Source organism: Arachis stenosperma, chromosome 7 (assembly GCF_014773155.1).
Source record: "Arachis stenosperma cultivar V10309 chromosome 7, arast.V10309.gnm1.PFL2, whole genome shotgun sequence".
Lineage (NCBI taxonomy): Eukaryota > Viridiplantae > Streptophyta > Magnoliopsida > Fabales > Fabaceae > Arachis > Arachis stenosperma.
The window spans coordinates 50845210-50917298 of record NC_080383.1 but is presented as its reverse complement, the minus strand read 5'-3'; the positions used below and the strand labels follow the sequence as shown (position 1 = coordinate 50917298).

The window sequence follows — 72089 nt, the reverse complement described above, 5'->3', positions numbered from 1 at the left end:
GCATCATTTGGACCTCTGTAGCTCAAGTTATGGTCGATTAAGTGCAAAGAGGTCGGCTTGACAGCTTTTGCGATTCCTACATTCCTTCATGAGTTCTCCATTTTTACATGCTTTTCCTTCATTCCCTTGATCCAATCTTTGCCTCCTAAATCTGAAATCACTTAACAAACACATTAAGGCATCTAGTGGAATCAAAGAGAGATTAAAATCATCAAGTTAAAGGCCTAAAAAGCATGTTTTCATATCTAAGCACAAATAAGGAGACAATCACAAAATTATGCTAATTCATTGAATAAATGTGGGTAAAAGGTATTAAAATCTCCTAAAATCAATACAAGATAAACCCTACAAATGAAGTTTATCAATCAAGCTGGGTCTTCCTCAATCTGAATCTAAGTACTTGCCACACTCCACGCTCACCGCACCATGTTAAAAGTGTTGATGGTGTGGGCAGTAGTACCTTCGAGAGAGAGAACTTCAGAGAAAAAGATACAATTGTAAAACTTGATAGGATAAAATGGTGAATCTCAATTATTAGAAGAGTCTATATACATATATATACACTTTTTACAATGCACCTCAGCTATAGTAGAATAAAGCCTTTCTAACTAACTAACAATAATGAACTTGGTGAGCTTTTCACCTGATAAACTTAACTAAACTACTAACACACACTATATATATATAATAGCTTCGGACTTACACTATACTAACAATTTATATCACTAAACATAAAGGTTAAGTGACATTAAATTTGTATGTAATATAAAAAATCAGTAACTCAATTACAATTTTTTAAATTATATGAACTTAAATAAATATTTAATAAAACTATAAATATTTAGAGAATAATTAAATCATATTTAAAATAACATACGTCACACATTCTTTTATTGATCTGTTTATATCAAGGAAGTTTTATTCACTTACACAACTTCTTAGAATTATTGATTTAATATGTCATTATATCACCTTACTGTTCCTTTACATATATTATAGTTTTAAAAATGGAAGAAAATACGACTATTGGATTTAAGTAAGTAAAGCTTATACCGACTGTGAATGAAAATATGAAATCATGTGATATATGTGGCTAGCAAATTTATTATCTATTATATATATCTAATTTTATAATCAAAATATGTTATATATCATATTTTTATTATAATTAGAATCAATTTTTTTTTTAAATTAATTTTTTTTAACTAATTTTACAACTAAAATATGTCACATGTCATTATCTTATTGTAATTAAAATCAAATTCTTCCCTCTAAAATTAAAGAATTATCCCTTCCTCTCTCTTCTTTTCTCTATTTCTCTATTTCTCTCATTCCTTCAACTACTCTATCTATTTTATATATTATTATCAATATTAATAATTAATTACTAATTTGTGAATCAAAATATGCAACATGACATTCTTTAATTGCATTAAAATTAAAATTGAAATATTAAAATTGAAATTGAAATATACTTATATTATGTATCATATATTACTATCTAATTTAATAATCAAATATGTCACATAACACTCTCTTATTAAAATTGAGAGAAAATATTTTTTTTTCAAAATTAATAAACTCCCTTTCTAAATTCTCTTATCTACCTCTCTCCATTTTTCTATTTCTCTCTACCATTTTTATTCTATATATAATTTATATTTTATATTATTTGACAAATCAACATATGTCATCCGATATTTTCTTACAATTAAAATAATTTTTTTAAAAAATTAACAAACTCTCACTTTCACTCTCATTCTTCATCTTTATCTTTCCCTCTTTTTTCTCTCATTCTCTATTTTTTTCTATTTTTCTATTTTTCTGTTCTACAGAAAACAAAATTAACAAAATAATATAATTCAAATAAAAAATATTATTATTATATACATATTTGTTTAGTTTTTTATTTAGTTTTAAATTTTTTTCTCTTATCTTTCTAATCTATATTTTCATTTCTCTTCTTTCAAATATTTATTACATATAATTTGGAGAGAATACTAATGTTATAATTAAAAGTTAGAATCAAGATTCAATTGTTTTAAAAAAATTAAGTTTGAGTTAATTTTATAACTATCAGTATATTTTTTTTATACTAATATCTAATTATATTTTTATATACATAGAGATAAAAAATATTACTTTAAATAGCAAGTATAAAAATTAATTATTTCTATTTGTGTAACAGACTTAACACCTAATTAAATATAAAAGTATACACGTTAAATTATTTTAAATTTTAGATAACAAATGTTAAAATTAATTATTAATAAAAAATAAGACTTTTCATATAAAAATAATAACTACAAATTTTATTATCTGATTTTTTATCTTGGTCTTCTTAGTTAGAGACTTTTGTTAATTTACGACTTTTTTTTTGTAAAAGTAGTTTGATTTTATAAATCTTTTGAGTCATACATAATGTATACCGTCATAATAAAGTGAACTATAATTTTAAAAAACTTATATTCTTGTAATGTCATTACGGATAAAAATACTAGTGTTAGATACTAAATTCTAAACCAATTAAAATTCACAAATATTATTAGAATCATCGAGTTAAAAAAAATCAAATAAGATTTAAAAAAAAAAAGAAAAAAAGAGGAGAAGAGAGAGAGAGAGAAAGAATGAGGGTTAGAATATAAAATTGATATTTTTATGAAGACAAAATGAAAGAAAAAAAAAGGCATAAAAAATTTCTGTGACCTAACAAAGTTTTGTCTCTGTCTTTCTTTCCAAACATTTTTCTATTTCTGTTTTTCTTGTGTTTATCTTTGTAGTTGTGTCTTAATACAGAATCTATAAATATATATTCCATGGTCTCAATTTCAAAAAAGAAAAAGAAAATGTTTTGTTGATATTTGAAGTCACAAGGACCAAGTAGAGGGTAGCTAATAAGGTAGAAAGAGAAAACAAATGAGATTGAGATTCATATGAAATGAGAAGGTGCTCAGTACCTTCTTGCGGTGTGTCTTCTAGTTGTGGATGGAAACTTCTAATATGTCATGATATTTGAGGCCACTTTAGTACTTGACTTGTAACACAAGGTTAATTATTAGTAAAGTCCAAAAATAAAACACCAATTTTTTTTAGAGTTTAATTTTAAGTATTGAGAGTGTAAAATATTTTATATATTTATATAATTATATTTGAATTATTATATAAATATTTACGTAATTAATATAAAAAATAATTATTTTTATTAATATAATATTAAAATTTGCTTGTTAAAATTTTGTTCATAATTATTTTACTAGTGAAAAGCAAAAGTATTCCAAATAAAAGTGTGCATTTGAAAACAGTAAACATATTTCACTGGCCCAAATAATAAAACATGAAAGTATATTTTGAGCAATAAAATATTAATAATATATTATTCATGTTGCTAATTAAATATATATAAAAAACCAGCTACGTATTATTAAAATATAAAATACATATTAAATTTAAAATATGTGAAATAACTCAAATAATTATATATATAATGATTAATTTAATAAATTTTTAATATATATATTAACAATTTTTTATACATACATTATAAAATGTCATTCGGATCCTACACTTAAAAAATACACGTGGTCAAACTTCAAATACCTGTCATCATTAAATAGTTTGAAACTGTTACCCGTGATTTACATGACTGTTCACAGTAACAAAGTACAAGAAACCATATTAATTTAATATGTAATGGAATGAATTGCTCTTTATAAAGTATCTTTAAAGTTAAATAATTATTTGTTATTGTTTTTAGACAATATGATATTATATTATGCATGTAACATCCTTTTGTTACATTGACAGGGCGAGATTCGCGAAAGGGAATTGAATGTGCCAATACAAAGAAGAAGCCACACAATCAAACGCAAATCACTAGAAAGCTCAACAATCATTATAGCAAAGTCGCAAATGGTAGGACCATGCATCACTTCCAACAAATTTTCCAAAACATTACATTCATTAATTATTTTTAAAATAAATGTATAATATTAAATATAATAAATAAATAGTTTTAAATATTATGTATATTATACGTATTAAACAAAGCCTTTTCATAGTAGTTTAGTAATAGTAGTAGTATACTAGTATGGTAGTTTCGATCACTTTATAGTCACCAAAAAAAAAAAAGTTTCGATCACTTTATTGATGGGTAACTACTACACGTAATCTTATATGCATGCCCGTGATCAAATTTAATTTAAAAAATATTATTATTTATCTACTAAAATTAGTTATTATGTATTTATATATATAAATAATAAAGATAAGTTATAAAAAAAATTCAATAAGTGATAATGGATAAAGTTGTAATTATAAATCTGTTAATAGTAATTTGATTTTAAAATCTTGAGTGTATATATTATGTAGCTTGGTTTATGAGATTGTCTATATAAAGTCTTATATATGTATCTACTGTAAAGAGGAATAATGAGTCATAATAGTAAATTTTATTTTTCGTTCATATTTGTGTTTTTTTTTTGTGCGTATTATTTACTGCAGAATTACTTTAAGTCTTTTAAAAATTTCACATGGTATCAAGAAAAATTGTACAAGAATAATTTTTTTATATGGCCTTCTTTACAATTTTTGACCAAAATAACTACAAAAAAAATATTCATTCAGGTACACTTAAAAAGTGTAGACAAAAGTGAAAAAAAAATAATGCCTTAGACTACGACTACGTTTTCTGGGCTACGGCTACGTTTTTTGGAGTGATTCTTATTCGGCCGTTGCCTATTCTCAAAGGCTACGCTTTTCTGCACCAAGGGCTATGCTTTTGGCGTTTGGGAATAGGATGCGCTTTTCAAGTGATGCTATCCAGGACCAAAGGCTACGCTTTTCAGCGCTACTGCATCACCTGTAAAGCGTAGCCATATTGTATATCATTGCTACTTTTTATAAGTGTAGCCTTAGGTCCTTCTTTTTTTTTGTATACTATAGCTACTGTATATAAGTGTAGCCTTAGGTCTCTTAATATTTTTTTTCTGTATATATATTAATAATTTTTTTCTAAAAACTAATATTTAATAATATAATTATATATATAATTCTATATTTTTAATTAAATTAGTGAAACATTATAAAATAAAAATAAATACATAATAATACTATGTAATTATTTTTTAAATAATAAAAATTATCCTTAATACAAATTCGCAGCCATCATTCTAACTAGTAAAGAAACATCCCTTATCACTTCAGAAGTCACTCTCTGATTACCTGCTCATTTATCTCCATGGTCTTCATTTATCGTGGAAGTAGCTTATTCCTGCTCTCATCTCATCTTGTGGTGTTAGAGGAGTTCTCCTGATTTCGTCCGCTCAAAATGCAGCTTGAATCTACACAAACAAAAGTTACATAAGAAGCTTATTGGAGATATAATTCTCTGTAGAACAACTTCAAACACAGATGATTAATAAAAATGCTTCACCATGTGAGAAAATGAATCTTGGAATTACTTTAGTTGTCTTTGTTTCTTTTTTTAATTCTTCAACCATTCTAAGTAATTAAAAATGTTAGTTGTTCCCTTAACGTCCAGATGCAACATTCAAAAGTGTTTACATTGGTTTAATAGAGAACTTGGCTATGACTTTAGAACAACAAGCACCACAAAAATCTGAAACTATTTGTGCTGACCTAACTTAGAATTTTAGGAACATGAAGTTCAAATCAAAACACATGGAATTAGTTAACAGATAGAGTGAAAATGAGGTACCTGTCACAAATTTAAACCCATTCCATCATGGATGCCATTCTTTGCCGATCAGCTTCTAGAAGTGATTCCAAACCAGCTAACATGCTCTTATCCATGATTTAACCAGAGATTTTGGAGAAGAAACTCAAACCCAAGGAACGAAATTGAAACCAGTTAACTAATAATAATATAGGATGAAACTAAAGACCAAAAAGAAATAGAAAACAAACAAAATTTAATTAAAGATGAAGCAAAATTTTGCGTAGAAGATCAAGCTAAAGACCTTGTAGTTCGTGAGCTGTGAGGGGGACCAAGGGTGCATGGCTACATCTTGTGGTGCTGACTGCTAAGAGAAGAGGGCTGTGTGCAGACCCTAGAGTGTATGGTAGTATGTGATTTGGAGAAAAGGAAACAAAAAATTGCTAAATACTTCTTTGGTACACTTAGAAAAACAGCAAGCAGTAACCAATTTAGAAAAATCATATAAAATCCATCTTTTTTTGGATTCTCCTAAATTTTGGTATGGTTGAACTAGAATTACCCATCTTTCACCCAGTTTAAGTCTCAGAGAATTTTTACTTCTCTAGAAAAAGTTATGCCTTTTGAAATATGGTTTTGTTTTAAGGAAAGGATGTTGTCACAACAGTGAACAGCCCTGCTTCCAGAAAGCACAACTTTCTCTACAAAATTCTAATTGTCCTGAAATTTGGACATAAAATACTAGACATCCTAATATTTCATCACTCTTTAGTTTCACCTCCAAAGAGTTTCAGAGTATTGAGATATGTGGTTTTGAAATTGCTGTTCCAGAATTTGGACAGCAATATTTCTGCAGAAAATGACCATTTTCTAAAAATCATATCTCCCAAACCACACATCAAAAAATTCTAAAATTTTAGAGGAACAATCTAGAAATATCAAAATTTTATAGAAAAATAATTTCACCCATTTTGAGTGGCTAGATTGCTCCTAGTTTTGTTCACAAAGTGCTGTCCGAAACTGCATAATTCTACAACATGTAACCTTGGGTTTTGAGAGGTCAAAAATTGATTCCTAGCTTTTCACTCACTCTAACCTTGCATTCTAACTTTATTTTACCTATTGTGACTTGTTGAAAAGACTAAATTAGCCCCAAGTGCTCAGGATTAATAAATCACCATTTTTGGTCAGTTTTCACATTTAAGCATACTCATATGAAATCAAGAATTTCTGCATTACTCAACACAACAATCCAACCACAAATTACTCAAACAATTCACATATATTATCATCAATTTACTGTATTATATATAACAAATAGTCCAACATCATCTCAAGTAATCATTAGCATGTATCATCAATTAATTCAATCATGAAACTTGACTTTTAGCCTTTCAACAAATTCTGCACTCTAACAAATAGAATTTTCAGCATCATCATCATTCAATAAATCAAGCTAAAAGTAGCTTAAATAGCAATCACTAATTAAAAATTTCTTAGCCAAGACTACAACAATTTATTACTGATTCTGAAATAGCTAAGCTAAGGCAAAATTTTTCATATCAATTGTATGTTAATTTAGTTCAGAATTCTGTTTCAATTTCATGCTGGTGTCCGGCAAACATCTCCGACTTTCTTGAAAGGTCAAAATTGGCCATAAGAATTAAGAACGTAAAGCAAACATAACCTTTTTTATTAATGTGCAAGCCATGATTTCAAACTATGCAACCAAGATTACGGGCACTAATGTTACAATTTTATAGCCCTTTACAACAATTACAGCAGCATCAACTGTAAATTTTACTGTAGCTAGAATTGCAACCACAAATCCAAACCATGATGGGACAAATAAACTTTTTCTTCAACAAACCATTTAATTTGGTAACAAATTAATTAAATTTATAAATTTAGAAGCAATCCTCCAGCACCATTGATTACCCTAAACACATGACTCTAAAATCTACCATCTATCACATTAATTATTACTCTGAACTCTAATTTGAGCTCTAGCATTTTATTCCATTAAGGTGAGAATTGACAGAAATTTTTTTGTTCAAATTCTTTATGAAAAATCAAATTCTCCAACAATTTAACTGAACAAAATGATGCTGTAAAGGCAACTTACATTATTTTGGGGCTGACCTGGTCTTTGACGGCACTGAGTTCGAAATCGGAGACTTTGAGATTCCCATTCTCATCAAGCAAGAGATTCTCCGGCTTCAAATCACGGTGAAAAACGCCGCACGAGTGGCAGTACCCTACGGCGGAAATAAGCTACTGGAAATACTTGCGGGCGAGATCCTCGCTGAACTTCCCTTTCGAAACCTTGATAAATAACTCACCGCCTTTAATGAACTCTAACACGAAATAGATCTTGGTCGGACGAGCCAATTGTTGGTGAGACGATAACAAGTGAGACGACGACAGTGACACATGAAGACGGAGGGCACAACAACGGGGAGATTGGAGAAGCAGCTAGGGTTTTGTTATTTGGTGTTTTGGTAGGAGAGAAGGAATGAGAGACTGAAGGGCTTCGATGAAGGGCTTCGATGAAGAAAAATAAACAAAATAAATTTCACTAAATCCTACATACGTGTATTTGGGGTTTTTACATTAGGCAACGTTTTTAAAGCGCACTTAAAACATAACAAATAGGTTACTCTTTAAAAGCGTTCCCTTTGGTTAAAAAAGTGAACCCATAGCTCTTAAGATTAGGCTACACTTTATAAGTGATATCTATAACATCTAATGAGACACTTTTCAAGTGATGCCACAAATGTGTTTCCTATTCTCCTACAAAAAGGAAACACGGAGAAAAGCGTAGCCTATTTCAAATGTAGCCTAAAAAAAGTGTGGCTGAATGGGTGTTTTTCTTGTAGTGAATCTTCATGATCATATTATTTCTGGAAAGAAACCACCCCAATATGTAACTGATGTAGAGAAAACAGCAGGTACAATTTCTAAAACCTATTCTGATTGGGTTCTTCAGGATTACAACCTCAGCTCCTGGCTCCTAGCATCTATGGATGTGGACTTCAAAAATTGTATGGTCCATTGTACCTCTGCATGTGAAATGTGAGAAAAATTTCAAATCTCTTTTGCTTCTTCAATTAAGATCAAGTCCAAGCAATTCAAATCACAACTCAAGAATTGCAAGAAGCTCAATCTTGCAGCCTCTCAATACGTTACAAAAATAAGAAATCTTGTGAATTCTCTCTCTACTATTGGTGATCCAATTTCCACAAATGATCACATTAAAGCTTTGTGCAATGGCCTCACAGAGGAATATTCTTCATTTATCATCACTGTACGTGCAAAATCATATTTGTACACTATCAAAGAGGTGGAGGCTCTTTTAATTTCTCAAGATGACATGTCAAAAAAGTTGAAACAAAATTCTATTGCCATGACTCAAGCTCACCTTGCCCAACCTTCTTCTTTAAATTTTAAAAATTTTAGACGAGGAAGCTTTGATTCCAGAAGAGGCAGAGGTGGACGCTACACACGTTGTGAAAGAAATTCTTGGCAACTTAAAAATCACCCTCAATGCCAACTTTGCGGACGATTTGGACATGTTGTTCTTCATTGCTATCACCGTTATGATAAGAATTTTCAAGGTCCTTCATCCTTCAAATTGCCATCTGTTCCTTCCTTATCACAACAGGCTTCATCTTCTTTTGCAAACTTGAACCCACCACCTCTTCCTACCAACACAACCCTTCCACATACTTTCTATTTGGCAACTCCCTCTGTTGTGTCTGAAGCATCTTGGTACGCTGATTCAGGAGCCTCCTACCATCTCATTAGTGATGCATTTAATCTCTTCTCAACATCTGATTATGAAGACCAAGACCAACTCTATGTTGCTAATGGCACATGTTTGCCTAATGTTAAAACTGGTTCTATGCTATTATCTAATCCCGAATCTAATAGATTATTTGTTTTGAAAATATTTTACAAGTTCCTGAAATTGCCAAAAATTTGTTTAGTGTCTCAAAATTTTGTCTAGACAATTATGTGTATTTTGAATTTCATCCATTTGATTATTTTATTAAATCTCAGGTCAACCGCGAGACTCTCTTTTGAGGTTCCTTAGAAATGGCCTTTATACCTTCAATAATTTAGTTGCACAAACTCATCTTGATTGTAATTTTCTTAAACAAGCCTGTCTTTTTCAATGTAATAGTCCTAGTTCAATATGGCATAAGAGGTTTGGATATATCCCTCTATGGCTATAGTTAAGATTATCTTACAATCCTGTAATATTTCTTTTGTCCAAAATAAAGATGCTACTTCTCTATTTGATGCTTGTTGTTTCTCCAAAATGCATACTCTTCCCTTTTTTATTCTAAAACTACATATCATTTTTTTTTTCAATTAGTTTTTATTGATTTGTGGGGATCGGCCCAAGTTCACTCTCGATCTAGTTATCGTTATTATATTAGCTTTGTGGATGCTTATACACGTTACACTTGCCTTTATCTTTTGCATGCTAAGTCTCAAGTTTTTCAAATTTTTGTGCAATTTAAAATAATGATAGAGAAACAAACAGGTTTTTCTCTAAAGTCCATTCAAACAGATAATGCCAAGAAATTTTTATCATCTTCCTTTAAGACTTTCTTGTAGATCATGGCATAAATCATAGGCTCGCATGTCCATATACACATCAATAATAGGGTATTGTTGAAAGAAAACACCGCCATATTGTGGAAGTTGGACTTCCCTTACCTGCTACTGCATCAATGCCTCAAACATATTGAGAAGATGCCTTTCTTTCATCTATCTTTTTAATTAATCGTTTACCCACACCAGTTTTAAAAATGAAAACTCCTTATGAAATGTTACATCTTAAGAAATCTAATTATAGTATTTTGTGCATATTTGGTTGTGCATGTTATCCACACACGCGTTCTTATAATGTACATAAACTTGATTTTAGATATGAGAATGTGTCTTTTTAGGGTATGCACCTCAACATAGAGGTTTTAAGTGTTTGAGCTCTTCTGAAATTTTTTTTGCAAGAAATATTTTATTTGATAAATCATGCTCTCCTTTTCAATCTATGTTTACTGATTTAGTTACTAATTCATCCCCAGTGCAGCCTAGTATTACTCCAACTAATTCTAGCTTACCATCCACTCCTGAATTGGTTAATTTTGCCCCTCCACCAAACACTTTTACACCACCAAAATCTCAATCCCTTTCTACTCCCTCTCTCATCAAACCTATACAAACTCTAGCCATTCTTACCCATCCTCCTCATATACCAAAAAAATAATCATCCTATGACTACAAGAGCTAAGGTTGGCATTCATAAGTCCAAAGCCTTGGATGCCACATCTACTAATTTGGACTTAATGCAAAATATTCATTCATCCGTTAAACAAGTCAAATCCTCTCCTCATTGGGTTCAGGCAATGCAAGAAGAGTATGCTGCACTTTTGAAAAATCAAACCTGGACCCTTGTTAAACCTCCACTAAATTAAACTATTATTGGGTATAGATGGATATATGCTATTAAGAGGACTCCTGATAATTCAATTCTGAAATACAAAGCCAGACTTGTGGCTAAAGGGTGTCATCAGCAATATGGCATAGATTTCACTAAAATCTTTAGTCCCGTTGTCAAACCTCCCACTGTTCGTACTGTACTTACCACAGCCCTCTCAAATGGTTAGTGGCTAAGACAATTTGACTTTAATAATGCATTTCTCAATAGTGACCTTGATGAGGTTGTCTATATGATTCAACCACCAGAATTTAAGGATCAAGACACTACTCTTATGTATAAGTTAAATCATGCCTTTTATGGACTCAAACAGGCACCACGTGTCTGGTACAATAAATTATGTTCTACTCTTACAAAGTTTGGGTTTACTCCTACAAGAATTGACACATCTTTGTTTATTAAATTTACATCTTCCTCTACTATTTTTATTCTTGCCTATGTCGATGATATTGTGATCATTGGAAGTGATCCACAAAAAGTTTGTAATTTAATCTCTAGTTTAAATAATATTTTTTTCCTCAAAGATTTAGGAAGCTTACATTTTTTTCCTTGGACGTGAGTTTAATACACTATATGATTCAAGTATTCATGTTTCTCAAAGAAAGTATACCAGCGAATTGTTGAGTAGGGATGGTATGCTTCATTGTAAGCCAATGCCTACACCCATACTATCAACCTTTAAATTAACTTCTAATGGCTCTGAGTTGTTTGAATATATTATTTTTTATAGGTCTATTGTGGGGGACTACAATATGTTATTCTTACTCATATGGAGATTTCTTTTATTGTAAATTGCATGAGCCCGTTTATGCATCAGCCTCTTTAGCAACATTGGCTAGCAGTGAAGAGAATATTGAGATATCTTTCAGGTGCTAGTAATCATGGTTTATATTTTTTAAAAGTGCTTATTTTCGTTTAATAGCTTATGCAGATTCAGATTGGGCCAATGATCTTGATGATCGAAGGTCGATGAGGGATATTGTGTTTATGTGGGCTGCAATCCAGTGATTGGTCGAGTAAAAAACAAGCTACAGGGAGTAGGTCATCGATTGAAGCAGAATTCAGGTGTTTGGCAGATGCAGCAGTTGATATTACTTGGATGGAAAATCTGCTCAAAGAGCTTAGGATCTCTTCTTCAGTCCTACCAACCATCTTTTGCGATAACATGAGTGTTGTGTTGTTGGCGGCTAATTCGATTCTTCATAGCCATTCCAAGCATTTTAAAGTGGACCTTCATTTTGTCCGAGACAGAGTCAAGAAGAAGCAGCTAGTTGTGGTTCACATCCCATCAGTGTTGCATGTTGCTGATCTTTTAATTAAGCCAGTCTCCTCGGCACTCTTTCATAATTTTAGGAACAAACTCAGAGTCCAACCTTTGGAAGTCATGAGTTTGAGAAGGGGTGTAAATGATAAAGATAGGTTATAAAAAAGGTCAGTAAGTGATAATGGATAAAGTGGTAATTATAATTCTATTAGTAGTAATTTGAGTTTAGAATCTTAAGTGTGTAAATTATGTGGCTTGGTTAATGAGATTGCCTATATAAGGCCTTCTGCATCTATTGTAAAGAGGAATGATGAGTCATATAATAGAGGATTTTATTTTTCGTTCATATTTGTGTTTCTTTGTGCGTATTAATTATTATAGAATATTGTAGAATAACTTCAAATCTTTTAAAGATTTCACAATATATAAATGTATATATTATTTAACTCATTTTTAATATATACTAGTGTATGTTTCCATACCCTGTACGGGTAATACATAAAATTATATAAAAAATTTTATTAAAAAATTAAATAAAATATTTATAGTAATTATTATTATAAATATTTTATAAAATTATAGTTCAAATCAAATTCTCAAGATTTTTAGTATTAAAATATTAAAAATAATTAGTATTTGTCTTAATCAATTTGAGTTTGTTGAGTGATCATCTCATTCGTCCGCTTAAACAACTATATGAAGTTAGAATCTCGTCTTGTGTGTGTAGCAATCCATTGGCTAGCAATAAACCCTTAATAAATTGAGCATCAATATATGGTTAGATTTGGCAGGAGTACCCGAATAGGTGCGTACCCAACCTGTCCATATCCGGTTGGAGAGGGTAATAACTTGACTCGAGTCAGGTAAGATTTTGCTTAGGACCAGGCATGGTCGGGTTTAGAGTGTACGCGCCCCGAATATATACATAGAAACACTTTTTAGAAATTAGGATCTACCTTACATCACATATTCAGTAATTAATGACTTTAGTCCATACTCTATAGCCATGCAAGAGAAATCCAATCATCGTCACCTAGAGTCTTCTTCTCCTCAGCTTCTTCACAAAAAACCTCATAACTCCCGTCATCGTTGTTGCTGAGCCCATCGTCGCCTACCCCTTTACAGCTCCCATCTTCCTTCACAGCTCATGTCGCCATCGCTATTTATCCCGTTACCGTCATTGTTGAGTCCGTCACCACCTTTCTCTTGCCGAGTCCCTTTTCTATAGGTAAATTTCACCCCCTCTCTCTCTGTGTGTCTCTCTCTCTTTCATTGTAAGTCTGTTAAGTTCTTCTCTTCTTCTTCCATAGACTCATTACTTAGTCGCCATCGCTATGAGTTCGGGCGTTGCCGTTGCAGTTTCATCTGAGTCTGTCATCGAATAAAATAAATTTTTTATTCAAGTTGGACCAGTTGAAAGTAGGCATGCATGAGATCATTTTTGCATGTATTTTCTAAATTTTTTTCATCCAAATTTGATCTATGTGGTTGAGTATTTAAGTATGGCGATCATCGTAGTTTCATTGTGACACTAATTTAATAAAAGGTACGGTAATTTTATAACTAATATATGAAATAGACCAGATTATTAAAGTAGTCAGGGAAATAACATTCAGATATGCGCATAAAATTTATAAGATGTGATTATCTCAGGAAAATATATATGTATAGCACAAGTGGAAGATTGATAGCTAATTATTATTTCTTAATATATTTATGTGCAATACATATATTAATTATAATCACAAATTAAGTAATTTCACATTAAATAACTTATATAACGGTGATCTCATTTATTGTCATAAATGTTAAATTAAATAAATCATTATTACTTTTGATTTGGATAAATGAGATTAAAACCAAAGATACTATTTTATTTGAGTTTTAGAGTTTAATGAGTGTCACACTCAGATATAAATAATGACTTCAGGATTTTGATCTTCAACGCATCAAACTCATCTCCGTAACTCTTTTCCCACATTGGATTTGTGATTCAGCCCTATCAAGGATACAAAAGATTTTGGTTGACGAAGATCAAAGAACCACAAGAGCCAAACTCTCTGATCTCAATCATACTCTCGAATGAAGGGACGCTTCTGCGCTCTCAGTTATATTTTTAATGATTTAACATGGATGATCTTCAAGTTGAGAAATCTTAAAATTTTCAGATAAAATATAATTTTTATTTAATCAAATGATGATAAATAATTTTATTAAATTAAATTATATTAATATGATCATTAGATGAAAAAGAATGCTAGAAAAATAAATAAATAATATTTTAAAAGTATAAAAATATTAAATTGTCATTTCAATTTACTTTTTTAATCGATGACAATAAATATCTTGAATTAATTAAATTTTTACAAAAATTTATATACCTAAAATAATTTTATTTCTTCAAAAATCTTTTTAACATACAATGGTTCAATGAGAGGTTGACTATTGAGAATTGAATATAATATTTTTAAATTCATATTTTCAATAAAAAGATGTACTTAGTTCTATCTATCTTAAATAATTTTATATTTACTATTACTTATCTATCTAAATAATTCTAACATTGATAGAATATTATTTTTATATGCAAAAAATCTAAAACATATTTATTCTATTTCAAAAATAAATATTCATATTTAACTTAGGATTTCAACAAATATGACAAAAAATTATTATATTTTTTAATTAAAAAAGTAAAATATCTATAAATATATTTTTGTGCTTTACCTTTAGATTTTTCAAAAAAATTTGGCAAGTTAATGGAATCAAATCATATTTCTATAACATATATAAGAATGTATATTACATATAAATAAAAAATGTTAGGTGTAATAAGAACAAATATATAAATTAAAGTAAAATTTAGAAAAATAAGAACTAATAAAATATTGAAGGAAAGAAATATAAATAGAAGAGAAACAAAATTATTAGACGGAAGAGAAATAATTTAATAAATTTTATGTGCATATAAAAGAGGAATAAAAAAAAGATATACATTACCTTGTTTAATTTAGCAAGATTTATGAGAATAAACAAATAGAATAAGAGAAAAAAAATAATAATTAAAAAACTAAATATCTGAATTAATATTAAAATAAAAAATAATAAAATAATAATAATCTATCTTAATCTTAATCTTTTAATATAATTAATTAATAATAATATTATCAGTCCACTATATAATCTTAATCTAATAATTTAATATAATTAATTTTAATTAAATAATTAAATAAATTGAATATAAATATATCTAATCTAATCGTATAAAAAAATAGTAGATTTTATATAATTAGACATATATATATATATATATATATATATATATATATATATATATATATATATATATATATGATACAGCCGTTACAAATTCGATGTCATAATTCGGCATTATATACAATAACTCGACATTATGCACCATAACTCGACACTTTACGTTATAACTCGGCGTTATACGTTACAATCAGACATTATCACTTGTTAAAACCTATTAGTTGCTCTTCAATTCAGATGATAAATAAAAACGTAACCGACTTATTTTATCTCACCTATAAAGGTATGATATTTTATCTTCAAAGGATACATTGAATTCTCAATACTGACTTAATCTTCGGAGTGCCTTTGCAGCTATACTCCCCGCTTGCTTCTTGCTCACACTCTGTGCAATTGGACATCTCCTTAGAGAAAAGCTCGGACTTCCGCAAAAGCTCAAAGGTCGGCACCGAAGATAACAACTCGGCGTCGACTCCCAGGGACCGAGCTCTCCCTTCAGGTATCCATACAAGAACAATTGGCGCCCACCGTGGGGCCTCGAAATAAACACCCTTCTATCTATAGGCCCAATTTCTTTCCAATGGCTTCAAACTTACCTGCACCTTTGTAAACAAAGGTCATATAGTAAATCATTAAGGCCCGAAAAAGGCCGATCTATATCTGTTTTTCCGATCATTATCTGTCATCTCTCTATTTTTCAATTAATCTCTGGTATATCTATTTGCCGATCTATATCTATTATTCCGATCTATATCTATTTTTCTGATCATTATCTGTCATCTCTCTATTTTTCAATTCATCTCTGGTATATCTGTTTGCCAATCTATATCTGTTTTTCCGATCATTATCAGTAATATCTCTATTTTTCAATTCATCTCTGGTTTATCTATTTGCCGATCTATATCTATTTTGTCGATCTATATCTATTTTTCTGATCTATATCTGCTTTTTCGATCATTATCTGTCATTTCTGTATTTTTTAAATCATCTTATATATTTATTTGCCGACTTATATCTGTTTTTTCGATCAATATCTGTAATCTTTATTTTTTAATTCATCTATGGTATATCTATTTGCCGATCTATATCTGTTTTTCTGATCATTATCTGTCATCTCTATTTTTCAATTCATCTCTGGTTTATCTATTTGCCGATCTATATCTGTTTTGTCGATCTATATCTGTTTTGCCAATCTATATCTGTTTTTTCGATCTATATCTGTTTTTTGATCTATATCTGTCATCTCTATTTTCTAATTTATATCAGTCATCTCTATTTGCCGATTTATATCAGTCATCTCTATTTTTCAATTTATATATCAGTCGTCTCTATTTGCCGATCTATATCTATTGTCTGATTTATATCAATCATCTTTATTTGCCAATTTATATCAAAAATCTCTATTTGCCGATCTATAACAGTCATCCCTATTATCCGATTTGTATCAGTCATCTCTATTTGCCAACTTATATCTGTTATATCTATTGTCCGATTTATATCAATCATCTCTAATTACCGATTTATATCAAAAATCTCTATTTGCCGATTTATAACAGTCACTCTATTATCCGATTTATATCAGTCATCTCTATTTTCCAATTTATATCAATCGTCTCTATATTCCGATTTATATCTGTTATCCCTATTTACCAACTTATATATGTTATATCTATTATCCGATTTATATCAATCATCTCTAATTTCCGATTTATATCAAAAATTTCTATTTGCGATCTATAACGGTCACTCTATTTTCCGATTTATATCAATCATCTCTATATGCCGATTTATATCTGTTATCTCTATTTGCCAATCTATATCTGTTATATCTATTTTTCGATCCATATCTATCATCTCTATTTGCAGATCTATATCTGTTATCTCTATTTATCGATCTACATCTGTTATCTCTATTTGCCGATCTATATCTGTCATCTCTATTTGCCGACCTATATCTATTATCCCTATTCGCTAACCTATATCTATTTTTCTATTTTCAAATCTATATCTATTATCTTTGTTTTCATATTTATATCAATAATTATCCGAGCTATATCAATCATTATCGTTTCTATATCAATCATTATCACTCTTTGTCAAATCTATATCAACTATCACCAGATCTATATCAACTATCTTCCGAACTATGACTATCAACGATCTTCAATCAATTATCCATTCGCGATAAATCTTCAATTCAAAGTTGCATCGTTTACACATGCACAATCAAACACAATCTTCAATCAATTATCCATTCGCGATAATTCTTCAATTCAAAGTCGCATCGTTTAATTTACACATGCGCAATCAAACTCAGTCTTCAATTCTGAACTATGACTATAAACAGTCAACAAACTCAATCACATATCATACAAGTACAAACACTTATCCATTCGCGACAACTCTTCAATTCAAAGTCGCATCGTTTACACATGCACAATCAAACTCAATCAAATCACCAAACAACGGTGAACTAACTCAATATTCTCACCCAACTAATTCACTTTTATCAACATCATCTCAGCAACTATTCAAATTAACTACTCGATTCTATGAAAAAACCTAACCGTTGCATCCATTAAATCAACGGTTTAAAATTTTATTGGAAAATCAAAGGCACAATCAATGACAAGACTACTACACTTTTCAATACACGTTAACTTCAAATTACGTCTGAAAATTCAAATTATTCATTATTTTAATAAAGTAAGTTTATCTGGAGGCTCCATACCTATAACTCAAATCGCCGAGTTATAACTAAAAAAAAGCTCAACCTGTTTTATCAAAATATAGCCAAGCTAAGCTTGGGAGCTATGATACGACCGTTACAAATTCGATGTCATAATTCGGCATTATATACAATAACTCGGCATTATGCACCATAACTCGGCACTTTACGTTATAACTCGGCGTTATACGTTACAATCAGACATTATCACTTGTTAAAACCTATTAATTGCTCTTCAATTCAGATGATCAATAGAAACGTAACCGACCTATTTTATCTCACCTATAAAGGTATGATATTTTATCTTCAAAGGATACATTGAATTCTCAATACTGACTTAATCTTCAGAGTGCCTTGCAAGTACACTCCCCCCTTGTTCCTTGCTCACACTCTGCGCAATTGGACATCTCCTTATAGAAAAGCTCGGACTTCCACAAAAGCTCAAAGGTCGGCACCGAAGATAACAACTCCGCGTCGACTCCCAGGGACCGAGCTCTCCCTTCAGGTATCCATACAAGAACAATATATATATATATATATATATATATATATATATATATATTTATATATTAAAATTGTATTAATGTATTAATGAAAATACATTATTAAAATAAAAAGTTGTAAGAATTAAAATAACTAAAATTTATTAATTTTAATTATAATTAGTTAAATTAGCATAAAATAAAAAAGAGATGATTAATCAAATTAAATAAATTAAAAAAATATTACTAATCAAAGCAAATGTCTGAATAATTACATTATTAATTTGAAAAAAATTAATTGAATCCATTCAAATTTTTAAATAGTCCCAATTTGTATTTAACAACATAATTAAAGCATAATTAATATTTTTTATTTTGTGATTAATCAACATTTTTTAAAATTTTTTTGGTTAAATCTTCTGTATTTTATGATTGATAAATTTTTTCTACAAAACACAAATTTGTAATGAATTATTACAATCATAATTAATTAAGAAAATAAAAAATGATAAAAAAAATCAAATAAAAGATAAAAAATAGAGTAAAAATTTATTTTGAAACTAAAAATATGTCAATTGTGCTAGAAATTTTAAAAAATTGTATCTTATTATATAATTAATTTTGTTACTCACTTCAACTTCATTATCTCTTTGTATCCAAAAAAATATATAATGTCATACTTATTTCAAAAAAGATAAAACTCTTCAAATACACGGTATAATGTATAATTTAAAAACAATAAGATAAAAAATATCTAGAATTTTATAATAGTATTTGAAATTTTTAATGAAGATAATACAAAGAGTTTAAATCTACCAAATGAATTCAATAATTATCCTTGCATATCTTATTTAAATTTGAATTTTAAAATTTAATTTGCATCTTATATTTTTCCTAATTTAAATTATTTTTGACAAAAAAAATAGAAAAAATCTATTAGACCAAAAAATATTATATCAAAAAATTATTATAAGGATATTTATAATTAGAAAAGAAAATAATAAAAGTATTAATAATAATAAAGAAAAAAATGAAGCTCATATTAAAGAATGTTAGAAAAGAAATAATAAAGTTCGTAATAATAATAATAATGCCGAGAATTGATGTTGCTGTTTTAAACTTCTAGTCTTCGTCTTTGACCATTGTTTTTTTTTCTTTCTTTGTTTTTTTATCTAAATTATCAAGTCATCAAAAAATAAAAACAGTAAAATCAATAGTAACTATACAAATCAAAATACATAGAAAAAAACAAACTATTATATAATAGAATTAACATGTGTATATTTTATAATTAAATAAACAAAGTTAACGCAAAATAAAATTACACATAAAGAGAAAAAAAAGAGGTAACATATTCAAAGTGATAAAAAAAATTATTTTTATAATTTTATTTTGTTATGTTTATATATATATATATATATATATATATATATAAGATTATAAAACAATAAACTTTTAACTAAATTAAATTGTATTTATTATTATTAGAAAGGATAAGAGAGAGAGAGAACAATAGAGAAAAGATTTGTGTGTATTCAAATTGTGTAGAATGATATAATATAAAAGAAAATTTATAGGTGTCAAGAGAATCAAAATAATAAAGACGTAATATCCTATAATAAGAAAATCGAAATAATAAAAATGTAATGTCCTGTAATAAATATTCAAATATGTTAAATAATATTAATTGATCTAATTGATCCTAATTATACTCTAACATCCCTCCTCAAACTCAAGTGACAACTTGAGTTTGAAACTTATTTGAAACAACTAAATAAAAAAATGTATAAACTGATAGAACGGGTGCAAATGAAATTGCCTGAAGAAAGCATAGATAAAACTGTCGAAAGGAAGCGCAGACGGAACTGCCGGAAGGAAGCATAGACGGAACTGCTACAAGAAAACGCAGACGAAACTGCCACAAGGAATGCAGACGGAATTGCCGGAAAAAAAGTAGACAGAACTGCCGAAAAACTGCTAAAAAAATGGCAAACTGTCGAAAAACTGTTGAAAAGTGACAAACTACGAAGAGATGACAAATTATCGGAAGATGACGAAAAACATATGATTTCTCCATGAGAATAAGTAAGTAGTGAATGAGTTAATCGGTGAAGTTAGAAAAACATCAAAGCATTAAGAAAAGAGAAGAAAAAAAATGGCACAGAAGAAAAATATGAAAAGTATGGTGATTTTACCAAAAAAAAAATCAACTTATCCTACTGAAGGAGGATATCATGGCTTTGACACCATATTAAAAATGAGAGAGGGGGCAATAGAAAAATATTTATGAGTATTTAAGTTGTGTAAAATGATACAATAGAAAGGGTATTTAACTATTTATAAGTGATAAGAGAATCGAAATAATAAATATTTAGATATGTTGAATAATACTAATTGATCTAATTGATCCTAATTATACTCTAATAATTATATTCAATTAATTGATATTTATAATATTAAATTGTGTGATACTTAAATATCTAATCAAATCAATTAGTTGATATAATTAAGCTATCATAATAAATTGTATTTAATGAGTTAAAAGAAATAAATTAACAAATACTCTCAAAAATATGTTACGCTAAATTTATCATTAAATACAAAAATCTAATTTTTATATAATAAAATAGATTTTATATTAATAATTAATTTTAATAGATAATTTTAATATACACGTAGTATACTTAATTTAATTAACCTTTTATATAACCTTTTCTTAATCATGACTCGTCGTCATACTCCTCATTCGGAGCTCGAATGAAATAATACAATACAACGATAAGTCCATAATTCACGTTATCTTTCTTTCTTTTTCTTTTTCCTTTTTGATATGAAAAGATGGTGAATGTTATAATACTCCCCTTAAACAAAAAATTTAACAAAAAATAATTAAAATTTATCTTATTTAATATTTATTAATTATTATAATAATATATTAATTAATAAATATTAAATAAAATAAATTTTTTAATTTTTTATCTCTTTATTAATATTACTATCTCAATATTTTAACTAATAAAAGAGAGAAAAAAATTCAAATTTAAATTTATTGAATAATTAGCTTATTTAATTCACTCGCTTAAATACAGAAATATTTAATAACAAAAAAATAGTTAAAAATAATTAATAATAAATATTAATATTTTTTTATCTTTCTAACATTATTATATTTAAATAATTGTTAAAAATTCAAATCTCGAATTATATATATAATATTTTATTGATTAACAATAAATTTTTAACAGTTAATTTATAATAAATGGGTTTAATACAATAAACAATATTCTAAACAAAGATAGTTAGACCATAAAATATGGAATTAAAAAATGAAGAAGATTTATATGTAATTATTTTTATGTAAAATTGATAATTAATTAGGGTTTATCAAATTCTTTTATAATTTTCAAATATGAACTTAACATTAAAATAAGTGAGGTGAATTTTTATCTTAGAAAACATGGTATCAATTAGACAAAAAAAAAGAGCAATTTACCTAAATAAATAAAATAGGTGAAAGCTTTACTCAAATACACAAAACAGATATTCCTTACCTGATTGTACAGTTTGACACTTTTATGTAAACTGTGGGAAGCTACCACGGTTTACAATTTTAACATAAACCGTGGCAACCTACTACGGATTATGAATTGTGTGGTTTGTGTGTAAACCGTGGCAAGCTCCCACGGTTTATGAAGAGAGAATGCGAAGCATAAACCGTGGCAAGCTCCCATGGTTTATGAAGAAGAAAATTTGATCACAGTGTGCAGTCTAAATGATATGTTATCTGCTATGTATTTGATAGTTTAAGCGGTTTGAGATTCTATGATATACATTATTTTCGTCACAGTTATCATGCGCAGTCTAAATGATACCACATTGATGCAATCAAACATCTAAAATAAACGGATTTTATTCATATGAAATTAATGCAGAAAATCAACATGGTGACATTCATAGACTTAATCAACCATACATAACTCAACTGAACAGTTAATAAAACAACTAAAACAACAAGGTAATGAGATCTACGCATCCCCCCGGTAGTATGTCTTCGCTGGTCACAGTTCCTCTGCGTATGCCCAGCCTGACGGCATAGCCCACTGGTTCTCCAGAGACTGATCCATACTACCACGGATCCTGGTTGCCCTTGGACGACCTTCCTTTGCACGCCTCATGTTAGGATTAGGAATGATGGTTGGCCCAGCATATGGAGGCCATAGGCCTTCCGGGATAGGCGGAACAAAACCCTGCTTGTAAACGTTGAAAACTTCACTCATACGATAGACCTCGTGAACATATGACGCCCAATTAAGGCGGGAGTAGGCGCAACATGCAATGGCGTGGCAACAAGGATAATGCAGCGCCTGAAAGTGGCCACAGTCGCATCTGTGATCTTTAAGGGAAATTCTATAGCTACCCAGCGAGAAGCGCCCCGTTGGTGTTGTCTCGGCCACGGTGTACTCCGATTGATGCCTGTCGTATAATGTGACAGTGAAGCACATTGAGTCTCTTAGATTCCGATCAATTGCCTTGGCCAATGCCTGGCAAAATTCATTACCAGATCCGAGTTGTGCCTCTGCTGTTTGTCCCCGTACCACAAAAAGCTGAGCAAGCCTCCCGTAAGTTGACTGAACCAACGATGTGACCGGAAGGTTTCGAGTTTCCTTTAGCACCGAGTTCACACATTCACTGATGTTGGTTGTCATGTGCCCGAATCGTCTACCACTATCCTCATGTTGGGTCAATTTGTCGTACTCCATCCGATTAGCCCATTCACACATTGCTGGATTCTCAGTCCGCATAATGTCAAACCAGTAATAAAACTCTGCTTCAGTCTTTGCGTAGGCAGCATTCACTAACATCCTCCTTGAATCTTTACCTTTGAAAGTTAGGGCAAAATTCGCTGCCACATGCCGAATACAGTACGCTCGGAAAGCACGTGGAGGCAGCCACCCAGTCTCAGGTGCCTCAAGCGCTGCCTTGATCCCGTTATGCTTGTCAGAGATTACAAGGATACCCTCCTGAGGAGTCACATGCTCTCGTAGGTTGGACAAGAAGAATGACCACGACTCTGCATTTTCTCCTTCCACAAGGGCGAATGCAATGGGGAGGATGTTGGAGTTCCCATCCTGCGCTATCGCCAACAGCAGTGTCCCTCCATACTTGCCATACAAGTGGGTACCGTCAATACTGACGAGGGGCTTGCAATGACGGAATGCCTCGATATAGGGTGGGAATGTCCAGAATAATCGGTGAAAGTACACCGTCGACTCATCAACCTCACCACGAAGCCGAACAGGAGAGGTCTTCAACACGGTTATTGTTCCGGCCATTGTTGACTGTACTCCTAGCATCCAACGTGGCAACTCCGCGTACGACTCTTCCCAATCTCCATATATTTGTGCCACTGCCTTCTGCTTCGCCATCCAAACCTTCCTGTAACTAGGCCTGAAACCATAATCGGCTTCTGTAGCTTGTTGCAGTACCTTTACCGTAACTACAGCATCTGCCCTAACCAACGGAAGAATCCTCGCACAGATAACGTGGTAATCCAGCTGACGGTGATCACTGAAAATAGAGGTTGCCAAGCATGTGTGTGGCCCGTTGTACCTCCTAACCTCCCAAGTGCCCTTTCGTGCATGCAGCGCAACGCGAATCAACCAAGTACAACCCTTGCCGAATTGCTTGCATTTTCCATGATACTTCAGATGATTTGATTCGATGACTCTGTACTCAACACCTCGCCGGATGCTATAGTCCTTCACACTCAGCACAGCCTCATCTTTATTCTGGAAAGATTGTCCAATCTGAAATTATGTAGAAGAGCCCCCGACCGTGTTACCACCGTCCTCCTGTTGACCAAGAACCTCCAAGTTTAGTACACCGGCGGAAGATACGGTCTGACCGCAGGCATCGAACTATACGCACCTCCCGCGGCAGTCGAGCTATGAAATGGAGCTGATGCCCCAGAACTATCGACACCAACCTCCAACTTCGCAAACAACTCGTGAATTCGGATCTCTGAAAAACTCCTAACACAATGGAACAGAACCCTAATATCTTCATCAGCCGCTAGCACAAAGGTATCATACTGAACACCCGTCGAGACAACTGCGATGGAAATCTTGTAGAATAGCTTCTTCACCCACTTCATACCAAAGACGCCAAGCTTCTGCAAGATGCTGTTCTTTAGATCTGACAAAGTGCTTGACGAACTGATGAACACACTCAGTGGTTCTTTGTCTGTGAACTTCACACCATGGCTTTTCCTTTTTTTTTAATTTTCTCAGAGCAATGCACTAAGGCAAGAACACTCTCCTCCTCACTTGCCATTGTGAGAATGATCTCTTGTGCAAGTAGAATGTCACCCACATATATATAGAATTTCGGTATTCCTAAACCGTTGTAACCTACAACGGTTTACGATCAAATTTTCTCCTTCATAAACCGTGGAAGCTTGCCACGGTTTATGCTTCGCATTCTCTCTTCATAAACCGTGGGAGCTTGCCACGGTTTACACACAAACCACACAATTCATAATCCGTGGTAGGTTGCCACGGTTTATGTTAAAATTATAAACCATGGTAGCTTTCCACGATTTACATAAAAGTGTCAAATTGCACAATCAGGTAAGGAATATCTGTTTTGTGTATTTGAGTAAAGATTTTACCTATTTTATTTATTTGGGTAAATTGTCCAAAAAAAAAATGTTGGGTAGGCAAATTTATATTTAAAAAAAAAAGAAAAAAAAGGGAAAAAAAAACATTCACTGACGGGTCGCGTGAGGGATCCTGGTACCTGCGGTCAACATTAGCTAACTAACAGTGTGAACATAGAATGAAGGAATATTTTATGGCAATGGCAGATAAAAACAGTAACGTAATCAGTTTCTGACATCATTATACTTAGATCATATGCAGGGTAAAAAATTCATTTATTCATCTAAAAATTATATATATATTTAATTCACGAAAAAAAAAAGTTAAATACTCATTCTAACTATTTGAGCAGTGTGAACCTATTTATCATTTATTTTTATTAAAAATTGTATAATTTTTGGTGAAGATGAATAGCAACCAATTGGGCATTTACACTCTTGTTAACAACTGTATGTGTACTGTTATATATATATATATATATATATATATATATATATATATATATATATATATATATATATATATATATATATATTCTTGGATTTAGTATCCAAAATACTTAAGTACTCAATCTAACAATCTCATTTCTTTCCTTCATGTTATTATCAGGATTTTGATTATGCTTCTAGTTTCAATAAATGAGATATTCACATACGAAAATTGAATATTTACGAAGGTATTGGTTAATTAAGGTGGGAAAATATTATTTAGTTAAATCTAATATGGGATAGGCAATTTTATGTAGAATTTGTTTTGATACAATATTATTAATTTAAATAAACTATATACAACTATTTGAGCATACGATCATATTATCAATTTAATTTACATGTATTGACGTTCAAAAAATAATTACCTTAGTATCAACTCAAATGATAAAAGTAAACTTCCACCTAAGCATACTATATTAATCAACTTTTAAATTTATTTAGTATAATTTAAAGTAAGACATTCTCCATATTATATTATCTAACTCCCTTATATCATCATCATATTTATAGTGATTATCTGTGAAATATTAAATTTGATTGATTTTACATATTGCAGATCAATTAACTGAAAATATCCATTTTTATTATATAACTGATTTTATGTTTAACTTTGCAGTGTATAATGTTAAAATTTATTTATTTATTTATTTATTTTACTTTTTTAGAATTTGAACTAAAAACTACTTAGTTAGAAGGAAAAATATTTATTAGTTTAACTAATAAATATTTAATTTGTGTCTGGAGATGAATTACTATTAAGCAGAGAATTTGACCCCTCTAAAATAAGTATATCGATTGGTGAACAATAATATTAGAAAAAAAATTCAAAACTTACTTTATTTAAGATTTATTGTTAAATAAAATAAGTTTTGACTATTTTTGATTATTTTTTTTTGTTATTAAATATTTTTTGATGGACGAGGTATATAAGGAGTTGTTTACCATTAAATCACTTAATAAATTATACCCAAAATTCCACAAATAAATGATAAAAATAAAAGATATCATTCTTAAAGTGATTATTAGTTAACTAAATCTATATCAGCAATTTTTTCGTATTTCCTTAATTTAGAAGATTCATCTCCTACTAAACAAAATCCTCAACCCCATCCCATGCTGTACAACATCTGAGTCAACACGATAGAATCCAATAAATAATCTCCAACAGATGTTCCTATATATAATATATATTATATAATATATATTAATATATATATATTTTTTTTCAATCTCTATTTTAAAAGTCAATAATACTTTTAAGATTATATATCATAAATAATAATTTAAAATTAAAATTAAAATGTATGTTTTAATATTTTATTTTAATTTAATTAAAATTTTATATTATTTTTAATTATTTTATCAATACAATTATATAATTGATAAAAAACTTTATTAATTTGTTATTAAAATAATATTAATTTTATCTCATAAATCAATTCGAATATAAATTTTAATTTGACATTAATTTATTTTTTAAATATATAAAAAATAATACTCTAAAAATATTCTACTAGACGTATTTTTAAAATTTTAATTTAGATTTAGATATAAATATAAGAGAATTAAATTAGAAAAACTGTTAGGAATCAATAATTTTTATATTTTATAATTATCAATTGATTATTAAAAATATTTTTAATAATATAAAATTATATTTAATAATAAAAAATTATTTATTTTTTTAATAGTTAAATACTGACTACAAAACACAAAAGTGGCTGCCATACTTTTCCTTAAAGTAAACTATGAACATGAGCATTGGGCAATGATATGCGTGGCGCACGAAGGCTTAACATGCGCACCTATCTGAATGAACCCAAACCCTATTTAAACCTAAACGCACACCGCAATCTTCACGGTCCACTACTTTCTCTCTCTTCCTTTCGCTTTCTCGCTCCTCGTCTTTCTCCAACGAAAATTTCGCACCGTCAGCCACTGAACCTTCTCAGAAACCTCCGCAAGTAAATTTCTCTCAACCTGCTTTTTCTTTACACATACTTTCTCAGTTCTCGCCGCTCAATTTCTAATTCCCCTTCCGATCCGACCAATTGCGTTTCGAAATCGGGGAATCGCGGAGTTGCGCTTCTGCTTCTTGCCAAGTGTGGTTCATTAAGGTTTGGGAAAAAACGCGTTTTAGGGTTTTCTCCCTTTTTGAGAATTTTCGGATTGGATGTGATTTGAGGGTGTGGCGATGGCGGATGATGACGTGAACTTTTCGGAACTGTTCGATGGTGACGATGACGATAATATGTGCTATATCGATTTAACGACGGTGATGCAGGTTCTCAATGAGGATGACGACCCTCTGCAGGTAGGGTTTTTCTCTCTTCGAATTTGGAACCCGTTGAACCCCTCAATTTCGGTAATGCTGTGACTTGTGGTTGAGGTTACTGCATCTCCGTAGTCGAATTGTCCTTGCCAAGTGAAGTTCCCTGTAAATTTTCAGTTTAGTTTGCTTAATTCTTACTTGATTGCTTTTGGTCTTGTAATTGAATGTAGCATGTGGGTGTTTCAACATTAATTTGGCTCTGTCAATATTGATTTTCTTCACTTTTTTGCCAGGCATAATCTATCCCATCATCTGGCTTGTATTAAAAGTAGCTTTAATAACTGCACGTCTATAATGCGTGTAAAATAATTGTTTACATGACTGAATCATTCCTGTTAAAGTTGGTTGTTGATGAAATTTCATGCAGAGTAAAAGCTGTAAATCCTCGTTGATCCTGTTTAGTTATTTATTTTTACTCTTGGTAAATTATTTTCCCTAAACAACGGAGATGATAGAAGTGGAAAACTATTGTTCTATTTACAACTATATCTCTTTAACTATCGTTTGAGAATTCTTCACCAGTTTAAGAACAGTGCAAATTTATTTCTTGATTTAGCTGGTACAATCAAACAAGTCGACCCCAAGAAAGTGATTAGAATTAGATTTTGTTGAATGGTCATCGAAACTGAGAAACGTGTCATGTGATGCCCGACCTTGGAATGAGAGAACCTCTCCTCTGCCTAAATTGTATATAGAAAACGAAAATCAGGAACGTTGATTTTAAGTTGTTTTTGAAATTTATAGTCCATTTTTTTGCTTATCTAAAAATTCTAAGTATGTTCTACTCCCATTGGAGTCTGCAAAAATGTCAGTGATGTTTCAGTACTAGTTCGGCTAGTTCTATCTGTAAATGTGAAGGGCTTGATTTCACGATCTAACTACATAGCAAAATCCTGCTCAAGGGAGGGGGATTGCCCTAGACTATTGCAAGGGTTGTATCACTCATATGGCTAATTGATGCTGAATGCAAAACACAGCCTTAGAATAGTGTTGTATTTCAAAATATTAAAAGCAAACCTAAGGGGTTGTTTGGATTAGGTTTAATTTTGAATCAAAATATCCAATTATTTTGTTTTAGCTCTTTGGCATTTAGTTTGTTTATTTTTTGGATAATATTCCCCTTTTCAGTGTACAGACCTGTATGCTTGATGAGTTGATCTTAACTTCATTCTGATTTTTCTGGATGTGATAGCAGAGTAGTCCTGAAGATTTTTCATTACAAAATGGTTCATCTGGTGAATCTGGCGTCCATGATTCTTTTCAGCTTCAGAATGGTATGTAAACTTCTGCAATTCTCTGCCATAATTGTTTCTTGTGCTTGTTGGTTGTAATTGGTTTTTGAGTAGCGAGAAATTGACATATTGTTTAGTTCATTCTGAATCATGTATCTGATGTTTAATTGACAATATCTTACATTAGATTGTTTCTCTTGCCTATTCTATAGTGTGTCAAATGTTAGAAGAAGAACCGCATGTTTCTAGGTTGGAGGTGGATTCAGCCACAGACTGCTCTCCTTTCTGCTCAGATGTGTCGGATTCTGGGGCCAAAGATTCAGTTCATTTTTCAGTGAATCCTGTGCTTGAGCATGAACATGAAAATCAGGGACTTCCAAGTCAGGCTTGCTCTTCCACGGAAAAGACAGGGGTTTCTAAATTTGAGACATCTAGTTTTGGTATGGAAACTAGTTTCCCTGAGGCATATTCAAACAATGTATCAGTCTGTCAGGACTATTTGAATAAAAGTACGTGGAAGAGTGGAAATGAGAGGCAATTCAAGCATGTGGGAGAGGATGTTGAATCTGAACGTATGTAAAGTCTTCACTCATTTAACATTAGACTAGGTTATTGTTATTTTTATTGAGCTATGTTTTATTTAATTATATATATATTTTTTAGATTGTTGACTAGTTGTGATTTTGAAACTTTGGCAATGATCTGATTCTATGTGCTACTTTCAGATGCTTCTCACAGTTCTATCATTGAGAACGGTGATTTAAATTTTGAAGATTGTGTTGAGGATGCTGTTCGAGGTGCTTATGGGCAACAAGAAAGTGACTTGTGCACATCTTTTCAAATATCTGATATGGATGCTGATGATTCTATGCATGCTTCAACTTCAATTGATTCGGCTCTTTATCAAGGTTCCCATTTTCCTAGCGATTTGTGTGGTGACTATGCATATCCAAATTATCATCAGGGAGGAACATATGATAGATCATTTGCCAATGACCCTTTAAGGTTTATCCCTAATGGTATCGGTTCCAAGTCATGGACAAATAAAGAAATGATGACTAACCTGAAGGCTGAAAATATGGAGTTCTGTACAGATATGGCCCAAATCAGTGGTGGCATGCACTCAGTTAATACTGGGGGATCATCTATTCATGATAGTCAGTTTATGCTAGCAGATAGTGGCTATTCATCATATTTTTCTAGTAACAGTGCCTTTGAAGATGTGTCAGTTGCACTTTCAACTTATGCTTCACATGGAGATCAATCACTTTGTATGAAAGCTGAAGGTGACAAACTGGTTACAAGTTACCAAAATAATTTTCAGAACAATGATTCTCAGTTCAATATTGGCCAGGAGGTGAAACAGTTACCAGATCTTTTTCCTTCTGTGAAATGTAAGAGTTATGGATCTTTCCCATGTGAGGATAGTTATACAGTGATAACTTCTGACAGAGCCAATCATTATAACGATACTGTTAATGGAACTGCTAGTAAACTTCAAAGAAACATGGTCTATTTGACTGTAGACCAATGTTTGCCCCATGCCCATGCTTCCATTGCCGTTGAGCAGCAGTTTGGTTGTGTTAAGAGAGGAGGGACCGAAATGATTCAACATAACCGCATTGATTCCCATCATTCTAAACGAACTGCTGAGAATTTCTGTGTTGAGGACACTGATGTTTGTATCATTGAAGACAACAGTCATCCTGTGCCTACAAGTCAATCTGAAGCTGTTCGTAATTCCCTTGGTATATTTCAATCTTCCAGATATGTTGGTTCCCAACATTACGTGGTTGGAAGCACAAGGGTAAAGGCATGTGATGAGCGAAATATATTACAAGTTGCATTGCAGGTTGGTGTGTTTATTAGGGGATTTTATCCTTCATAGCGCTTGACAGTTCGTGGAATTTTTGACATCCCTTTCTACTTAACTCTTCATTGGTTCATTGTAGGATCTATCTCAACCAAAGTCAGAAATTAGTCTGCCAGTTGGATTGTTGGCGGTTCCTCTTTTGAGACATCAGGTTAGTTTTAATTTCCAATATTTTAATTTCTTTGATCTGGCATCTCATTCAAAAATATTATGTGTATTTTGGTCTCTAATTCAGCATGTTTTAACTTAACACGATCTTTCACATCATTAATTATGATATAGTGTACTGTTTCATACTTTGTTTGTCTTAACCTATGGGAGCCTTCTTTCAAAATGTGCAACTTCAAAGGTGCTGTTGTGGCATTTTCCCCGACATCATGTATTTTGATTCAATGCCTTATTTTGAGAAACCTCTGGCTTCCCCCCTTTGGTGTTAAACACTTAAAGTTATATCTTGCAAAAAGAAAAGCATAAAATAGATGGGTTCTTTTAAATTATAGTTTGATTTGTCTAATTCTGATCCTGATGTGGTCTTTTGAGAAGTCATCCCAGTTTTTCCTGACATGTTCTAATAATGTGCTTCCTTTCTCTTTTTGATTGGTTCATTGGTCATTCTAACTAATTGTAGTTTTCCTGGTCAGAGAATTGCTTTATCGTGGATGGTTCAGAAGGAAACATCAAGCTTATATTGCTCAGGTGGAATACTTGCAGATGATCAGGTCAGTTCCTTGCTATTTTGATGAGTGATGATAACTGGTTGACAAATATATTATTTCCATGTCATAGGTGATTTAAAAGCATTTCACTTGTAGGGACTTGGGAAAACAGTGTCAACTATTGCTTTAATATTGAAGGAAAGGCCTCCAAAATTTTCTGCATGCCCCAATGCCCAAAATGGTGAATTAGAAACCTTGAATCTGGATGGAGAGGATGATGGTCTTCCTCAGAGCAGTTCGTTAAAGAAGGAATCTGATTCATGCGGAGATATGTCAATTAGAGATCCAATCAAGAGCAAGAGTTTATCTTTGCAAGCAAAGGGAAGGCCATCTGCAGGAACCCTTATTGTCTGCCCCACTAGCGTCCTGCGTCAATGGGCTGAGGAGTTGCACAATAAGGTAACTAGCCAAGCAAATCTCTCTGTGCTAGTATACCATGGAAGCAATCGAACGAAAGACCCTCATGAGGTGGCCAAGTATGATGTTGTTCTAACAACTTATTCCATTGTCAGCATGGAGGTCCCTAAGCAGCCGCTAGCTGACAAAGAAGATGAAGAGAAGGGAATATTTGAAGATTCTGGGGTACCAAATAGGAAGAGGAAAAACCCTTCTAATTCTAGTAAAAGTGGCAAGAAGCGATTAGACAACGCATTGCTTGAGGCTGCTGCTCGACCTCTTGCAAAGGTATCATGGTTTAGGGTTGTCCTGGATGAGGCTCAGAGTATAAAGAATCACAGAACTCAAGTTGCAAGGGCCTGTTCGGGTCTTCGTGCTAAGCGCAGATGGTGCTTGTCAGGGACCCCAATCCAGAATGCAATTGATGATCTCTACAGTTACTTTAGATTTCTAAGATATGCCCCTTATGACATTTATACATCATTCTGTTCTATGATTAAGAATCAGGTTAGCAGAAATCCTACAAAAGGGTATAAAAAGATACAAGCCGTCCTAAAGACAATAATGCTACGTCGGACCAAAGGTAAGATTTGCATTCATGAATTCACACCAATAAATTAGTTGTCTGTACTTGTTTCGGAAAGTTGAAAGATTAAAGTTACTTTAGTAATTGTTTTTTTCATTTAAATTGATTAAGTAGGTATTAATTTATATTTGATTGTTTCAGCTGAAAAATGGATCAACATTAATCTGTTTTCTTTATGTTAATATTTTATACCTGAGTTAAGTTTAGTAAAATTATAGAAATGTAGAGTACAATTCATTTGATTTTCCAGCATGCTTAACACATCTATTTTGTATTCTATGGCTATTACTATGATAGAAATTTAGACATGATAAAATTCTTTTGTACACTTTTTTTTTTCTTGTTTTGCCAAGTGTTTGCATTGTCCATGAGCTCATGCAACTGAGCAATTTGGATAATTTTTGTAGGAACATTTCTTGATGGGGAGCCTATTATATCCTTGCCACCTAAATTTGTAGAGCTTAAAAAAGTTGAGTTTTCAATGGAGGAGCGTGATTTCTATTCGAAACTGGAGGCTGATTCTCGTGCGCAGTTTCAGGTATGGTTGTGGTTGTGCTCTTTATTCTCTCCCAAATGAAGTTTGGGGCTTTTGACGGTATATTTCTCGTGATGATACGTTTTTGTTGTAAGTCATAAGTCCAGTGATGACATATACGTCATTTATGTCATGCTAGGAATATGCTGATGCTGGAACTGTAAAACAAAATTATGTCAACATTTTGCTTATGCTTTTGCGCCTTAGACAAGCTTGTGATCACCCTTTGCTTGTTAAGCGTTACAATTCCAACACTCTATGGAAATCTTCTGTTGAGACGGCAAAAAAGCTTCCCCAGGAAAAACAAGTATCCCTTCTTAAGTGTTTGGAGGCTTCTCTGGCTCTATGTGGAATCTGTAATGTATGTACATTCATAATCTTTTAATATAATTGTAATATTGAGTGTCTGTGCATGGTTATTTGTTTGCTTGCAAAATACATCTTAGTGATTGCTGTTTTCTTGGAGAGGAGGGAGTTAGAGTTGACAAAAGTGTAAACTCAAGAGTGTAGTTCAAATGAAAGGAGTTTGAAAGGTTTTCGTTCCCTGCCTGGAAAGGTTGATTGAATGAGAAATATTATCATTCTTGTTTAGTTCTGATTATTAACCACGTTCTCTAATAACATATCATTCTCCTTTCCCATGTTTATTACTAAAGTATATATTTCCTTAGTCCTCTATTATTGGCATATGGTCAGGATCCTCCTGAAGACGCCGTTGTTTCAGTCTGCGGTCATGTCTTCTGTAGCCAGTGCATTTCGGAACATCTTACTGGTGATGACAATCAGTGTCCTGCTGCAAATTGCAAAAGTCGACTCAGCATGGCTACTGTTTTTGCGAAAGCGATGCTCAACGGTTGTATGTCTAACCAGGGTTGTGATAGTTCACCTGGTTCCTCTGGTTCTGAAGCGGATGAATCTGAGCCTTGGTCTCGGAGTCAGCCTTATGATTCTTCTAAAATTAAGGCTGCACTTGAGGTTTTAAAGTCATTAAGTAGGGTACAGTGCATTACACCCAAAGTTATATCTGCACATGGTACTCCTGCAGAAAATAGTGAATGCCCTGGGGTATCCTGTGATGTTAACAATGGGAAATGCTTGGAAGATATTCCTGAAAGTCAACATCTCTCTGGGAATAGTGGTTCTAATGGCACAGGAGAGAAAGCAATAGTATTTTCTCAGTGGACAAGGATGCTAGATTTGCTTGAAGTGTGTCTTAAGCAATCTTCGATTCAGTATAGAAGACTTGATGGAACGATGTCTGTCATTGCAAGAGATAAAGCTGTTAAAGATTTTAATACTCTACCAGAGGTTTGTAAAGTCGCTGATTGTTTGGTATTGTTATTGAACTTCTAGATTTAGCTTTCAACAATATTAGGTCTAAAATACAGTTGAGTTTTTTACTACTGCGTTTGACATGTCGTGCAGGTTTCGGTTATGATTATGTCTTTGAAGGCTGCGAGTCTTGGTCTAAACATGGTGGCAGCCTGCCATGTTCTTATGCTGGATTTATGGTGGAACCCTACTACTGAAGATCAAGCAATTGATAGAGCACATCGAATTGGGCAGACCCGTCCTGTGACTGTTTTGCGTTTAACCGTGAAAGATACCGTTGAAGATCGTATTTTGGCTTTGCAGGTAAATTTTGTGTTCTACATAGTTGATTTTTATATTGTCAAGCTGATATGAATTATAATGAGCCAGTTAGAACTTAACATGGTGAAATGCTGTCAAAAGTTGCAGTAACTGATCTTGAAAGGTTTCTATCCTGGTTTCTATAATGTGTGGGGTTTTATGCATAAGAATTTTAGAGGAAACACATTTTGTGTGATTTACGTGTTATCTTACATCTATTTTGGTGTGTTGTTTGTATCTATTAGCCTGTAAACGCTGTTTACTAGCTCAGGGTCTCTCTGATAGTTTCATTGCATGCAATATTTAAATTTGCGCTTTCAGAAAGTATAAACTGTAGTGGTTGCTTATGCAATAGAATCTTTGATGTATCACCTGCAGCAAAAGAAGCGAAAGATGGTTGCATCTGCATTTGGGGAGGATGGAACTGGTGGTCGTCAGAGTCGCCTTACAGTAGATGATTTAAAATACCTGTTCATGATGTGATTACATATACATACATACGGATAGAATTTTGAATTTTTGGAATGGGGATATTCCCCCCCTTTGGCCCTTGTTTTTGGGGAGGGGGCAGGTGCCGTCATAGCATTCTTTTTGGTGGCAGCAGCAACAGGACTAGGACTTTTTCTGACAATGGATTGGAAGTAGGTACTAGGCCTCTAACGATGCTTGACATGAAGATTATGCATAGTACATTTATAGTTAGACTGAGATATTTCATTCTTCGGCTTGGAGATTTTGGTGCAATCTCTCATATTTGTATAGGGTGTAGATGGCAGTAGCAAAGATAGCAACATAGAAGATTTTATGGATTGTTCTTATCATTGTAAATAATATAGATGCTTTGCGTCTTTTTTTTTTCACATTTATTTCGTTCTATACAACTATATATACATGAAGGGTTAAAGGCTTATCGTTAATTCGTTATTATGCTGTAGTTGCACGTGCTTGTGATTTAGCATTGTTCAATTGTAACGTTGATTTGATTGAATGTCAATTACAATTATTTATGTTGATTAGTATGGATAAAGGTTACAGTTCTGCATATTATCACTACATTAGAGTAAGATGGTAAACGAATGTTCCATTCCCAATATGCATCCGTAGTGGTATTCCAAACTACTATACAAGCTTAATCATCTTTGCACGTAACGACTACGCACAAAAAAATTGTTGTGTATATTACACACGTGTACTATAATTTTCCAAATAATTACCCGAAGGGAACCACTCGCCCAAAACGAAATCAATCCCAATACTACTTATACACACACATTTGCACATGAATAAAGCATGAAAATGACATTCACAATTAGTCTTGGATAAACAATTTACAAACGGGTGATTGTTATTGAGGAATACCATTATCAAATTAACATGTATGTTTACAATTATGATGAAATAGAAAGACAATGCCAATTGTATAGAACCTTCAACAGCATTATTATCATCAGATTCGATCTAAATCTACTGTCCCCCTACCATTCAACACCTAGCATTCAACCACTGCAATATATCATTCCTGACAATCTCCACATTTTCATCAGTCTCGCCAAAGAGCAAAGAATGCATCATGCCATCATAGATCTTGATACTCTTGTCCTCACTCTTAGCCTCCTCATAGAGTTCCCTGCTTACAGCAGGGTCAGTTACAACATCAGCACTCCCATGCAACACAACAAAAGGGAGCTCAACATCACCAAGCCTCTTCCCCACAAAATCAGTAACCCTCAGAAGCTCAACCACTGTCCCCAACCTCGGTTTCCCTCTGTACCTCAAAGGGTTCATATCCGCAATCACCTTCTTGTGATCCACCTTCACAGACTTGTACAATAGATCAGGAGCAGGAACAATGGCCCATGTGGGGAAGAATCTCGCGAGAAAAGTGAGGATCTGAGGAATTGGCCATTTGGGTCTCACCTTATCAGAAATTCTGCACATGGGCGCCACCAAGATCGCACCTTTGAACCCTTTCGGGTCCGCAAAATGGATCAAAAGGCAAATAGCACCACCCATGGACTCCCCATAGAGAAAGCAAGGTAAATTTCTAAACTTTGGATCTTGTTTGATGGAATTGAAGAATGAGAGACAATCCTGAACAACAAGGTCGACGTTGGGAACGAAGGCTTTGAGTCCCTGGGAGCGGCCATGGCCCTGAAGGTCGATTGCGAAGGAAGCGAAACCGTTCTGAGCGAGGAAGATAGGGGTGGCTTGGAAGGTCCAGGAGATATCGTTGCCGTAGCCGTGGACCATGAAGACGAGGGCGCGTGGGTGGGAGGGAGTGTGGGGAAGCCAAGAACGTGTGAAGAGTGTGAGTCCCCTTGGCGTTGTGAAGTGTGAGGCGGCGGCTGAGATTCCTTGTTGGGCGTAGTAGTCTTGCTCTTGAGTGTAGCCCCAATAGTGAGGGTATGTGGGTTTCAGAAGGGATGTTTGCTCGTCTTCCATTGGGGGCATGGAATCGATTGGGTGGCGGAGACAACACGACACCACACTACTCTTGCTCGATCCCAACTGCAACCTTTGAGCTTTGACTATTCACCTCACTTACCTTTCTAACGAAGGAGTTTGTATTTTCTAAGAGTACATGTGTTGGATTTCAAAAATAGGGGAAAATATATTTTTTATATATCAAGTTAGGCAAAAGTTTTAAAAGTATTTTTAAGTTTTATTTTGTTTTAATTTTGTCTCTAAAGTTTTTGATTTGTATTAAATATATTCTCGATGACTAAATTTTTAAAAAATTTAAGATCAATCTAACAATAATTCATGAAAATTATGCTTGATTTGCCTGTGTTGAAGATTATTCTTATAAAATTGTTGCTGAATAGTATTAAATTATTTTAAAATAAAATAAAATTTATGAATATTTTTAAAATTTTTATCAAACTTTAAGGACAAAAAAATATACGTTACCCTAAAAAATATTATTTATAAGACAACATTGAATCTTATATCAGAGAAAGAACTACTAAAAATTTAAATAAAATAAAAATATTAAAGACAAAAATAATATATTATTTTTAAAAAAATTATTAAATTAACTAACATCAAAGTGAATTTTAACCAAATAAATTACATCATGAATACAAGATTTTTATTCATTATAATATGCTTATAAAATGATTAATAGATAAATTTTAAAAAGAAAAAAGAGCATGTATAAATAGATTTTTTTATTTCTAATGTATCAAATTTCTTTAATATTTAATTTAATTAAATTTTATTTTTAACTTTGAAATAAATTTTAATTTTATTTTTCAATAATATCAAATTTTTTACCATATATAATTACTTAATAATTTTTTAATCATATTACTTTTATTATAAGTAAATTTATTTTTTTAATTTACTTTTACAGACTTTATGAAATGCTTGTAAAATAGTTAGTAGATAAAGAGCATAGTATATATACAATAAAATATAAATTATATTTTTTAATATACCAATTTTTTTAATATTTAATTTAAATTAATTTTATCCTTCACATGATGTTGTATATTTAATTTCTAATAACGTATGAAGTTCTTCAGTAAAATTGGTTTTGCTGTTGAAGAGCACCTAATGACGGGAAAATGTATTGAAGTTGATGGAATCATCCCTAGCTAGAAGGGCAATGCAAATTATGATGCTACAAAGTTCATTGAGCTTGCTTCTTCTAATTGATGTTACACCCCCTACAAAAGCAGAAAGAGGTTTTTATTTTTTGCTTTTAGCTTTCAATTTTGACCTTCAATTGTAATATGCTGTTCTTTTTCTCCTCTTGGAAACACTTTGCAATTCAAGGATGGATCTTATTTCTTTGCATATTATATTCTTAAAATATCGTTGGATATATATGTTTCTCTTAACTTTTAAATGCTAAAATTCTGAGTTATTTGGTAAATATATGCTTTATTTTCAGCTCTACCAGTTTTAAGCTGCCATTCTCCTCTAGTGTCTCTCTCAATGTGGACTAAAAATGTTTAATTAGCTATCCTTAAATGTGGATTAATTATATTTTGGAAAAGAATTTGATATGTAGTAATATCTTGCATTACTTTAGGAATACTAATTAATCATTATATAGTTTTATGTTTCTAGGAATTTCGAGAAAAAAAAAATGAAGAAAAAGCTGAAAGAGATCAGAGATGATGTGGCTGCAGCTTTCACAGACCAAGGAGTGCCATTTTTGTTGTGTCTAAGATGAATATTTGATTTTTGAAGATCAATGTTCAGATATGTTCTCTTCTTTTTTTTAAACATGTAAATTCCAAAGCCATGAGTCCATGACTGTGTTTGACTATGCTTTTATATTTCCAATTATCAAATTTATCATGATATGAAACATTAGAATAAATTAGGAAAGTTTTCTGCTCTTCATTTTGTAGGATATGAAATCTGATAGGTTCAGGGATTTGCAGAATAGGTAAGCTTTATTGATGAACTATGGATTGCAAATTGCAAATCACAATCCCTTATTGGAACTAACAAACTACCAAGTGTGGCCCTACGAGACACTTTGCTGAGTTGCCGTGTCTGCGTGTTGGACACATTTCGGACACGACACTCACCGACACTCGTCCGACACGCGTATTTGTTGTGTCCAAACCGTGTCTCAATAAAAAAAATTCTTCTCCGGACACACTTGGACACACCTAAATATCATCACGTATCAGCATGTCCAATTTTATTCTTAATATATATTCTTAAAATAAATTTAGATATAGTATATATTATTATTTATTAAAATAAAAAATATTTTCAATACTTAATATAATTAAAATAAGACATTAAAAATAATTTAAAAAATTAATTTATATTTTAATATCAATAAAATATTAAAATATTATTACGGTTTATCTAAAAAATACTTTATATTTTATATGTATGCGTGTTCCCGTATCATGTAAGATTTTAAAATTCGCGTGTCGGTGTGTCCCGTATCGTGTCGTGTCCCGTGTCCGTGTCCGTGCATCATAGGTAGAGGGAGTTCTTCATCTCTCCAACTATTGTCTCCTCTGCTGTGTGTCAAAAAATGACCCTTCCATACTTTTTATAAGGACCATTATCTATATAGTTTTGACTTAGCAATTTACCCAACTACCCTTCTAAAAATGGTTACCCATGATATGCTTCATTTGCATTAACCGCTGATAGTTCCCAACTACCTTTTGCTAAGCCTTTATCCATTGCCACTTCTTTTATGACTATATACAGATGATGCTAACAAATTGCTAAATCCAAGTTTCTTGTTATGTGGGGTGCTTTATTGTTACCTATTTGGCCATTACCCATTGAAATGTCAAGAACTATGATATACGTGGCATTTACAACTCTGATGATTAAAACCTACTTCTTAATAACTTGATAAATTTGATTAGTATAATAAATCAACTTTGAAATAGTATACCTAGATAGTGGTTTAAGTTACCTTTCTTTGACCATAGTCAATACTTTATATTTTATTTTATTGTCTTAATTACCAAGCTCCTTATCTTCCTTTGTGCAATCCTATAAGTACACTTGACAGGAAAGTTGCGGTGTTGAAGATAGTTAATGCAGGTTAAAAGCTATTAAAGAAGATAGAAAGAAAAAGAAATCATGAGCGAGGGTCAAAGCAAGAAAGAGTTATACAAATTTAAAAATAGAAAAGGGTATAGAATTGCATATTCTGTCATGCAATAGTTTAACTAATTAGGCTTATCCATTAAGTATGATTAAAGATGCATCCATGGCAGTCAAAAAAGAATGCAATGGAGTTTTTTAATTTGTGTGTCTAGACAGGTATAAAGAGGGATTAAATGTTGGGTTTCGAACTGATTATGTTTCTTTGGCAGGAACAACAATGTGAATAACTTAGATATATGGGGTTTAATTAATTGTAGCAGATAAATATAGTACTCTTGTTAGTGGACCTGGGAGTTGATAAGAGGAAGTCACAAATGTTGTGCTCCAATTTGCCATTCTTATTCTTCTGTGCAATCAAGATATAGTTGGGAGAAGTATTAATTAACTAGAAAAAAGATTGATGGGTGTGTTAAAAGTGTTTTAATTCCCACTATGTATTGGCCAATAATCGTGTTCCTCACACACAGTAACTCCCACATATATTGTATGTTTCAGATTGGTGTGACAACCACTCAAAAAGAGACAAGCTAACAATTATTGTTTTTCAAATGTGGGATCTTAATAGTTCTTCAATTCTAGCTTGTGATGACAAAGCTAAGCAGCTCCTCATTTTATATAATTTTTCCATATTGCACCCACTATGTTATATTGTCTTTTTTTCCATAGGATGACTCATACCTAGATTTTCGGAAATCATTCCTAACTAATAAGTAACCTTTTTCAGAAGCTTGCATTAATTTGAAACAAATTGAGTACACTCTATAACAGTTGGACACTCATCTAGCCATATAGAATTAGGGTGGTTATTATAAACAAGTTTTGCTAACTTATGAGCTACATAATATGCGCTTTCTCTGTGAATTGGCAAGAGTGAACTATACAATCATGAATGACACTATAAAATAATTAAGTTTAATTTGTACTACTATTCTCTCTAATTACATCCACCATTTCCACAATTTGTGTGCTTTCAAAAGGTAAGAACATCATCCCCACTTTCGTTAATAGTGTATGCGGAAATAATATATCTCCAAAAGCACAAGCAGAAACAATAATTATACCTCTTTTTAACAGAGAAGAAACTGCCAAACAATTGTTACAAAACAATTATTTCAAGCTGTATTTAACTATTTATACCACACCACTCAACTGATATCTAAATATAAAAAAGTGGACCAAAATAATATTAATATTCTCACACTAATTAGTCGTACTTATATTTATATAACATCTGTGTCTTCAGATTAATCTCTTATTTTTAACAAGTTCGTTGAAATATATAGGTACATGCATATAAAGTCAATGGCTAATAATTTCATTAGACAATTCAATAAATATAGGTTTCACTTATACAAACGAGAAATGTATGTTCACCAAAATATCTAATCAGTTAATATATATATAACTTAGAAAAATTTTAGGCTAAGTTATATCTTATAGAGTGTTGCAAATCAGGACTTTATTTAAGGATATACCGTTGATCAATGAATTGTTATATGTATAAGATAAAATTCGAATCTTATACACATATTTAATTAAGTAAATAAGTAGATTAATTATTAACTAACTTTAATTTAGGAGTAATATTTGCAATTTAAAGAGGAAAAATAGGGGTGTGTTGCCGCATCAAAATTTAATAAGAATGATAAGATAGATGTTAATACAATGATATTTTTCGCAAAAAAATATGTGATAAATAAAAGTTCTTTTGCCATATATATATAAAGTACACAAGCTACACAGATTGAACTGATAGCAGTTTGACTTATAAATCTTGATATATTCTAAAATTACTAGCTGTTGCATTGTTCATCACATGTTAATAACTATATATAGTGATGAGAACTTCTGATTGATTTGATGACCCTGATTTGACTCCAACGTCTGAAAGTGCAGCGATGATATATGATGATCATGATCATTGAATGGATGAAACATTTTGTACGAAATTAACCTTTTTGAAAAAAAATTGAAAATTTACCAAGCGGACACAAAAATGTTAAACCCTGTCACTAAATTTACCACTAATCTTTATTCGTTTATGAGTTGTGACTAATTAATTAGGTACACTGAGACGTGTCACCTTCTGGAACAGATCAGATTAAATGGCCATAAGGCTATTCCCGCACACAATTATGGTGACACTGCATTTTTTTATTTGAAATAATAATTAAATAAGTTTTGAGCTATAATATAATATAATGAAGAATAAGAACATAGATGAGAGGTTCAGAGCCTGCGTGGTGCTGAATGGATCAAAATATAAAATAATGTTAAAATTAAAGAAATAAATGAATTTACTGTTGCTATAGGTGGATATCTATTGGCCAACAAATTCGTGCTTAGTTGAGTGCCCTTTCTTTAATTTTATGCTGCCTTTTCATTCATGTTTATATATGGAAAAAATATATTTTTTTAGCATTTAAATTATTGAATTGTATATAATTCTATTTTATCACTTTTAAATTTTGATGTAACTCTCATTATATAAGAGAATTCATCTTTAAATATTTTTTATTAAATAATGAATACTGTATTTTTTGTTAATTAAATAATCTTGACTCTTTATTTATTATATTTTATATTAATTATTTAGATTAAAGTTTATAATTTAAAATTTATGATTTAAAGTTTAAAATTTAAAATTTTAAATTTTAAATTTTAATGTTTAGTGTTTAAAATTTAAAATATAAAATTTAAGATTTAAAATTTAAAGTTCAAAGAGCACTGTACTAATATTCACTGTATTATATAATATTGGATGGAAAAGCCTATGGTATCAATATATTATTTGCAATTTATTGTCAACAATAATTAAAATTAAAAACACCTTTATTAAAAGACACATATATAAAAAAATATATTCAGAAAATTATTTACAAAGATATTTTCATTAGACATAACCATAAAAAAGATATTTTCATTAGACACCTCCATAAAAATACTTTCATTAAATACATAACTATTTGATAAAATCTTTGTTGGTTACTTAGCAAAATTGTTATTGGACTTATATATTTGGATTTGAAGACCTAAAAGTCATAACTACTTGATTTCTTAAGGAAGTAAGAATCAATACCTTGACGTAAGATTGTTCTAAATACCTCAAATCAGATAACTCACTACCAAAGTAGCTTAGCTTCCACTCTTGCAGTCACTTCGCTTTCTTTTTCAGAAACTATTTTCTGATACTCAATATAATTCTAATTATTTGAAGTTAAAAAAGTGGCTACTTATAATACAGATAAAGAGAATAATAAAATAAAATAAAAGATATTATTGAACACACTACTTAATAATACAATGATGCAATCCAAGTCATTCTTCAATAACCAAGTTGATATTATTTCTCACTCACCACTACTACTTAAGAGTTCGCCAAGTTTCAATTAAGAGTCATAACGCACAAGGTTCGCCACAAAAACCATACCTTTCTATTTTGTCATCATGAGATCGATTCTTGAAAGATTATTTTAGCTTTTAATTTTGTTAGATGTATAAATATACAGCCATTTTGGAACATATACCATAATGCATTTTTTCTTATATGATATGATATTTATCAACCACCAAGAATACTGGTCAATATTTAGAAAAATTAGATAAAGTTTCATTATCATGCATGCTATCTATGTGATCTTCTATAGTGACACATAGTCTTTTCGATATGACTTCCCGAAATGACCGAATAAAATAAAGCCTTCACAACATTACATACATTTTCATTAAAATCAATAAGAGTTCTTTTTGGCTGCTATGGATATTGTTGATCATGCCTTCACTTTAATTTCCTAGGATATATTCATTCAATTCAAATAGAATTGTATGGTACAACTTTTGTCTATGCCGCATGTAACACCTCAAGATAAACATAATAAATAAACCGCCTAGTCTCAAAACATTAATGTTGTATACCCTTGAAATTAATCATTAATATTGCCCTCTGTCTAATAAGTGTAACATAATCTATTCTTAAATTAGGAACTCTTAAGTCAAAATTCCTTCATCAGTCATGTCGGCCAAAATTGTCCATTATAATTTGATGTTCTTACATCATGGAATCGTTTGCCAAATTAAAAAGTATACAGAATAATAATAATAATAATAATAAAAAAGTTAACTAGAAAGAAAGATGGATATGCTATCCAATTGATGAAGTACGATTTTCAAATTTTCTCCAACATTATTCTCTTCCCCTTTTATTCTCTCTTATTATAAGTTCTATTCCATCACTTTTCTTCACACCTTTTATACATTTTCTTGTTAAAATAAGAAATTAATATATATATATATTATAATAAAGTATTATTATATTTATTATTTTACTTTTAAATTTTTCTTTTGCTCAAACACTAAGTAGCACTTTTAGTGTATGAAAATAAACCATAGTTAATAATATATATATATATATATATATATTTGCAGAAAAGAGAAGGCAAAGGCTATATTAAAGTCTAATTAATATGAAATTCCTATCTATCTATCGAATCTATTTGGATAGACAAGGACAAGCATTGTGTTCCTTCTAAAACCTTTATTTTTGCATGAACTGGAATGTAATATAAAGTTTCAACACGAATATTTATCATGAAATTCAAATAGCTACTAACATTGATGTGAATACACATATTTAATGATGTTGCAAGTTCAACCACCCATATATATGTTTCGCCTCCATGCATGAATATGCTCTCTCTAGTAACAAGCTGCCTAAAAATCCATGACAAACGTCACATAGCATCTTCATCCAATAAGAAGCAAGAAAAGGAGAAGTTCAATTAATTAAGATGATCGATACATATCTTAATGATATTTTAAATTCAAGAATAAAACAATAATACTAGAGAGATAAATAATAACTAAACTACAGTCATGTTAAGTCGAATTAGTCAACTTTATTAATTATGTTTAAACGTTAGTGGTTCAATAATTTAAATTTAAGAAAAAAAAAAAAGAAAAGGTGGGGTTGTATGATATCTGTGTCATCCCTAGGTAGCTGTTTTTTTTTTTTTTTGGTTATGTGAAATTTCCACCCATGATGAAGCATAGTGGAAAGCACAAGCAAGGAAGTACATGATAGCTAGGACCCTCCCCCCTCTACTCATTATTATAAATAGGCATGTTGAGTTCTCTTTGCACATCAACCCAATTTCCAATTAAGTAAAAAATACCACAACACAATATGGATAATGTTGTTACATTATTGTTAAAGTTAAAGCTGAGAAGCTTGTATAGTATAATGTTGTTACTTTATTATGTGTTGTGCTTAAGGGGTGTTATTGTGTCCTCTAGACATCATGAGAATGAGAGAAAAGTGACAACGATTATGAATAACAATAATAATAATAATAATGGTGATGTTGTGAGAGGCTTACCTGGCCAGCCTTCTGTGGATTTTGAGCACTATGCTGGCTATGTTACTGTCAATGAAACCAATGGAAGAGCACTCTTTTACTGGTTCTTTGAGGCCATTACCAACCCAGATGATAAGCCTTTGGTCCTATGGCTTAATGGAGGTAATTAATCATAATCATAATATAATTAAAATCATGATGATGATGTGTTTAATTAATTGAATTTGTTGCATGCAGGACCTGGATGTTCTTCTGTGGGATATGGAGCAACACAAGAGATTGGTCCATTTTTAGTGGACTCTGATGGGAAGGGACTCAAATTTAATAACTTGTCTTGGAACCAAGAAGCCAACATGTTATTCCTGGAATCTCCTGTTGGAGTTGGCTTTTCCTACTCAAACACAACTAGTGATTATCAACAATTGGGTGATCAAATGACAGGTTCATTACTTTAAACTTAACATAATTAATGTTACATGCAAACACATGCATGCATATCTTTAATTTGTAACTTGTTTGTAACAGCTAATGATGCTTACACTTTTCTCCACAACTGGTTCCTCAAGTTCCCATCATATAGAACAAGGACTTTTTACATAGCAGGGGAGAGTTATGCAGGTATTTATTCTATATATTCATTCATTCCTGCATCTTAATTAATCATTTCCACTAATTAATTAAACTAATTTCAGGCAAGTATGTGCCGGAGCTGGCTGAACTCATCCAGGATAGGAACAAGGACCCCTCCCTTCATATTAATCTCAAGGGCATTATGGTATAATAATTAATTAATTAATTAATTAATTAATTAATAAATTTCAAATATCCATGGATCATGTTTTGAATGAATTATTATTATTATTGTAGTTAGGAAATCCAGAAACATCTGATGCTGAGGATTGGATAGGGCTAGTAGACTATGCTTGGAGTCATGCAATCATATCGGACGAGACTCACAAAACAATAAAAACAAGTTGTGACTTCAACAGCAGTGATCCATGGCGTAACCAAGATTGCAGTGAAGCAGTAGATGAAGTCCTCAAACAATACAGAGAAATTGATATATACAGCCTCTACACCTCTACTTGCTTTGCCTCTACAGCACGCTCTTCCATGGCGCGCTCATCATCATCTACAACAATGGTATATATCATTGGAATATGTTCAAATGACTAACTAATTACAATTGAGTCTATATCTATTGCTAATGAAAAATGATCTAGCTAGGTAACACTATAATAAGTCTAACACATATGTTATGTTATGTGGATAGATGCCTAGAATGATGGGTGGTTATGACCCATGCTTGGATGACTATGCTAGAGCTTATTATAATAGACCAGATGTTCAGAAGGCCCTACATGCTGGTGATGGCCACAATCTCAAGAATTGGAGTATTTGCAAGTAAGTAAAGGCGGTGTTTGTTTCTAAAAACAGATCGGATAAGACATTTAAAATAAGACACAAAAAATAGAAATATAAAATTTTGTGTTCTTATATTTTATTTCGTGATAAATTAAAGCAAATTATAAAAATTTAATTTTTTTTATTTTTTTATCAAAAACATTTGAAAAAAAATAAAATAATAAAAGAAAAAATAAAAAATAAGTTTTGTTCTTTATTAGTGTCTCTGTGTCGAGCATGTTAGAATGAACACAAAATAAATGTCTCTCAAATTCATATCTCATCTGTCAAACATAATTTTGTATCTCTATATCTCATTCCATTATTATAAACAAACGCGGCCTAAAATATGTATAATTAAGAGACTTATTTAACTTAACATTCATAATTTCATGGGTGGGAAATTCCATTGCAGCAATGATATATTCAATGGATGGGGAGATTCAAAGGCAAGTGTAGTGCCAATATACAGGAAGCTAATAGCAGGAGGAGGACTTAGGATATGGATTTACAGTGGAGACACAGATGGAAGAGTGCCAGTGCTGTCAACAAGGTATAGCTTAAGTTCTCTTGAATTGAGAGTAAGAAAGGCATGGAGACCATGGTACCATGAGAATGAGGTGAGTGGGTGGGTAGAAGAATATGAAGGGCTAACGTTTGCTACTTTCAGAGGAGCTGGCCACGCTGTTCCATGTTTCAAACCAAGTAGCTCTCTCGCCTTCTTCTCTTCCTTCCTTCGTGGACAATCCCCTCCTTCTACTAAATAAATCCATTATTATTGTTTCATTATCCTTTAATTATTGTTTCGTTCGTGCTCTATTAGGTGCTCACAATAACATTCCATAGTTAAAAATAAGAGAAATATTATATGTAAAATTTTGGTACACACTTTTTTTTTTAGTATTAATAGTGATCAATCACAAGTAACTACTTCAATAATAATATCTTTATATCTTTATAGGAAATTGATATTATGAAACCTATCAATCATCCCACGATTTATAATATTATTTTCATGTGAAGATGTTTTTGTCTAAATAACCACTTTTTTTACCATAAAAATGAGTAAAAATATTCAAAATTCCATTCAACTCGAGATATATTTAATTTGGTTTGAATTTGTCATCTTTTACTTACGAATTTTGCAAGAAAGACAATGAGAAATTTTGATAATATGTATAATTGACTATTTATTTAATCTAATAAAAATAAATAATAAAAACTCATCTACACATTATCCTAAATTTAAAAACCCACTTTCAGTATTTCACATCAAATTTTAAATTTTAAATTTTAAATTTTTTAATTTTAAATTTTAAATTTTCAAAAAATTCAATTAATTATTTTAAAAAATAACCATCTAAAATTCTAATTACCAAAACATTTCACTCCAATACCCTCTTCTTTTTCAACCGGCGGCCACCCCATCTTCATCAATAATCATTCCAATTCACCTTTGCTGCTTGGCTTGCCACACACCACTCACCCTTAGTAAAAATAACCATCTACTTAAGAATAAAATAATCATCTGCTTATCTAATGAATTGAACATCTAACCTATTTTTATTATATATAATTAAAGCAAATCTAGTCCAAATAATCATTTACATAAAATTTAAAATAACCATCCACATACCTATTAAAATGACCATCATAAATTGACCAGTAAAATAGAAGAAAAAGAAAATGAATAAATAGAAGAAGCAAATATGATCATCCAACAATTTAATTTTTATTAAAAAAATTATATAATTTAACACATGAGTCTTATAATTTGATGTAACCATAAAATGAAAAAAAAAAACTTGAGCACATGAGGAGTGTGAGAGAGCCGTAACACCAATACGACTGTGACCAGTCCAACGGTCACACACGGTCACACCTTCAACTAGCTAATGAAGGAGACAGGAGTCAGGCGGACGCAAGGCGCGCACACTATACAGGTTACTGGTGCGGAGACAGGCTGGCGCCGAAAGACAAGTGCGCGCAATGGGTGAGCGGTGCAGGACCAGGGCCGACCGAAGTAACTGCTGGGAAAGACGTGCGCGAATGAAGGAGGTTGGGCACTGCAATTCTGATCGGCGCTGATGATGGCTTCAGGTCACGCGACGCCGCGACAGTGGATGTTGAGGGCTACGGCGGCTGGTGTCTGCGGCGGCGCGGCAGATGAAAGAGGAGAGAGAGGGAGAGGAAGACCAGTTAGAGGTGTTCGTGATTATTTGGAATCCTTATTTACTTTGTATTTAAAATTAAAAATAATTTTGTAATTAATTAATTTAATTATCATTTAATGTTAATTTAAAAAATACTCCATTGTACACATTGTACATTAATTATATTAATTCCTTATATTTTCTCTTTACTTAATATTATTATTGGTTCGAGTAATACTACTTCCGTTCGAAGTTGTCTTTATAGTTAAAATATATATTTTATAGTGAAATTAATAATAAAATATTATATTTTTATATTTTAATTAATATTTTTATGTTATATAATATTTTAATTTTAAAATAATTTATTTTAGTATAAATATGATATAATTTTTATTAAATTTAATTAATGAAAATAAAATTTTATTAATTTATTATATAAAATTTATAAATTTATACATACTAATTTTATATGGGATCAACTTGATTTAATCTTATTCATTTTGAATTAATTTAGGATCGAATCAAAATAAATTCGTTAAAATATTTGAGTCAAATTTAAATTTAATTAAATTTGGTATAATTCAGCTCGACTTAAAAATTATATTTTTCTAAAAATAATTCATGTGAAAGAGGTGCCACCTAGCATATTTTCTATTAGTAATAGATTTAAGCTTAATTATAATTAATTGATCATTTTAGCATGTTTTAATTAAAATAGAAATTAAATTAGTTTGTTAGTTATTAATGTGTAGTTGATTAGTTATTAGTTAATTTATTAACCACTATCTAATTTTTAGAGATGAGAAGAGCTCAATTTCTCTCAACTTTTATTCTTTATCTTTCTTCTTTGATTCATCAATACTCTTCCCTTAAAACATGAGATTTTCTTCAAGGGAGAATTGAAAGGTTACGTGAAATAAAAGTACCGTTAATTGAGCTGAAAAGCTAGACGCACTTATTTGTAAAAGGTCATAAAAAAATGAGTATGATGGGCTTTTTGAAAATTGGGCTCAATGAACACTGCTCGCTTACGATTTCTCACAGTCCAATTAGTCCAAAAGAGTTAGTTACCAAACAATGCACTTTTTATGTAAAACAGATGCATGTGTTATTACACTAAATAAAGTAGAATTTACATAAATTTGTGCACCATTTGATTTTAAATATAAATATTATTTTGATGTGAAAATGAGGGAATCAATTAAGTGGGTCAATATCAGGAGAGGAGGATAACAAATTGATGATATTCATGATCACATTGTTGAAAATAAAAAGAATTCCTAAACTGGTTAGAAATGAAAAGGACACTTGGAAAGCAAAATTGTAATGGTTCTCAAAAATGGAAAGCAGATAGTAATTAAAGGGGTCCAAGGAAGTTAATGTGAAGTATTATGATAAAGAAAAATTAAAAGTGATGGTAACATAAATCAGCATGGCAACCTCTTTCTGAGGCAGCACTCACTATCACCATTCTTCTTCTGCCTAAATCATGGACATGGATTATGCATTACTAATCGCCTAATCCCTTTCCATCACCGACTTTTATACCACACACCCCAACCAAATCAAATTAAATAATCACCGACTATTACATATATAAATTCTTCTCTTTGCTTTATTTCATCCTTGACCTTACAGATCAAAAAATAAAAGAAAAATTCACCAGCTAGTTACTATTATTATTGTTGTTTCTAAATTAATCTTATGTAAACATATATATGTTTTACAAAAACCAAATCGGATTAGTTTAGTGGTTAGCTCCCTAATCTTCTTAAGCAAATGTCGGAGTTTTAAATTCCACCTTGTACAAGTAACAATCTATTGGCTAACGACAAATTATTAAATAGAGTTCTGATCCGTAAGAAATTACTTTTTGTCCTATTGAATTAGGAGATACCGTAAAAAAAAAATATGTTTTACAAAACCCTAAATATCGTTATTTCTATAAATTTCTTACTTTTCAAACATATTTTACGTGTATTTTTTTTCTAACAGAGATTCAATTTTGCATGTTTAGTTCTATATGAATAGATGACCTGCATACACTATATCTTGATGATTGAATAGCATATATATATAACATAATTGGTAATTGTATTCATCAGAAAACTTATATATTAAAATCAAAATTCAGATTTTATTTTTTTAATGGGGTTTTCTGGTGGCAATCTTCATAATACAAAGCTAACTAGGTCAATGAGAAAATGGGGATGTAACATGTTGATAAAAAATGATAATGACATTCATTATGCTGGCCCCCATCACGTTCGGCTTATTAGAAATTATGTGGGTGTAAATTTGAGTAGTGATATTATTTTATCAAACATGACAATTTATATACTGCGTTATATTGTATTATTTAATTAAAGGTGTAATATCGATGTTTTTAATTATCCAATCCGTAGCATTAGATATAGCGCAATTCCAGTGGTTTCTTTTGTATGTAACCAATAACTTGGCGATACATTAGAAAGAGATCAAAAGCTTCAGGAAAAGAATAAATGAAATTATGACAACTTAGTTTGGTGCTTTTCTTAGGAGCCAATGCTATGGCGATACATTATATCGACTAAAGCTGAAATCATAATACAACAAAATTTCATATTCAAAAGTCGCCTGCTTATCCTACTATCTAATCTTTACATACAATCAAAATATATACATCATTATGACACTCGTTAAAAATTACACGTCCTTAGAGAAAAGTCTGCCACAAATAATATTCTAGAAAAGTTATTGTTTTGTTAAGGTAGATATTATATTGAAAATTTTATAATTATTTTTATATAAAATTATTTTTTTATTATTGAATAGTCAATTATAATATTATGAAAATTTTATTTTTATCTAAAAATATTATTATTCTTTTAAAATATAACTAAACAAATAGTTATCTTTGTTTAGGTGTCTATTATTATTAATAGTTATCTTTCATATATTAAAATTTTATTACAACCAAAAATTTGATATATAAAACATATTTAAAAATATTATTTGTTTTAACAAATAATTTTAAAATAAACACTCATCCTTAATTAATTTAATTAGTTTTCAAAACATTGTGACTTGTAGTTGAGCTCTTGTTTTTCCATTTTGAGTAAGTTTTATTGTAAATTAAATGATAATACTATTATAACTTTCAGTTAGTAATCCACGTCAATACCAAATTAGAACTTACTACTTTTCTCCTTAAGACTTGTAATCTCGATCATCTCCAGTTCGTGGAGGCATTGGAATTTATTTATACTCTCAAAGTTTCAACAACTTTAAGACCATGACCTTTAGAAAATAAGGTATGTCATGCTTTCTCATGTAATGATAATTAAGTATGAATATGTAGAGTTGAAATAATAAAGAAAAAGTTATGCGCTCTTATAAAGCTAGCTAACTTATATTAAGAAAAAAAGCATCACATCGAAACTTTTTAAGAGCACTACTTTGAAAGTTAGAAACAAAAATATTTCAATCTCTTATGTTCATGAAATAGAGCAAAATTAATTTATGATAATCAAGGATGCAAGGATGCATTTTATAAAGAAAAGAAAACACTAGCAAAAAAGTATAATTTTTATATAAGAGGGAAAAACTTTTTTTTTCATTCTCTTTCTCTGTTATATATTGAAAAAATTAGTTTCTTTTTAAGTATAGTCAAATATATTTTTTTAATAAATATTTTTTAATAATAAGATTCAAATTTTCATATTATTAAAACACAACTGGTAAATATTAAAATTAATCATTAGTATAAAATATATATTAAAATAATTTAAATAATATATTTATAAATATATAGTAGTTAACTTAAATGACAGCATTTAGTTTTAGTGAGATAAGTAAAAGGCCAAAATTTTCTGCCTAACTTTATCGGCGGTGTTTCGTTATTTTTTGTTTCCCAGTACACACTTTTTCTTCAAGTCATAAATGCCAAAAAGAGGAAGGTGGTTACGACCTTACCAGAATTTTCATCCTAAGGAATGGTGGTAAATCACCATTACCATTGAAACAAATTAAAGGCAAAAACAATAATAATAAATATATATTATAATACTATTCATAAGTTCTTCACGTGTGGCTTTGATTATATATAAATATAGAAAACACAGAAAAGAAATTAGATGCTCCATGAACATGTGTAACCGAATTCATTTATGATGCGATGGTATGAAATTTCATCTAGGGTAAGCTTGCTTCAGTTTCAAAATATAGGCCTATAGTTATGAATTATGATCATGAAAACTATTGTTCTTTAATTTGTGTATGCTATGGTTATTACATTCAAAAGTGAATAACTACATATATACTAAGCTACACAATATGCATCAAGAGACCTATTAATATAATATAATTATAACACCCCCCACCAAAGCAATGCAAAATATTATTATTATTATTAATTAATTAATTAGTTCCAATTTAAGCCTGGAAGTTGAAATTGTTGCCTCAAGACAGCGTCTCCCACGGAGCCAAGAATGGAGTTTGGGTGAAACGGTGTGTTGTGAGGAAGCTGGTTAAGAAGAGAAACGAAGGAGGTGTTGTCTCCATTATTAAGATCACCATGGAATCTCTTGCTTGAAGATGAGGATCCTGGAGACCCTGTGGATTATTATTAACTAGTAAGCTTAATTTGTTTGAATTAAGTAATTAAGGAAGGTAATAATAATAAGGTTGTTACCATTTTGCATGGTGTGATGATCGGTTGATGCTGCCAATATACCATCGAAGAAGTTGTCATCGTTTTCAAGTGCCATGGGTCCATAACAACCTGTTGTTGAAGTGCTTCTTGGTTTTGACATTGACATAGTTGGCACCATGCTGTTCTCCATGGAAATTAGATCCTTCTCTTCATCCATTAAAAACGCTGGCCTTGGAATTGGAAGGCTGCTACTACTGCTGTTGCTCTTCTTGTATATTCGGCACAAAACCCAATCATCAAGCTACAAAACCATATCAGAATTTATTATGTTTGTCCATCACTTAGTCGTCAATATTTAATAAAAGTACGAGATAAAATATTTTGTTAAATTATTAATTAAAGGAACTAAACTAAAAAACTAAAAATAATAATATAGATACCCTGAGAGAAGTCTTCTTGAGTGGATCAAGAGGGATAGAAGGAGGCTTAGATGAATTAGAAGAAGAAGCATTGTTATTGTTATCGGTGAGCCTATATTCATGCATAATCCAATTGGTTTTGACACCTTTGGGGGGCTTGCCACCATAAAAAACAAGAGCTTTCTTGACTCCAACTTTCTGCTTGTTCCCATCCGAAGAGAGAATAGGCTTATCCGTCCCGGTGGCTTTCCAATACCCAGAAGTAGCCGCCCTGTTTGGCCGAGCTCCATTCGGGTACTTCCTATCCCGAGGACTGAAAAAGTACCACTCTTGATCCCCAAACGCTGCCTTACCTATATATTCACAAAATCAAGATTAAAAATAATCACTTTAATTCACATGCTACTAATACGAATTGGGCATGTGGAAAAGTTGGGTACTTGGGAGCTCCCATGGATCGAACTTATAGAGATCAACGTCGGCGATGATGGCGACAGGGAGTGGTGAAGAAGAAGCTTTCTTTTTAAGGTAGTGAACGACGAGTTCTTCGTCTGTGGGGTGGAATCGAAAGCCTGGAGGAAGCTGAGGGTGATGATGCTGATCACCCGCTCCTGATGATGAATCTGTGCTATTATCCACCATGATCATGGATCAGTGAATGAATATCATTATTATTCTCTTCTCTATTTATATCTCATGCATATATAGTCTTTATACACCTTAGTATATACATACAACAATACAACTTTTTTAATAGCTATTTTGTTTTTTTCCATTTCATTTTATTTCTTCAGTGAATTTTGGGAAAAAAGTAGCCCTCAGATAGTGACATCGCTGGAGGTAGATAACGGGGAGAATTATTAGGGAGGTTAAAAATTAATTCAAATTCAATTTAAAAAAATTTTACTCAAATTTTCAAAATTCATCAATATCGTCCAAATAAAAAATTATTTTAAATTCGCCATTGTTATTTGTTTTGTAAGTTGTGACAAAAAAAATTTATTATTATCGAGCAGTTTAGTTTAGTTACAATTACAAAAATTGAATAAAAATAAACTAAATTAAATTAGTATTATTCATTATATTTTGATAAATAGATTTTATTGAAATGTTTTATAAAACGTTAAAACAAATGAAAAACATTAGAAAAACAATATTTTTAGTGTAATATATATATATATATATATATATATATATATATATATATATATATATATATATATATATATATATATATGTATATGTGTGTGTTACCTAATTTTAAAGGAGATGAATATATCCTATGCGAGTATGTGAACACTTTATTTATTTAATTTGCTGATTTTGATATTAGGAGAGGAAATCTGAGTTTTTGTAACAAGAAATAATATTTGTACTAATTTTTGTTTGTATATTTTTATAGTATAACAAAATATTTCTTATCAATTATTTTAGTAAAAAAATAAAAAGACATATACAAAAGAGCATACAAAATTATGCATATAATTTTTTTTAATTATATATCTAAATAGGTCTTTAAAAAATTTTAAGTCGAACATTTTAATTTCTAAATAATTTTTATTTATATTGAGATTTTTAAATTTTATAAAAGTAAAGTACATATTTTTTTGTCACACTTTTAATAATTTATTTATTTAAATAAAAATAATAAATTTAACTAAAAAATAATATACTTTAACTTTATAAAATTCAAAATCTTAATGCAATAAAATTTTGTTGAAAATCAATTTTTTTATGCAAAATTTTTTAGGAATCTATTGAGTATATATATATATATATAACACATGCGGTAAAGGGATGAGATTTTGACACGTGGATGTGGGGACCACGATTGCAACGAGGAAAGGATGGCTGTTTTCCTGGGAAAAAGAAAGGGGTTGAGAAGTTTGGGAATGGAACGTTTTTGATGTCATGCTTTTCTTATGCAAACAAGCCACCTTCTCTCCCTCACACACATCCCACCTCCCCCCTCCCAAACACAAATACAATGTGAAATGCAATATTAAAAGCATCTCTGGTGTTTCTAATCTCATTCATCCTCCCCAAAAATTAAAGAATGTGTTCGTTACCTAGGATTCCGGGTGTTCGACAGGTCGGGCAGAGATGGGATAGTGAGTGGACTGAACCCTGAATTGATGTGTAATAGAAGCTGAAGAGTGAATTAAAGACGCCGGAGATGACGTGGAGAGGGGGTGGTCATCTGTAAGAACACTTCAACGATCAAGTCAGTGTCCGTATAAGGTGATGCGAATTAGATAAAGTGTCACGTATTTTAGGGCGAGAGCTAGCTTCTACCCTTACATATGGTGCTGGATGGGCCCATGAATAACTTAGCCCACTGACCAAAAAGTTTCTATGAACTGCTCTAGTCCACGTGGAAGGGGTAGGTTGAACCGGACTTCAGATCAGAGATTTGGGTGCTATCCCGAAGATACCGACCTAACTGGTGGCATGGGTCGTACGGAAAGCGAGTCGAGCGTGGCGTGTCAGAAAACATGAGTGTTTTGTAGAATTAAAAGAGTGTGAAGGTGTGTATCATATTATCCTTCAACCTTACATCTTAAGAAAAGTAAGATGTACATACATACATACATACATACATACATACATACATACATACATACATACATATATATATATATATATATATATATATATATATATTTATTGACAACCGATGTCTAATACCAAACAAGTAGAAAATGATATCAAATTTGGAATAATTTTTTCATTTTACAACATGATGAATAATATAAACAATGAATAAAATAACTATAAATACTTGAAGAATCTACTTAAAATGAGTATCAGCTGAAAAAGACTAATCAATAAATTCTTAATAAGTTAGACACCTGATCAATTGCTACCAGAAATATGATCACAATACTTTAGGACAAATACATTTATACTTATATAGTTTTTAATAATTACTAAAACATGGTTTTACTTTCTTTTAAATGTGGCTCCTAACACAACTAAAAATATCATATACTTCCAAAATCAGTAATTAAACAAAAAATTCTAAGTTATTACCATGTTTCTCTCCCCACCGCTTGAAAACAGGAGGAGGAGCAGTATCATCTACTTTTATAAATTAATGGTTAAAAATATATTTAATTGACTTTTGAACGCATATAAATATAAGAAGAAAATTAATTAATTCATTATCCTATTACCAGAAGACTACAAACTCTAAAAGCAAAAAATTTTCAACAATGTTGGTCTTAAAGAAATACGTAGTTGCAATGCTAATATGCATGGTGTTAGCTATTGTATGTTTTAATTATGCGGAAACTTTATCAGATTGTGCCAAACAATGCATGCCTGTATGCTTGCAAGAGAGGGGAGCTACGATTGAAGTCTGTGGTCCAGCTTGTGAAAAGTATTGTGATCAGATTTCTGGTGGTAATTGATCAGGTGTCTACCTCATTAAGGATTTATTGATTAGTCTTTTTCAAATGATACTCATTTTAAGTAGATTCTTCAAGTATTTATGGTTATTCTATTTATTGTTTATATTATTCATCATGTTGTAAAATGAAAAAACTATTCCAGATTTAATGTCATTTTCTACTTGTTTGGTGTTAGACATCGGTTGTCAAAATATATATATATATATATATATATATACACCTTGCCTTTCTTAAGATGTAAGGTTGAAGGATAATATAATACACACCTTCACACTCTTTTAATTCTACAAAACACTCATGTTTTCTGACACCCGACCTGAGCCACTGCCGACTCGTCTTCTGTACGACCCATGCCACCAGTTGAATCGGTATCTTCGGAGCAACACCCGAATCCTTGATCCGAAGTCCGGTCCGACCTACCCCTCTCACGTGGACTAGGACAGTTTATAAAAATTTCTTGGTCAGTGGGCTAGGTCATTCATGGGCCCACTCAACACCATATGTAAGGGGAGAAATTAGCTCTCCTTCCAAAGTACGTGACACTTTACCTAATTCAACCATCACTCTGTACGGACATTGACTTGATCGTTGGAGCAAGTAGCCACCCCTCTCTACGTCATCTCCGACGTCTTCGGTTCACTCCCCAGTTTCTACTCCACATCAGCTTAGGGTTTAGCCCTCTCACCATCCCATCTCCGCCTGATTCGTCGAACACCCGGATCCCCAGGTAACTAACAGAATGTTTATTACTCTCTTCTTAGACTAACAGGGGACTTAAGATACCTAATTATATGCCAAAAATTTCATTCCATACCTTTTGCAACAAAGAATTCATAATTATATTGGACACATTTCTATTAACAGTTTTTATATGCAACAATTATATAACATATAATCACAGATGCACAACATTTTAATCAACCATAAATTACTAAAATAAAAACAATCAAGTCTTAGAATAATTCAAATAATACTATCAAAATTTAAAATGAAATATATATAAATATTTTTAAGATGGAACAAATTAAACATATATTTTCATTGTAAGAAAATAAAAAACTTAAATAAATATTAAATTCTAAAAAATTTAAATGTATACCACCAAAAATAAGAATCTATTTAATTTTTTCTTTTAAAAAAAGGATACCAAAAACGTAAACCCCGTTCTTGGTGACGCTGAGAGTGTAGGGTTTATGTAGAGTGGAGGTGGTAATACGAAAAACGAAGCATTAGCAGCAGCATATCTTTCACCACGGATATGCACCCAAGAATGAGTCTGGTAGCAGGATCATACGAGAGGTTCATTTGGGGCTTCTCCCTAAATCCCAAAAACGAAACCCTGACCCTAACCCCTCTCTTCTCTTACCCTTCCCACCTCTCTCTCATCAAGTGCGTCGCCGTCTCCGGCTCCGTCGTGGCCTCCGGCGGTGCTGACGACACAATCCACCTCTACGACCTCGTCATCGCTGCCTCCCTCGGCTCCCTCCACCAACACTCTGCCACGGTCACCGCCCTTGCTTTCTACGCCCCTCCCTCCCTTCCCTTTCCCCGCAACCTCCTCTCCGCCGACGCCGAAGGCTCACTGTCGCTCTTTGACGCCGATGGCTTCGTCCACCTGAAGACGCTCCCCCGCGTCCACCGCCGCGCCGTCAACGACCTCTCACTTCACCCCTCCGGCAAGCTCGCACTCTCTGTTGGCCGTGATGAATGCCTCGCCATGGTCAACCTTGTACGTGGCCGAAGGAGCTTCTGTTGCCGCCTTGGAAAGGAGGCAAGTATAGTGAGGTATGACTTGGCCGGAGACAGGTTCTTTATGGCCATGGAGGAGAAGGTGACTGTGCACGGGGCTGAGGATGCGCGCTTGCTATTTGAATTGGACTGCCAGAAAAAGGTCCTCTGCGCTACGCCAGCGAAGGTTCGCTCTTTTTTCTTGACCTTAATTCGTGATATAACTTTCAATTGCATGATACTGATTTGTCTTACTGGAAATTGCAAATGTGCTTAGAGCGATGTTAAATTAATGGAACGTGTGTATTTTGTAAGGAATTTGGGTGTGGGTAATATATAGCATTGTTCTGTTTTGTAATTCAGCTTTAAATGTAAAAATTTATCTTCTTGCTGAATGGTGTTTAACGATGATCTAGATAATTAAAATTCTTTGCTGATGATCTGGAGATGTGCTTACAGGGGTGTTAAAGTATTATTTGCTTTTGAATTGTTGTAATTTTGGAAGTTATTGAAGTCTCAATCATTTGTATTCTAAAATATCTGTTGGGAAGTGTATGATGTTGGTTAATGCAAGTGTTGCACATTTGATTGAGGGTCGAGTGCTCTGTTGGTAAAGTCAACTTTCTGTAGCATGGATGATAAGAATGTGCAAATACAGCATACATACAATGTTAATTGAAATATATTCATAATTTCATATTGAGGGATGAGTTTGGGGGTTGGATTGTTTTCTGATACAACTAAGAGAGCAACATAATTTGTGGTTTACAATTACCATTATTCCCTAATGACACTGCCTAGAGGTTGCTTTCTTTCCATTTTCAATGTTTGTTCTACTCCTTTTTGACACCTAGAGTTTATTCTATGTTGTAGAATGGACTTCTATACACAGGTGGTGAGGACCGAAATATCACAGCATGGGACATAAACAGCGGGAAGGTGGCTTATTGCATTGAAGGAGCACATAATGCCCGTGTAAAAGGAATTGTTGTGCTCACAGATAGTGATGCTGCTTCAGGGAGTGATGATCCGTACCTAGTTGCATCTGCATCATCTGATGGGGTTATACATGTCTGGGATGTTCGAATGGCCGCAACAGAGAAGTTGAATCCAGTAGCTGAGTGTAGGACACAATCTAGGTTGACATGCCTTGCTGGATCATCTCTAAAATGTGAGTCAATTTCTTAATACTGAATTGTTGGATTTTATGTTTAGACGGAATATTGCAACTTTTTGTCGATCCTATATCTATATGTATGATTTTGCTTTATAGTACATCAAATTGCTTTAAGGATGGCTGCTATTTCCTGTGGATCCATTTCATACAAGCACTCACTGCGCATAACTAATTGACTTGCTCATTTTTACAACATTTTAAGTTTTATTTAAACCATTGCTCTATAATTGATTAAATTATCATGACTTTGGACTAGCACCAAATTTAAAACTCTAAATTGAGATAAGACGCGAAATTGAAAAAGCAAATTAGGGAATTTTGTACCTTAAAGTCAATGTTGGAATGTGAGGTGAGAAAGAGTGTGAATTGAGGATCTTTGAGAATGTGCTTCCACAAATTTAGAACATAATATATTCTTCCATAACTTCCACTAAAAGTTGTTTAACATTTGTCTTAAATTTGTCTAAAATTAAAAAGTCATTCGGACTGAAATTTTTGTCTGAAAAAAAAGCCCAATTTTTAATAGTAATAGTAGAATTTAATTAATGAGAAGTAACATTTTAATTAATATTTGAACAAATTTGATCAATTTAGACACAACTTCACTATATTTGTTATATTTTTATTGATTTATATATAATCATATTTAACATAACAATCACAAAAATTGAGCTTGGCTTACGGCTCGCCTCATTAACAATCGAGTATATTTCTTAATTCATGAAAAATTTTCTATCATTTATTTATAATACTAAAAGTAAAAAATATATAAATAAAATATATTAAAAGATAATACATGTAACATTCTTTTAATATATTATAGCCTCATAAGTCATAAACAATCTCTGATTTCATATATTCACCAAAAATACTATTATATATGTATAAGCAAATGCCACACGTATACTGCACATGCAAAAAACCTATTCATATATTTTAGGTGCATTTTACAGTTTAGTTTAGACTTAATAATTAAAGATTTCCCATATGATTTTCACCTCCTTTAATTTCATGTATTTTGTACATAGATTAGGTTGCCACATTGAATAAGAAAAATTAGAAACGTGGGCATTAAGAATAAAGACTCAACATACACATTTTTGCATGCAAACATATACATAAAGTCCAATTAATTGCTTCTAAGCAAGATACTTTCACCTATGCAGTGCACTTCATATAACAAAATACATATAAATTCCAAACATGATGACGTGAACCCATCATTGGGCATGTGCCACACCCATCTTTGCCATTTGTCCTCTTCTTCATCATGCAACTCATGATCAATTATTCATAATAATCAATTAAGGCACAAGATCTTAACAAATTGTTAAAGTTCTTTGCAAAATGAAATTAAACGCTCTACATTGTTAAATATTATATTATACTATATAGAGACAATTAGTCTTTTTATTTTCTTTTTCTTCATATTTTACAAGCATTTTTCTGATAGAATGATTATGGTGGAATGGAAAGTTCACATTATTAAATATTATAGTTAAAAGTAAGTTATTACATCTATTTATAATGTGCACATTAGTATATTATAAGAATATGCAGAAAAATTTCCATCCGACACAAATTCGGACCTAGGATGTTAATCTATGGTTAGTATTGAACTTCATAAAGGCCACATATTTAAACCTATATAAATGCTCAAATTCGATAAATAAAATTAGGCTATACTGTCTCCGAGAATTGTAGTAATAGTTTGATATTGCTTGTATTATTGTTGGAACACAAATTGTCCTTGTAACACATAATCTTCAATGCAAGTATGCAACCTCTTATGTTATTACCACTTTCCACATCAATTTTTATATGGTTAAGAACGCAACCAACATGAACTTAGCAGTACGAAACAAATTGTTTGGACTGGATTTATAATGGCCACTGTTATTATCATCACTTTCTTGATGTGACTATGATTATCTCTTAGGCCAAGAATTTGTAAACTAAAAGTAGTTTGACATCTAACAATTGAAGGTGAATTATGTTATCTAAATTGTCCTTTTAAATTTTATTAGTATTCAATAAATAAGAACAATTTTATTAGTTCACATAACCTACATGCTGTGGGTCTACCTAGCTATGTTTGACAACAATCATGAGAGCAAAATAGGCAATAATCCTGTACACTAGAACCATTGCAACCAAGGCAAAAACAGAGAAAATTTGATGATCAAGACCAACATGCTGAATCACTTGATATTCTCTAACTGAGCATGTAACATTATCCTTAAACTGTGACCCCAACAATAGCTTATAACCATAATAGCTATGAGATATGTGTTTAATCCATGACACAAAACTTGGGACATGCTGAACATAGAAGCCATTGCTTAGAATATATAAAGTCATGACTACCGATCCAACTCTAGAAGCCAACTTTTGATTACTCACCACAACTGCACCAATGGCAAGACCAATACCCTGTGACACCAAAGCATAGAGAAGAACAATGGCTAGAGTTTGGAAGAAATTTAAGGGATTTGGTTTTAGCCCCACCATCCAGTAAGTAATGGTGACAAAAATGGTTGGCATTGCTAGCACTGCTGGAAGTTCAACAACACTGTTTGCCATGACATAAGTTGAGAGTCTATACATGTAGCAAGATTTTTCCTTCATTAACATTTCATGATCATAAGGGAAGGTGTAGATTGACACTAACATAGGCAAGTATGCGCTAACTTGTGTGTAATAGAAAAGTAGTCCCACCTATGTAGCAATGAAACAATGATGAGAATTGAGAAATACATAAATGTCAATTTAGACAGAGAGAGTTTATTGTTTAAATACCAGGTCTTTCGTTTGATTAGCTCCGGCCTGCCACCAAACAAGGCCTGAAATGGTTGATGCTGCCAAAACTTTACAGATTATGAGGATTGAAAATTGGTCATACTTCCTTTCTTTGAAACCTCTGTTTATTAATATAGTAAATTGTTGCCACCATGTTGTGCAGTACTGGCCAAGCATTTCATCCCCTGAAGTGTTATGAAATGGTACCTTGGAGCTTTTGAGTTCCATGTTTACTTGAGATGCAAGGTTACTTTCAAATGCTGATTTTAACACTTGTTTTGTAGCTTCAACTTCATCTTCTAAATTTCCAGCATATATACCTACAAAATTGTATCATGATTTTTGAAAAATGAAACATATTATCTAAAACTTTCAGAAAGACAATTTTCAGTTAATTTGAAATTAGTCCTTGAAACATGGTATCATGATAGTTACCGCTTGCAAGATCAAGTAGGAAATCTGTAGGATTCATGGCTACAGAAGGAGCATAACCAATGCTGTAGAAGTAATTCATGACAAGTTCTCCTTTCCCAAAGTACAAGGTACTACCATCTGATAGCAGCAGAATCTTGGGAAACATGTAAAATAGCTTGCTAGAAGGTTGATGAATAGTCATTACCACAGTCCTTCCAGATTTAGCCAAATCACACAGAGTTAGCACGATTCTCCGAGCAGTTGTCGAATCAAGCCCTGAAGTTGGTTCATCAACAAGGAAAAGGCTAGGATTAGTCAACAATTCTTGACCTATGCTGACCCTTTTCCGTTCTCCACCCGACACACCTCTTAAGAGTGGACCTCCCATTATAGTGTCCTTACAATGATTCAGGTCAAGTTCATCCATAACCGCGCAAGCGTGCGCGATTTTCTCTTGTTTGGAGAGGCTGTTTGGCAGGCGAAGAAGAGCCGAAAAGACTAATGTCTCATGGACTGTTAGGTGAGAATAGAAGAGATCATGTTGATGAACAAATCCAAGGTTTCGCTTCATGGATTTCAAGAGCTTCTTGCCATTGTAGGTTATGCTTCCTTTTGTGATTCCATTTTTTAGTCTACCTCCCAATGCATTTATCAGAGTTGTTTTTCCACTACCAGAAGGACCTAAAATGGCTAATAATTCACCAGGGAAAACAGAACCGCTAACCCCTTTCAAGATTAGTTTACCATCCTCATTACAACCATTCTCTTTCTTGCAAAACAAGCCATCCCTTTTACTTGTTTTGGTTTCATATATAACATCTTCAAACTGCAAGAATCAACATTGCAATCTAGAATATGAACATGTCTAGCATATCTTATAAATTATCCATGTTCCATGAGTTTACTAACCATTAGGCATTATCACATAATAAACCAATACCAATCTAGAAGTTACTCATCACTATCCATTTGTGTTAACATTTAAAATATCTAAAAATTGAAGAAAGGTAATAAATCACTAAATATGAAATTTGAGCTAATTGACTCACTGAAAGCATATACTTAAAGTGATATAGACTACCAAATAAATAAAAGGAACTAGCTCAATTCTTTCTATGGCTGGATTCAAATTAAATTCTTTATGAACTATCATTAACAACACTAACACATGAAACAACAATTAAAATTTTATGAGTTTACTTATAGAGCATGCCTTTAGGGTAACAGGTGGATAAGCTTTGATAAACATGTTTCGTTTTCCTTCTGTTGTTGACTTCATTAAGGTTTGGTATTCAGAGCTTAGTGCCCCACTTGCCATTTCATTTGACATTTCGTTGCAATGTTACCCGTAAATGCTGCAACAAGAGGCAACTAAAATTTATTAAAAGAAATACATTAGTGACATTGTTTCAGAAAATATCAAGGAGTAACAATTTTAATTTATATTAGTAGGCATTTTTAGTCAGCAACCTATAGTCTAGTAGTCCAAAATTATTCTTTTAACTAATATTTTTAAATATTATTAACTAACTGATTGTTGGTCAAAATTAATAAATTGTGCTAGTCCTAAAACACTGACCTATAAGTAAGTCAAAAGATTTTGCGCTAGAATAATCAATTATAGATCCATTTTAAATAAGTTTGTTTCTTCTAATCATACATTTAAAAATTACTCCTTAACTTTATGTCGGGATTAGCAAAAGCGATTAAGCAATCTTTGTTTTAAATTTCAGCTTTACTTTTGTCAATTTCAAACATCTTTTGTTATTGTTGTTTCAACCCAACCCAACTCAAGTTGTAATCTAAAAATGTTAAGAAGAGAGAAAGAGTAGGCCCAAATAGAATTCAGAGTGAATGCTGAAAGAGAGATAATTGGCCCAGTTATGGGACCGTCTCTCTTTCACTCTATGCATTATCAAAAACAAAGTTTGGATTCATAATGATATGATTGAACAAGAAGGAAAATCACTATAGATTAGATGGATGATATCGATTGCAATGTGGATGTGGCAAGAGGAACCATTGGAAAAAGCTTACCTTGTTATTAGTTATATTTGCTTCAATTTTTGTTCAGAATTTATATGGCTCCTCCTTTGCTCTGCCTTGATTATTAGCTTTTCGTTGATGAAAATGACGAGAGATGAGCATTGTTGACATGTCTGCAATGCTTTTTATGTGTGTTGGTTGATGAAAGAGGTTACGTGCAGTTTTTTTTATGTGTATACTAAAATCAGCTACTAAAATTAATCATTAATATAAAATATATGTTAAAATATAAATATACATTAAAAGTAAATTATATCATATATATTTATATATAAATATATTAGTGATTGATTTTAGTGTATAAATAGTATTTTTGAGTTTCGTGTGTTGTGCCAATTGCTACCATTACGTGGAAACTTTGCATGCTGCCACCTTCCCTTTTACTCTCTCTATTCATTAAGTTTTTTCTCCTTTCATTTCTCATGTGAATGAATCTCATCGATGCAATAACTTCGTGTCATTTTCTTACTTGAAAATCTTCCTCCACAATCTCTTTTTTCCTTCTATTCAAAATGATTTTTTAATTTCAACATTTTTTTTTAAATGACACAATAATAATAATAATAAATGAGTAAATTAAAGTAGTATAAGAAGAAGATAGATATATTAATCCTTTTGGTTGTAAATTCCTATTTCCTAATATATGAATTGAAGAAGCTTCTACGATTTAAACTTCCAATAAGGCTAATAACTTGTCATTGCTTCTGAAAGTCAAACCAAGCCATATATACGCATCGCAGCCTATAAGGTACCAAGAATGATTTAATTATAATTTTCATACTACTATGTATGTGTTTCTCCCATTCAAGCATTCATCGTCATTGGTGTCTTTGTTACTTTCTTGGATCTTGTCGTATATACTCGTGGCTTATGGACTGAATACGTAATCAGTGACGTCAGCGTTGTTACATTTACCCCTCTACTAGAATTTATTTAGATGTGACATGTAGTGCTCACTGCCTCTAAATTTATTTCATCATATCCTACTAATGACTGCATTAATTAATTAATTGATCCCTGAAGAAGTATATAAGCAAATAGATATTTCGTTTTGGTTCTCTTGTAAATGTCTTTATTCCTATATATATGAATTAAAGATGCTCTTACGATTTAAACTTCTAATTATGCATAGCAAGAAGAAATAATAATACATGGTGGGAACGATCTTCGCCATTTAGAAGAAGAATAGGCGTAATGGGCATCTCTACCAAAAATAACTAAAATGATATATGGATCACCAAGAACCACGCATGCATGTCTTATAGTCCCTTGAAGAACTCATGCAGCCCTGTTCTTTATTTTCTTATAATTTTTTGGGACAAAATACGAAGAACTAATTTTAGTTGTTCAATATTATTTTAATTTTTTAATTTTAAAAAAGTATGTTTAAAAATTTAAAATTTAAAATTTAAAATAAAAAAATTTATGATTAGAATTCAAAATTTAAAATAAATAAAATAATTTTTAAAAAATTTGCTGAAATTAAGTGAAGGAAAACTTAGCTCGTTATCATTATTTTTTTATATAATAACTAATTTTTTTGTGTATAGATAATATAATTATTTAATTTCTTTTTTTGGGTCAGAGTATAATTATATAATTTCAGGCACTCGCATATGGAGGCTCATGGGCCACGATGACGTTTGTTTGGGCCTACTGTTTGGACTGATCATTAGGATCATGCCTTTGTTTTTTGGGCAATAACCATAATTTTCATTTATACAGGCTCATGATTGTTGCTATTAACCGAGACCGAGAGTCCGAGAGCCATAAACTTGTTCACTTCTTCACTCATTTGTTTATATTTTATTATTTTAAAATTTAAATTCAAAACTTTTCATTTTAATTAAAGTATAAAATATTAATTATTTGACTAATATTATATTTGTTATTTGTGTACATATTTATATTAATATACTAGTATATTATTAAGCTACTATCACCGGTGGAGCTTTTTTTTTTGGTATTTATCGGAATTTTGTTTAGACAATAGAGGCCATACAAAATTTTTGTAAAAATATTAGTAGTGCTATTTCAAAGAAAAAAAGTTAGTTAATTTGGTTAACTAATAGGCTTCCAATTTATTTATGTGTGTTTAACATCTATTTTCATCGTTCTCTCAGACTTTTTATCTTGTATTTTTCTGAATTATATTTATCTTTTTATATATTTTCATGTATTATTTTATTTTTAAATTAATATTAGAAGTTAAATATTATTATAGTATCAAAAATATTTATATTAATAAATTTTAATATTTTATTTTATTAAAAATTTAAGAATTTATTTTGTTGCATTATATTATTTGATTGTAATAGAAATAATAACAAAGATAATTAGTCTTGAGATTTTTAAGAGATAGATATTATCAAAGGTGAAACTAATTTTTTACCATGTTAAAAAATAATTTATAAATTGTAATTAATTTTATATAATTAAATAAAAATCAGTGTTTTAAAAAAAGTTTTTAGATTAAAAAAATTAGGTTTTAAATAAAAATAGGTTTTTATGTGCAAAAATTAATTATTTTTTTCATGTAAAAACTGATTTCTTTTGGATAAAATCAATTTAATTTATTAACTTAAACGAAATTTTTTATTAACTAAAATCAGATTTACTTTTTTAGTTAACTTTAACCATATGTAATCTTACGTATTAATAACAAATTTAAAATTAAAATAATTATATTTATAAATTCTATTTAAATATAAATACTATTATATAATTTTTGTATTAAAATTTTTTATCTTTTCAAAAATTTCTTTTAAGTTTCGTCACTGGATACTATTGTATAATATATTAATAATACAATGTGTATCTGACAAAAAAAATGTTTATTTCAAAGGAAATCAACACATAATATTCCGTTTCAATACTCTCCTAAATTTATTATAAAAAAAATCTAAAAGGCCAACACTTTTATTAAAATTTAGTCAGCGCTTAGTTATAAAAAAAGTGAGCAATCATATATTATTAGATGTAATCTCACACCATTAAAAATACTAATGATAACTAATTGATGGCTACAAATTACAAAATCTGCTGTTCCCTAACACTCTTCTCTATTATATATATACAGATCGAGTATTAATTTATTTTTATTCTAAAGTAGTTAAAAAATTATTTTCAGAAATTGTTTTTTAATTTGAGTGTTATCATATCGGTTATTTAGTCTATTATTCAATTACCTTGAGCCCAACTAGAAAGAATAACTAAATATTATAATATAAACAAGAATATTTGAACATACATAATAATAACAAGGACTTAATAGTTTAATTTGGGCATGACGTTTATAGTCAGAAAGTTCGAAGTAGTTGTTCCCGTAATAACCTACCTTTTATGGCCATGGAACTTTAATACTTAAGAGAGTCACAAGTCACAACAAAAAAAGGTAAACATAATTTTTGAATGTGCCGTCATCCCCTACTTTTATGTTGGAAACCCCTATTGATTTGGTCCTCACATTCTTATTAGACTAATTCTTTATTTTGAAGCACAAACTAAACCAATGAGTAAAAAGAGATTACGAGATCATTTTATTTGCTATACTCTTTTTAAATTTGTATTCTAATTATAATGACACCTTGAATACTCCTTAAATTATAAGATTAAAAGAAATTACATCAAACTCAAAATCTTAAGATAATAAATTAATAGATCTTTCATTTTATAAACTTTTCACCTTTTTTTTTTTACTTTATTTGATGTGCGACTAACTTCATACACTCTTCGTACTTGTAACATTAACAAATTTTAACCCAATATAACAATGCAAGAATACGAGAATCACATGAAAGAAAGATTGAAAGGTCGGGATGGGAATGTGGATTGACCACAAAAAAGGAAGAAAACTCAGACACATTTTCTTTACTGGTGAAGAACGGGACAAATGTAAATCCTCTAATATAATAAAGAAGTAACACTAGTGCCACAAAATGTTATTAATTCATACTAGTATACCTATTGGGCGTTATTCACGTGTCATGGACAAGAAAGAGTGAAAGACCCACATTGTCCGTTCCAATTCTAATGAGATTCAAAAGGCACTAGTATTCAATCTGATGTATTATTGCTAAAAGATTGATCCAGATATGGAATAATCCACAAACCGAAATTATCTAATAATTCAAGCAACGTGTTATTAATTGTACAAGCTATATATGTTGACGCGAATCTAACATAATGATGACAAGAGTTTTACTGTTGAAAAAGTGCATCAAATAACAGTAAAAATAAAAAGTGTATATATAGAAGTGGGTTGGGAACCAATTAACTAGCACACAATAATATAATATAATTAAGTCTTACTATAAAATTATGGCACCTTAGAAATTTAGAAATGGTTTGTCCCCATGGCATACACTTCAATATAAATACTATGTAGCATAACATTTGTAAAAACTAAAAACAATTCAATATATATCTAAATTGATTGTGATAAATAAATTAAAAAATAATAAATTCAATTTAACTTCATACCAATTATATATATATATATATATATACCAATTTTTTTTATTTATATTTTTTTATTAGTTTAAATTTTTACAATAAATAATTTGATGATATTATATCAAAATTTTAGATAAAAATTTGATATTTGGTGAGCCCAAAAATAAAATAAAAATAATATAAGAGTTCAAAGAGAAAGTATTATCCTATTAGTATAAGTTTTTTGGATGAATCATTTTATAACACTTCGTCATTGATTATTCAAAAAGAACAAAGAAAAATATAGAAATATAGAATATAAAAAATAAAATTTGTAGGAAAAACTAAAAAAAAATAATTATTAATTAAATAACGTACCGCGTCCTTTCGCGCGGAACTCTAATTAGTAATTACGGATCACATCAACAATCGCTTTTTTATTTTTTTATTTTTTTATTTTTTTTTATGAGCACTTTTTGAATTACTATCTACTACTATTATCTGTTTTCTGTTGACTTTTTATGTAATACTAATACTTATAAGTGCTGCATACTTTAATCTATATAATTTCTTTGTTGATTTACTGGTTAAACTTTCCGAAGTGTAATACGTGGATAAAACTCAAAATTAAAAGTGTTACACATGATATATATTTTAATTAAATTTTAATGTTAAAATTTAATTAAAATATATCAAAATTTTAAAGTGAGAAATACTTTAAAATAGTTTTAGGCCTTTAGCTAGCCATATTTTTAATTTGGATAAAGTTATGATTATAAGTGTTATTTTAAACACAAATTTATTATGTCTCTTTCCTTTTTCCTTTTAATTTGATGATGATTTGATCGTTTATTTATTTTATTTATTTAAAATATGTAATTGTATTATTTTGTAAAAAATAAATACATTGTGTATTATGAGAACAAAGACAAAAAAAAGATCTTCCACTTTAATAAAATATTAAATACTAACAAAAAAAACTAACAAAAAAGATTGGTGGAGTTCACAAAAACAATATTATATAACTTGAGTCATTCATTGTTAGAGCTTCTTTACTATTTTTATTGTCAGCTCCTCACTTTTAAAGACTTCTAAATTTATCGTCTTCCACAACACCTAATACAGA

The 72089-nt window shown here is 31.0% G+C and overlaps 7 protein-coding genes across 8 annotated transcripts; 3 read left to right on the top strand and 4 right to left on the bottom strand.

The window, feature by feature from the left end:
* Positions 1-22988: 22988 nt before the first annotated feature.
* On the bottom strand, positions 22989-25084 carry LOC130939783 (uncharacterized). The gene is made up of 2 exons (XM_057867859.1): positions 24836-25084; positions 22989-24719 (listed from the first exon to the last, which is right to left on the bottom strand). The coding sequence occupies exons 1-2, from the start codon at positions 25082-25084 to the stop codon at positions 22989-22991; spliced, it is 1980 nt and encodes a 659-aa protein (XP_057723842.1).
* A 2866-nt stretch (positions 25085-27950) lies between these two features.
* Positions 27951-36242, top strand: LOC130941068 (helicase-like transcription factor CHR28). Of its 2 annotated transcripts, none has more exons than XM_057869448.1 (12): positions 27951-28394; positions 29608-29686; positions 29857-30216; positions 30370-31496; positions 31597-31668; positions 32159-32236; positions 32330-33212; positions 33623-33753; positions 33890-34111; positions 34447-35058; positions 35176-35385; positions 35761-36242. In XM_057869448.1, exons 1-12 carry the CDS (start codon positions 28275-28277, stop codon positions 35863-35865), a joined length of 3999 nt encoding a protein of 1332 aa, XP_057725431.1. In that variant the 5' UTR covers positions 27951-28274; the 3' UTR covers positions 35866-36242. The 2 variants fall into 2 exon arrangements, with proteins under 2 accessions (XP_057725431.1, XP_057725430.1); XM_057869447.1 differs by having other exon boundaries at positions 29605-29686.
* Positions 36243-36709: 467 nt separating this feature from the next.
* Positions 36710-37954, bottom strand: LOC130941069 (caffeoylshikimate esterase). Its single transcript, XM_057869449.1, has one exon. The coding sequence runs from the start codon at positions 37831-37833 to the stop codon at positions 36865-36867; it is 969 nt and encodes a 322-aa protein (XP_057725432.1). The 5' UTR covers positions 37834-37954; the 3' UTR covers positions 36710-36864.
* Positions 37955-46146: 8192 nt separating this feature from the next.
* Positions 46147-48648, top strand: LOC130941405 (serine carboxypeptidase-like 31). Its single transcript, XM_057869893.1, has 7 exons — positions 46147-46502; positions 46578-46781; positions 46866-46958; positions 47033-47115; positions 47208-47483; positions 47614-47744; positions 48160-48648. Exons 1-7 carry the CDS (start codon positions 46169-46171, stop codon positions 48509-48511), a joined length of 1473 nt encoding a protein of 490 aa, XP_057725876.1. The 5' UTR covers positions 46147-46168; the 3' UTR covers positions 48512-48648.
* A 5328-nt stretch (positions 48649-53976) lies between these two features.
* LOC130940257 (NAC transcription factor 25-like) lies at positions 53977-55610 on the bottom strand. Its single transcript, XM_057868357.1, has 4 exons — positions 55393-55610; positions 54974-55305; positions 54573-54834; positions 53977-54493 (listed from the first exon to the last, which is right to left on the bottom strand). The coding sequence occupies exons 1-4, from the start codon at positions 55598-55600 to the stop codon at positions 54303-54305; spliced, it is 993 nt and encodes a 330-aa protein (XP_057724340.1). The 5' UTR covers positions 55601-55610; the 3' UTR covers positions 53977-54302.
* Positions 55611-59531: 3921 nt separating this feature from the next.
* LOC130940258 (uncharacterized) lies at positions 59532-61504 on the top strand. The gene is made up of 2 exons (XM_057868358.1): positions 59532-60280; positions 60967-61504. The coding sequence occupies exons 1-2, from the start codon at positions 59624-59626 to the stop codon at positions 61279-61281; spliced, it is 972 nt and encodes a 323-aa protein (XP_057724341.1). The 5' UTR covers positions 59532-59623; the 3' UTR covers positions 61282-61504.
* Positions 61505-63307: 1803 nt separating this feature from the next.
* Positions 63308-65541, bottom strand: LOC130939782 (ABC transporter G family member 9-like). The gene is made up of 4 exons (XM_057867858.1): positions 65533-65541; positions 64505-65309; positions 64070-64389; positions 63308-63988 (listed from the first exon to the last, which is right to left on the bottom strand). The coding sequence occupies exons 1-4, from the start codon at positions 65539-65541 to the stop codon at positions 63356-63358; spliced, it is 1767 nt and encodes a 588-aa protein (XP_057723841.1). The 3' UTR covers positions 63308-63355.
* Between the last annotated feature and the right edge of the window lie 6548 nt (positions 65542-72089).

Bases quoted from the DNA above. Each gene is read 5' to 3' on its own strand.
- LOC130939783 (XM_057867859.1), bottom strand. From the start codon at position 25,084: ATGAAGTGGGTGAAGAAGCTATTCTACAAGATTTCCATCGCAGTTGTC. The intron at 24,720-24,835 runs GTCAGACCGTAT...CAATCTTTCCAG, and splicing joins CGTATAGTTCGATGCCTGCG to AATAAAGATGAGGCTGTGCT.
- LOC130941068 (XM_057869447.1), top strand. From the start codon at position 28,275: ATGGCGGATGATGACGTGAACTTTTCGGAACTGTTCGATGGTGACGAT. The intron at 33,213-33,622 runs GTAAGATTTGCA...TAATTTTTGTAG, and splicing joins AATGCTACGTCGGACCAAAG to GAACATTTCTTGATGGGGAG. The intron at 34,112-34,446 runs GTATGTACATTC...GCATATGGTCAG, and splicing joins CTCTATGTGGAATCTGTAAT to GATCCTCCTGAAGACGCCGT.
- LOC130941069 (XM_057869449.1), bottom strand. From the start codon at position 37,833: ATGCCCCCAATGGAAGACGAGCAAACATCCCTTCTGAAACCCACATAC.
- LOC130941405 (XM_057869893.1), top strand. From the start codon at position 46,169: ATGGATAATGTTGTTACATTATTGTTAAAGTTAAAGCTGAGAAGCTTG. The intron at 46,959-47,032 runs GTATTTATTCTA...AACTAATTTCAG, and splicing joins AGCAGGGGAGAGTTATGCAG to GCAAGTATGTGCCGGAGCTG. The intron at 47,745-48,159 runs GTAAGTAAAGGC...ATTCCATTGCAG, and splicing joins AAGAATTGGAGTATTTGCAA to CAATGATATATTCAATGGAT.
- LOC130940257 (XM_057868357.1), bottom strand. From the start codon at position 55,600: ATGATCATGGTGGATAATAGCACAGATTCATCATCAGGAGCGGGTGAT. The intron at 55,306-55,392 runs GTACCCAACTTT...GTGAATATATAG, and splicing joins CGATCCATGGGAGCTCCCAA to GTAAGGCAGCGTTTGGGGAT. The intron at 54,835-54,973 runs GTATCTATATTA...ATGGTTTTGTAG, and splicing joins TCAAGAAGACTTCTCTCAGG to CTTGATGATTGGGTTTTGTG.
- LOC130940258 (XM_057868358.1), top strand. From the start codon at position 59,624: ATGCACCCAAGAATGAGTCTGGTAGCAGGATCATACGAGAGGTTCATT. The intron at 60,281-60,966 runs GTTCGCTCTTTT...TCTATGTTGTAG, and splicing joins TCTGCGCTACGCCAGCGAAG to AATGGACTTCTATACACAGG.
- LOC130939782 (XM_057867858.1), bottom strand. The intron at 64,390-64,504 runs GTAACTATCATG...ACAATTTTGTAG, and splicing joins CCTACTTGATCTTGCAAGCG to GTATATATGCTGGAAATTTA. The intron at 63,989-64,069 runs GTATTTAAACAA...ATTGCTACATAG, and splicing joins CTAATCAAACGAAAGACCTG to GTGGGACTACTTTTCTATTA.